The sequence below is a fragment of the Sciurus vulgaris genome (genome assembly GCF_902686455.1).
Source record: "Sciurus vulgaris genome assembly, chromosome: 2".
NCBI classification, from domain to species: Eukaryota; Metazoa; Chordata; class Mammalia; order Rodentia; family Sciuridae; genus Sciurus; species Sciurus vulgaris.
In genome coordinates this window covers 2,788,096-2,853,706 of record NC_136462.1, presented here as the reverse complement: position 1 = coordinate 2,853,706, position 65,611 = coordinate 2,788,096, and the positions used below count along the sequence as shown (strand labels likewise).

The 65,611-nt window shown below is 63.2% G+C and overlaps 1 protein-coding gene across 8 annotated transcripts; it reads left to right on the top strand.

Moving 5' to 3' along the window:
- Positions 1–4,897: 4,897 nt before the first annotated feature.
- KIF26A (kinesin family member 26A) lies at positions 4,898–42,497 on the top strand. 8 transcript variants are annotated; one of them, XM_079130022.1, is made up of 16 exons: positions 4,904–5,085; positions 7,605–7,850; positions 18,379–18,822; positions 24,270–24,463; positions 29,923–30,112; positions 34,197–34,409; positions 34,913–35,006; positions 35,295–35,557; positions 35,660–35,843; positions 35,916–36,075; positions 36,237–36,399; positions 36,930–39,852; positions 40,473–40,675; positions 40,763–40,783; positions 41,060–41,210; positions 41,368–42,497. In XM_079130022.1, the coding sequence occupies exons 1-16, from the start codon at positions 4,948–4,950 to the stop codon at positions 41,547–41,549; spliced, it is 5,769 nt and encodes a 1,922-aa protein (XP_078986148.1). In that variant the 5' UTR covers positions 4,904–4,947; the 3' UTR covers positions 41,550–42,497. The 8 variants fall into 8 exon arrangements, with proteins under 8 accessions (XP_078986147.1, XP_078986146.1, XP_078986150.1 ...); XM_079130025.1 differs by lacking the exon at positions 4,904–5,085 and adding an exon at positions 7,061–7,253; XM_079130021.1 differs by having other exon boundaries at positions 4,898–5,085; positions 7,605–7,823; positions 40,473–40,783.
- Positions 42,498–65,611: the final 23,114 nt, after the last annotated feature.

Sequence of the window (65,611 nt, the reverse complement as noted above, 5' to 3'; positions counted from 1 at the left end):
CAGGACCGGTCGCCATGGAGATGGTGTTTCCTGGGGAGAGCACTGTGGTCAGCAGTGCCATGAACCCATCTTCCTGCATTAGCCCCTCAGCGCGTGCGGTCACCATGCTCTGGGAGGAACACCCTTGCAAGTTACCCCTCTCGCTCACTCACACACCCACCCCCTCAGAACCCGCATTCACAAGGCCGCCTTCATGCCCAGTGCTGGTCCCTTGGGGTCCAGAGCTCAGCTGGACTCCTCCTGCCCTGGAGAACCTCCCAGAGAGGTGCAAGAGGCTGGGGGTGTCTTGTGCGTGAGGTTCACCCAGGGAGTGAGCAGGGCTGTTGCTGGCATAGTGTGTACGTGCTCAGGGCTACCCAGGTGATGTATCTGTGCTGGCGGCTTTGCCAGCCTGCACCCAGGCAAGCTGCTTTGGAAAGGTAGGACTCCTGCCCCCATATTTCTGTCCCCTGGACACTGCCTGTTTCAAGATGGAGGTTGAGTCCAGTCTTGGAGAGGCAGAGAGAGAGGGAGCAGGAACAGGAAGTCAGGGGTTGGGGAGCAGGGCCTCTTAGGTGGGGTGGAGGGTTGGGGGACACACAGCAACAGGTCTGGCAGGGCCGTAGGGGCTGGAGGAGGGAGCCCTGAGATCCACACCTCGGGTTAGGCCCTCTTAGGAATCTGTCAAGCCTTTGCCCCTCCCAGTTTCCCTATCTGTGTAGGAGGGAAACTGGCCCAAGTGGTTGTTTCCGTTCCTCTGGCCACAGGAACTGTGGCCAGGGTGCGCCATCTGCTGGCCTCAGATGCAGTGTCCTGTTGCTGGATGTAGCTGAGCAGGACTGAGAGCAGGACAGCTGCCAGGGTTCGGGTGTTGGAGGTACGCAGAGAGGTCTTTGCACGCGGGCGTGCTGAGCCCATGGCAGGTCCAGGCGGCACCCTGGAAAGGCTCTGAACTTCGACCAGGGCAGGGAGCCCTGGCAGATGGGCTGGAGGCACTGGTTAGGTCAGGGGACCACTGGGTCCCATGAGCACCCCCAGGAGCTGAGAAGCTGAGGGTGATCAGGAAGGTTTCTACTGGCCAGGGAAGCATCTCAGGCTGGGTGGCTGGGAGCCACACACGACATAGGCCACATGGGTGGACTTTTTCTTGGGGTAGGCTGCATGGTCCTGGGCCAGTCATCCTGCAGAGGGTCTGGCAGTGCAGCGGTGCTCTGGGTATGTGGAGCAGGAGCTCCTCTGCAGTGGGGCCCATGTAGGAACTGGCAGGCAGAGCTGCCCAGGCTTTGGCCATTCCTTCATTTCCTCGATGAATATGAGTGGGTTTCTACTCCGCCAGGTCTTGGGAAACAGAATGCGACCCTCTTGGAGCTGACTTTACAGTGGGCTGCGGGCAGCGCACTAGACAAATGAGAATTTCAGTAAGCCAGCACTGTGCCAAGGAGGAAGAGGGAAGCAGCAGGCTGGTGGCTTGGAGCTTTAGGAGGCAGGCTAGGGAGAAAAGACCTGGGAGGAGGCGGGGCAGGTCCTGTTGCTGTGGCAACAACAGAGCAAGGGCTGCTATGGGGGCAGTAAGGAGGTCCCTGGGGCTGGAGCCCAGCTTGGGGCGGGGTGGGGGAGGGCGGCCGGGCCTTATAGGGCACCTTGCCTCAGTGGGCAAGATGGAAGCTGAAGTCCTGCTTTCTCAAAGCTCTCCCTTGCTGCTGTGTTGAGGCGCAGAGTTTGGGTAGAGCCTGCTGGTGGCTGAGGCCCTAAAGGCTGAGAGGCCTCAACTCTGGACCCAAAGGTACAGTAGGGCCAAGGCAACAGGGACTGTGGGTCCTGATGGATGGGATGTTGGGCCGTGGGAAGGAAGGAGGCATCAGCATGACTTGGGCGTGGCTCACCCAGTGCACGGTGAGCAATTGAGAGACGGAAGGAGGCTTCCTTCCTCTCCCTGATCATCCACCCACCTGACAGCTGGAGCACTGGGACCTGTGGGGAACTGGGCCCTCTCTGGCGCTGGCCAAGGTGCTGAAGTCTCTGTGCCAGCAGTCCCAGCACTCCTGCCAGGGAGCAGGGTGTAAGGGAGGGACCAGTAAGGGTCCCCATGCTACAGGCGATGGCCAGACTGTACTGGACTCTCTCTGCTTAAGACCTTTGGCCCAGTGTCCTCCCCAGGATCCCGGCCAGGCACCAGAAGCCCTCGGTGGAGCTGACCACCCTTTGCTCCTGCTTCTGTCCCTGGACCAGGAACTCCAGCCCCTGGTCCACCCCATCAGCTGCTCCCCTGAGGCCAGCAAGGCTGAGGGCTGAGGAGCCCAGACTCCATCAGACTCAGGGGTAAATTCTGGCCAGTGACATCATCGCTTGGCCTGTGTCCTCCATGAGTAACCCATGACATCCCCTTCTAGCACTGTGGTGAGGACTGAAGGAGGGAGCTGTCCCGTGGGTGAAGCAGCCTGTACTGCAGTCAACCTGGGGTCTGCTAACCCAACAGGTCACCCTCCCCAGCACTCAGAAGCACCCTGAAGCGCTGGTGCCCACGACCTCCATCATGGGGACCCAAGGCTACCCTGGTGCTGCGGAGGAGGAGGTCCTGTCTTGCGCCAAGGCCCGCTTGCCTTGTGGACAGGGCTGGCTGCTTTCCTGAGGCACCCCACCTTCTCCCACTTCCTGGGGATGGTGAGTCGCCAGGCTTGGGGAAGCACAGGGAGGGTCCAAGGTTCCCTGGAGAAGAGCGTGGAGGGCTCTTTCCATCCCCATTCCAGGAGGGGTGAGAGTGTGCTTCATGCCCAGTGTGGGGGTCCACTTTAATCTCTAGCAGCATGAGCCCTGCAAACCTTCCTGCCCTCTGTTAAATACTACCATGTGATTACAACAGCCACGGAAGTCAGCCACCGCAAGGGGTATGAAACGGAAGCAGGGCCCTCCCTGCTCTCAGCCCAGAGGCAATGACTGCATGTCTCAGGCTCTTCCCAGGAAAGGTCCAACCTGTATGAACACAAATTGTCCCTGGAATACAAACATGGCCACACTGCATAGCTCTGTGCCCGCCCCTGTACTGTGTCTGGGCCACCACTCCAAGACCCCCGTTCCCACCTGTTGTCCACTCACTGTCACCAAGGAGGAAGTTTGAGAGTTGGCCGTTTGTCATGCCATTGCATGGGATCCAGTCTCCCTAGCCACCAGTGGCATGCTCTGAGGACCATGCTTCTTCCTGAAGACTGGACAGAGGTAGGCTGAGACCACCTCAGAGGGACTTCCTGTGTAGTGCTGAGGTGCCTCCCTGGGGCTGGGGGGCTGGGGCTCCACATGCCCAGTGCAGAAACCTGACCACTCCAACCTCCCTGAAATATCACCACGTGTGTCGGACTGGACGCTGAGCTCCAGCAATTAATCCTAGGGAGGCTCCCGCTCAATTGCAGGAGGTTATTTTTTCTGTTTTGCTCCCTTGGCCTAGATTTCCCTGGGGACAGCTCTGATCGGCGCTGCGGGCCTGGTAAATTAAATGTTAAAAAAATCCCTACAATGACTTTAATCAATCCAGAGATGGCAGATGACCCCCTCTCAGAAGGCACAGTACACTGCAGGGATACCCTCCGCTCAAGATTCAGTATCTCAGAGACAGGGTGGGGCAATAGGAGGGCAGGAAGCTTTTCCCCAGGTCCCTGTGCGAGGAGGCGGGGAGCCCCAGGACCACACTAGAGTTGAACCCCCAAATCTAGACCAGTGGGGCCGACAGGAGGGTCTGGGAAGGGCCTCTGGTGCCCTTTGTGACCTTGCCAGCGATCTCTTCCCCAGGCCAGGGGTGTAAGCAGAAGCCTGGGTGGGGGCTGGGCTGGTGTAAATTGCCAATAAAGTGTTCTTGAGGGGCCTGCTGGGAGACAGATGGAAGCGCTGGGCTCTGGTCTGAGTCAGGTTGAGACAACGTCCTTCAGTTACCACTGGGGGGAGTGAGGGGAGAGACGTCTCTGGCTCCGGTGGGGCAGGGGGCAGGAGATCCCCCGATTCTTCCCAGTGGCAGGACCCAGCCAGGTCTTTCTGCGCTGGCGCTTCTGAAAGGGTTCTTTGTCCGCTTCCCTCTCAGGTCCACTTCAACGCTCATCTCTCCCGGTCGTGTCCCATCATCCCCAAAACTCCCAGAGATTTTCCCCGTGGGTCTTGGAAATTTAAGTGACCTTCTCCAGCTGCTTTGCCATCTTCTCCTTGGCTTCCTGCCCATTGCACACCAGGCCGGGAGCAGCACACCGTAGGCTCAAGGGGTTCCCGGCTTGAGTTTGGGTCCACAGACTACGGGTTCCTGACTCTGGAAGTAAATTTGGTTGCATTTTCTACCCTGAGAGAAGCCAGAGCAGTCCGCTGGGGAAGGCAGAATTGGGGACCCAGAGTGAAGGCACGGGGCCCACGGGCCCTGCCACGAGCGCTTTGGGGCCTATGGACCAAGATTGGGCGCTGGATGGGGATTCCGAAGAGTGGCTCAGGCAGGCGTGCCCTGGAGCTTTCGGGGTGAGGAGCACAAGGTCACTTGGTTCCCTTAGGGTTTTCAGGGACTGGGACCCCAAGGCGCGAAGTCTGCTGGACAGATTGGAGTGGAGATGGCTGGGATTATGCCCCCTATCGGCAGAGGTTTCCCAAACCAAGCTCGGCGGCGCAGCCCCTGCCATGCTCCCCGGCTCCCCAACCTCCGCTCCGCAGCGGGCGGGGCCGCTCCCCCTCGGGTCCGCGCGTCTGGCTCGCCGCCTGGGCAAAGGGGGCGCTGTAGGCGCGGGCGGGCGGGGCTGGAGCGCGGGGGCGCGCTGCGCGGAGCGAGCGCAGGGCCCGGGGGCGCGGGCCGCAGAGGACTGGGGGCCTGGCGGGCGGCCTGCGCCGTGTGGGGCGCGGCGGCGGCGGCGGCGGCGGCGGGCGCGCGGCCAGTGAGCGCGCGGGCGGGGAGGCGGCGGCGGTGGCGGCGGGAGGCGCTCGGGGCCGCTCCCCGCGCTCCGCTCCTCCATGGCGCTGCCCGGGCCGCCCGAGCCGCCCCGCGGCGCGCCCCGCAAAGCTCCCAGCCTGCTGGAAATGGGGGCGCTCTGCCTGGACTCAGAGATCATCCTGGGCTTCACTAGCCACCTCCTGCGGCGGCGAGGCAAGGTGAGGGCAGGCGGGGCCGGGCTGGCGGCGGAGGCGCTGTCCCGCGACTTTGCGGCGCGGCTATAGTACTCAGGGTGCGGCGCGTGGAAGAGGCGGCCGGTCCCGGGCGGAGTCCCGCAGCCCAGGCGGGGACTCACTGCCGCACTTTCCTCGGTTGGTGCCCTCCGCATCTCTCTCCTGACGGGACCGAGCCTGAGGCAATGAGCCAGGGCGGAGAGCGCAGAGCAGGGACCCTGGTCTCACCTTGCGCCTTGCTGGGGTGGGGAAGGCGGCGGTTCCGAGGGTCCCTGGTTGATTCTGGGTCCCTGAGGTGACTCCTGGCTCTTGCATGCACCCCCGGGTTCTTCAGGGCTGCTTAGGCTCCCCGGCACGACCTGGTGTAAGGTGAGCGCGCGTGCTTCCCGAAGAGCCGCGGCGGTGCGGTGAACTGAAGTTTCGGGTGTGGCTGGTCTTGGGCACGCACCAGGGCTCCTGGCGTTGTTTCTGCGGGGTCCGTGCTGGGAGTGCTCTTGTGTGCATATGATAGAGGGTGTGCGAGCCACGCTTCCTGGGCCCGGGTGTGTGTCCCAGGGCAGTAGAGGGGCTGTGCTGTCTGCAGGCCTTGGGGGTGTGGTGGGGAATGGTGTCCCGGGGTACCCAGATCCCTGTGTGGACTGACGTTCTTCCTTAGTGAGGCTGCGATTAGCCAGGGGAGGAAAGGAGTTTTCCGCCCCCCCGAGCTGTGTGGAAAGGCGCTTTGGGGTCGCAGAGGCAGAGCGAGGAGCCCTAGCCCACCTTATTCCTCACTCCCCCCTGCATTGGCAAACCCTTCAGCCGACTGACGTCCTGGAAAACCAGGAAAGGATCATCTACCCCACTTTCTTGAGTGAGTGTGTAGAAGTGGAGGGTTGTTCAAGTGAAGGGGGGTGGGCTGAACAGAAAGGAAGGGTCGCTTTGACAGGCTCCAGTTCCGCGACTGTGTGCGCAGGAGGCGGCGGGTGGGCTCTCGGCTGGATCACGCTGGCTCTGCCTTCCTGGGCCTCGGAGGTGCGCCTCCCCGCCCGATCGTTCCTGGAGTGGTGTTTCCGCGCCTCGAAGTCGCATGCGCACGGCGGCCGGCAGGAGGCGCTTGCGTCACGGGGAGACCAGCCACTGCGCCCGCTTAGCCAGACATGGGGTTTAAGATTGACCCAGAGACCGGACCAGAATTGCCTGCGACCTCGGATGGCGGCGACACTTGCTGTTGGGCTTGGGCGGGAGCAACTAGTCGCCAGAGAAGGGGGGCGACCTCCCAGCCGGAGACAAACAGGCAATTAATTCCGGAGCTAAGTTCCCATCTGCCAGGCCTGCTGACAACAGGTCTCGCGCACACCCCCAGGGCCATCCGTTACACTTCCTCTAGTTTCCCTGGCGGCAGGGCTCGCACACCCACTTTCAGGCACAAGCACGGCTGCAGACACGCGTGCAGCTGGCAGACACGCCAAGACACAGATACCGGCCGGGGCACTGCACTTCCCGAGGCGTAGATCGCGTCGACACTCACCCGTGCGAGGCAGTTAAAACCAAAGGGTGGCCAGCCATACACAGAGTGCGCTGGCAGCCTGGGGGCCAGGGCCCAGTCCCTTCCTTGTCCCTTCCTTCCACTTGACTGTGTGGCCTCGAGCAAGACCTTCCCCTCTGCGGGCCTGTTTCCTGCCAGCAACGTGAGGAGTGGATGGGTGCCTGGCAAAAGGCTCGCAGACCCGGGCGTCCCAGAAGCGTAGAGGGAGGCGCATGCGCGCGCGTAACTTGAGGCTCTCCGCGACCCCCAGCGCCCCTCCCCTAGCAGGCACTCACCTAACAGGTTGGGCCCTTGGAGTGGGAGGGGCCTCGCGCGGAGGCAGGCTCCGCACCCGCGCTCCGCGCAGCACTAGGTAGGGGGCGGCGCTCCGGCTCCCCGCCCCGAGCAGCCTGTCCGGCGCCCCGCCCCCGGCCCGCCCCGGCCCAGCCCGCCCGCGAACACTACAGCCGCCGCCACCGAGCGCTTACCGCCACTTGCCAGCGCCGCCAACTTCGGAGCGTCGGGCAGGGCCATGGGGGTGCCCCCGGGTCGGATCACGTAGCCGTGGCGCCCTGAGAGCCAGCTCTGCCCCTCCAGCGTCCCAGCCATGGGCGGCCGCGGCGCCCCCCAGTATGCGGCGCCGCCCGCGGTACGCGCGGCCGGGTCCGGAGCGGGCAACCGGCGGTGGGCGGCGGGGCAGGCGGGCACCCGCCACGGAATCCAGGACGCAGAGGACACGGGCCGGGTGGCGCGCCCCCTGTGGGTCGGGCCTGGAGCGGGGCGCGGCGGGAAGCCGGCCTCCTGCTGGGGCTGCCGCATTCGGGACCTCGGCGGTGCGTGGAGAGGGTGGGCTGCAGATTCGGCCCCGCGCTCTAACTTTGGCGAGAGGATCGCTGTAGGGCCTGGCAGGCCAGGGACTGAAAATCGCCTGTGCCGGGTCCCAGGATGTCTCCGCCGGGCAGTCGAGCTAACTATCCCCTTCCTTTCTCATCTACTCTAGGTGGTCGAGAGCGGCCCGGCTCGGGAGTCGCTGCCGCTGCTGGAAGTGTCCCCACGCAAGAGGCTGCCCTCCGGGCCCGACCAGGACCCATGCGGCAACCGCCCTGCCCCCGAGGGCGCCGGGGCCGGCGCAGAGCAAAGCCACTCGGCCAGCGGGGGCGGCTGGTGTCGCCACTGCCACACGAAGCTTGTGGAGCTCAAACGACAGGCGTGGAAGCTGGTCAGTGGACCCGGGACGCCCCTCCGAGTAAGCGATCCCTCCCCAAGCCGGCCCCTCTGTGGAGCTTGGGAGACCTTGAGGCTTGGAGGGAGGCTGGGTTTCTCACCCGGCTTGTTTTCTGTTTCCCCTCCTGGGCCTCAGTTTCCCTGGCTGTAACCCCATGTGTGAGCTGGGGCAGCTCATTTGAAGGGGATCCTGCCGTGGGTGAGAGGGAGCTGGGCAGGCGGTCTCTTTCCCAGCCACAAATGTCCCACAGCTAGTCTGTTTGGGAGGGGGAGGGGAGAGAGCCCTCTGGCAGGGACTCCACCCAGGGCAGGACAGCTCCTGCCCTGCCAGCTGCTAGAGGTTATTTGGTGCAGTGTGGGCCTGGGGGCACCTGGGCCCACAGCCATGTGAGTCAGGTGTTGGGAGGGCATGGAGGGTGAGATGGACTGTCACCCCCTGCAGCTGGGTCCTTGCCTGGCCTTCACTGGGTGTCATGGATATGACCTGTGTCCCACCCATCCTGGGACTCTTAGGCCAGGGCCACCCATGTGGGAAGTGAGCTGCTCGTTCTGGCTTTCCCAGGCTGCACTGGTGCTTGTATGGAGAGGGTTCCATTGAGCTTTCCGGCCATGGGCTTGCCCCTAGCCTGGAAGGAGCAGGCACCATTGTTCCAGGGAACAATGCACTCTGGAAGTCTGCAGACCAGGGAGGTGGGGGTCTCCAGAGGAAGCCGAGTGCCTGACCTTCAGTCTTCTCCAAGGAGTTTCTGGGAAGTCCACTAAATATAGTTCTCCACAGAGACCTGTGTGGTCTGGGGGTGGCAGGGAGACGGGACACTGTGTTCCCTTTTGGGCAAAGGCAGAGTGAGGCAGGAGACAGTCTGGTTTCTGTCCTGGGTGCCCTCTCTAGTCCTCCGGGGTCAACCAGGGGTGGGGATGCGCCTGCCTCTTTCTGTGGCCCTGGGGAGGGGACCTGTTGGCCTGTCCTGGGTGTGACTGGACACTGCAGCATCCACTGCCCTGAGCAGGCTGCAGCCTTTGCCAGGCTCTGTATCCCAAATGACCTGGATCCAACTTCCAAACAGAGGGACATTTGAGGACCCCAGAGAGGGCCACTTGGGCTGGGATCCTGAGGGCCTTCAGGACGCCAAGGCCAGAGAGAGGCGGGGCTTTGGTAACTGAGTTGATCTCCCCTCTTGCAGTGGGCTTTGCCTGTGCCACTGCCCAGGCCCCAAACCGTGGTCCTTGGCCTTGTCCAGTCAAGGACCTGATCTGGCTGGCCACAGGTGGGCCGGGGTCCTGGTTCTGGTCCAGTCTTTGTTAGATTTGAGATCTCTCATCTAAGGGGAGTCTCCCCGGTCTGTTTCTGCAGACAGTTGGTCAGGAAAGCCCGGGACCAACCATCGCCATATTCCCTGAGCTTGGCCTTTGACACTGGCTGCTCCTCGTCACTGTCCCTAGCCTGACTGTTAGGAGCCCTTGCTTTTGGTGTCCTTGCCTGATCTCAGGGAGAGGGAGGTAGGTGGTGGAGGGGCAGACTGATCCAGCCCCAGGGCCCTGCCAGGGCTCCTCCCTGCTGGCTCCCTGTCCACCCTCATGCCAGCAGACTGCTCCCACAGGCAGGTTCCTTGAGAGCTCTTGGCTTTGATCCCTTATCCGTAATATGGGGCTGCCTTTGTGTCTGTGCAGTGGCAGGGCAGGGTGAGCCTCGCGCCCGAGCTACTGACGAAACAGGGACTTGGGAGTCATGCTGTGCCTGGGTCTTTGGTGCCATGGGTGTTGGCTGTGGTGGCTGGGGCCTGTCTGGCTGTCAGGGGTCCTGGGTGAGGCCTGCCTCCCTTGGTTACCGTGTGGTCTCATTTCCCTGCAGCTCATCTGAGTCCTTGTCTGGGCCTCCAGGGACCTCAGTTTATGGCGTGGACAGAACTGTGCTCTGGGCCCAAGTGGAGGGCATGCTCTCTTCCTGCCCAGGTTGGAGCGGATCTGAGAAGGACCTTGGGTCCTGAGCATGGAGAGGCAGCCTCTAGGCTGGCCCGCACTGTGCTCACTCTCCCAGGTCTCACGTCCCAGGTGACTGTTTCAGGGTCCTGTCTGGCCTGGGGTCCACCTTCGGACTGGCCTCCTATAACCTCGGTGGGCCTTTCCTGGAGCTTTGAGCCTCATTCCCCTTTCCTCCCCTGTTGTGGATGCCTCCCTGCCTCTAGGCCCCCAGCCTCCCTGGGCAGAAGGCCCTGCTGTCACTCTGCTGTGGTGTTCTGTGCCCCTTTCCCAGGAGCCCCCACCTCTGAGATGTCCCTGTGGGTCTTGCAGTACAGTGACCCCCGCTTGCAGGCTAAAGCCAGGCCGTTCCTTTGCCATGCCTGAGCTGTGCTGTTCTGGTGAACTGGTCTCCAGGTTCGTCACGCCCTGTTCTTTGCTTCTACCCTAGTCTAGGGTACTATCCCCAGGCAGCAGCTCTGCCAGGGCAGGTGTGGGGTCCAGGTCACTTGGAAATTGAATGACTGAGTGACCAGCACAGTGGGGGGACAGCCGCTGTACCTCATGTGGTCACCTTGAGGCTAGATTCTGATTCTGTGTCCCCCAAGGTGACAACTCGTATCGATGGTGGTAATCCCTCTGCCCTAGGAAGGATCACACCCTGCTGCAAGGGGGTCCTCCCAGCTGATGCCCAGATGTGTCATTTACAGGTGTCAACTCCTTCAGAGGCCCTGTCACATTTAAAGTGTCCATACCAGTGCCGAGTTGCTGATCGCCTGGTGGGAACACCGTCTGTTCCCACACGGCTGCCCACACCCCTGGCTCATCCAGGCAGGGTTCCCTGACTCTGCCTCCCTGCAGGCACTGGACTTGCTCACCGTGTGGGTGACCCTACCTACCTGTGTGGTACTGTGTGTTTGAAGTCCACGTTTTCTCCAAGCAGGACAGTGAGCAAGGCCACTGGGGGCTCCTGTTCCTGAGCAGCTGGGTGCTGTTCCCTGGCTCTGGGCCTCCTACACTCAGGGAGCCAGCCCTCAGGGCCAGCAGGTTCTGGAGCCTTCTTGCTCCCGTAGCCAGGCCTCTGTGGCTGATCTGGGTCTGTTTTGCCTTCACTTTGGACTTGGGTGCGAGGTGGTGGGGTCCCTCCAGCTCTCCATTCCTCTGTCCCTTCATCCAGGATGCCCTCAGGCCTCTGGATGGATGGGGCGTGTCTGTTTACACAAGCCCCGTCTCTAGCTATGCTGGAATTTGGGAGTCCTGGGTCTGTGGCCCCCAAATGCGCTGTGGTCCTGTGGAGGGCTGGCCTTGATTCATATGATTTGGAAGTCTGCCCCTGGGGTCAGGGTCTGTGCCACCTCCCCCAGCTGTGGGCTGCTCCCCCCCATGCTGTCTGGAGCATGGCCTGAGCTCCACCTGCCTCGGGGCCACCGCTGTGCCAGGCGACCTGTGCCAGGTGACGGTGTGTGCCTTGGGCTAGGCAGGGCGGGGTCCTGGCGCCAGAAGTGGTTCTCAACCCAGCCAGGTGTTAGCCGATTCAGTGGCAGCCAGGGGAGGTGTGACAGGGCCAGGCTCCCTGGGCTTGGCAGGCACGGGACAGGGTACATCAGCCTGAAAGAGACCTGCTCCTGGACTTGCAGAGTCAGAGGCCAGGGCTGGGCGGAGGCCAGGCAGCCCCAGACTCTCTGCGGAGCCCCTCCTGCCCTGGGCTGGCTTCCTGCTCCCTGTTCTAGGTTTCCTTTGGTGTAGTATGGCCAGGACAAGGGCCATCCTTGTGTCTGTCTTACCTATTCTGCTGGCCTGGGGTTTTGGAGATGGGGTGGCCTTTGGGGAAGTGCTTGAGTTTAAGGGGCATGAGTGTTTGCCCTTGGGACATCACCTGGGAGCAGAGGTGGAGCCTGGGCAAGGGGCTCTGGAGCACATGCCTGGAGGGAGGGACTTGCTCAAGGGCGTCTGGCTGTGTCCAGATGTGGCCCAGGCCTCACTGTCTGTGGAGGATGGAGGGTAGGGGAGGCAGGTGTATCTCACCTAGTACTAGTCAAGCTGGAGGGGTTTGCATGGTTTGGAGCAGGCAAGGGAAGGGGTCTGAGGCCTCCCAAGCCTCCCTCGTGTGTCCTGGCAGGGTCTCATGCTTGGCGTCAGAAGAGCTGGCTTGTGTCTTCAGGGGCACAGAGGCCTGCCAGGAGGCTCACAGCGAATCTCTGGAACTCTGGAAACCCCATGAGGCTTTCTTATACCCCTTATGGGAACTGATCACTCCTGTGTGTTTCAGTTGTGACCATCTCTGTCTCCAGGTCTTGTTTTTAATTTATATTGCATAATTCTTGGAAGCCACAGCACAGTCTTTGTGCAAGATGGTGCGGGCTGTGATAAATAGAATACTGAAGAGAGTGTGCTTTCAGCGTGTCTGGCCCATGGCAGTGGGGCCTGTGAGGGGCGTGGCCCTCGAGCCTGGGCCGCACCCTGCAGGTTCCTGCTGGCGGCTGGGCTGGGAGGTCTGGCCACGCCTGCCACTGAGCTCTGGTTGAATTTCCTCTGGGATGAGTGCTGTGCCCAAGGACTCTCCTGGGCAGGTGCAGTCTGGGGCCGGGGCCAGAGGTTCTCCCATCTCTGGGCAGGGTGCTTGTGGAGTTGTCCCCCTTGCCCCCTCGGCTGGGGGCACGTTCCCCCAGCTGTCTTTCTTGTGCTTCTGTGGAAGGGTACCTGAGCCACATCCGCCTTTCCAGTACAGCACCTACCAGCAGCAGCCCATGCGGCAGGGCCTGAGGCTGGCTGCAGGTGCCCCCGAGCTCCATGCAGAGCTCCCAGCTGTGTCTGGCCCTCAGCTCCAGCTTGCACCCCAGGCTTCCACTGGGGGTGACACCAGTCACTGGACGCCTGGGGCTGATGAGTTTACAGTCCTGGGCAGCCCAGCACCAGGCCTTGTGCCTGCTGTGTCTGGTCTTGGATGCACGTGCTTACGCGGCCATGTGCATTAGTCCCTGACCCTGGTGACAGAGGCCAGCTTGAGCTGCTGCCTGTTTCTGGTGGAGCCTGTCAGGGGCTGACCTGAGCTTGGACTGTGGACCCCCTCCCACAGTCCAGCCCTGTGGTCCAGCCATGTGCTCTCCCCGACCGTGTAGCCTTTCCCACAGCCACAGCCCAGCTCCACCTCCCAGCTGCCCAGAACGCCTCCCAGCCCTGCAGCCAACCTGAGCAGAACCCTAGGGAGTCCACGCCATTCTAGCCTGGCCTGCTGGGCAGCCACAGGTCCCTCCTGCTTTGATCTTTGGGTCCTCTCAGCCCCCACACCTGCCCCTGAGCTGGAAGAGGCCTTGGGAGACCTGGCTCCCTACCTTTTCCTCCAGACTTGGAACTGATCTGGGCTTGAGGGGTGCTGGGACTGCCCAGTCAGCTTGGGGTCCCCAAGATGGGTCAGTGAGGAGGAAGTGCAGGTTGAAGCTTGGGAGCAGGGGCCGTGGGCTTGGTTTGTACTCCAGCTTTGCTGCCCAGGCTGTGTCTGCAAGTGTCTTAGCCTCACTGTGGCTCAGTCTGTGAAGGAGGCATACTCATGGTAGCCAGAAAGCAAAATGGCCATCTGTGGAAGTGGGAGGCTGGGATTGTTGAGTGGTGGGGTACCTGGCAGTGGCTTATGGGTGTTGGACCTCAGAATGATGCTGGGGCCCATCTCTCTGCTGGGTGATTGGTGAGGATGGGGGCCTGATACCTGGGCTGGGTCCTGTGGATGTGCTCCCTTCTGGGCCATGGGGCCCATCTGGTGGGTGAGCTGGGCAGGTGGGGAAGACCAGTGCTTCCACCAGCCATAGACCACTGGTGCTGTGTGGGGCAGGGTGGCAGGGAGCCAGGCCCTGGGAGTGGGGTGCCCCTCTCCGCACTTACTTAGCACAGCCTCCTCATGGAGCAGGGAGGAAGAGACACCCAGTGTGCCTGCTGGAGGTCACGAGCTGCACCCACATGTGATGGAGCCTCCACCTGACCTCTCCTCCAAAGTCTGTACCTTAAGCAAAGAGCTGTCGGCCCTGGCAGAGTGGCTTTGAGGAGGTGCAGCTGGTGGCCTTGGGAGGTTAGGGTTAGACGGTGGAGAGGTGAGGCGAGGGTCTCCAGGGAGTGGGAGCAGCAAGAACTCTGGGGACTCTTAGGGGCAGTGGGTTGGGGGCTGGGGAGTCAGGCGTGTGGCAGTTCTGGATGTAGCTTGGCAGTGGCAGGGCTTGGAGCATCCCAGGAAGCCCTTTGCTGAAGAGTGCAGTCTGACACCCGCCTGCTGACCCAGCTTTGGGTTTTCTGGGTGGTCCTGTTGGAAGGGGCTGATGGTTAGGTCAGATCTGTGGTCACTCACATACCGTGGTCTCCTGGTGTCTGTCCCGGGGTCCTGGGACCTGCTGGGAGGGAGGGGCTTCATTCAGATTCTGCACATGCCCCTTTCCTGCTGCCTTCTGGGGCTTGGAGCTGAGCCAGGGGCACTGCCACGCGTGGCTTTGGGGTTGGAGTGCCCATCCAGGCTGTGAGAATCTGCTTCCCTGCTGCCCAGGAGTGAACGGCCCCCAGGGGCCTGTGCTTGGCCAGTGGCTACAGGCTGCACCTGGGTAGGATCGAGTGTGAGGCAGCTCAGTCCCTGCAGTGCAGGGGAGCACTCAGTACCTCCTTGGGGTGGTGGGTGTCCTGATGAGCTGCTGCCACCCCACCCAGGCGAGGCCATCCTTGTCTGTCTGGCCTTGGGCCCCTCAGGGCTCCCCGCACCCTGCTGGAGCATTGGTGGAGAACAGCGGAGGCCATTGAGGGGGGAGGGGAGCTGGCCTGTGCCTGAGAGGTCCAGCTGGGCTGGTGCCTGGCACAGGGCCTTGGGGGTGGCGTGCTGGTCTGTGCTGGGTGGGCTGGGCGCATCCTTGGCTTGGCAGAGGAGGACGGCCTACGCTGGCCGGGAGCCCTTCCAACGAGCTGCAGGTGGTCCGACTGGATGGTCCGAGCCTTTGACCAGGTGCTTGGCGAGTGTTGGAGTGCAGGCCACGGCAGCCTGGCTGCCAGCTTCCAGGCTGGAAACTCCTGGCCGCCCCCCACTAGGCTGCAGGAGATTCAGGAATGTCCTCAACAGCAGGACCTTTGAGAGCAGCCATGGGCCCCTGGCCGGGTCCCTTCCTGGACCTGTTGTCAACTCCGGAAACAGTGGCGGCCCGGGGCCATGGCCCAGAGGCTTTGTTTGGGAAGGGAAGGGAGGACATATAGAGGGGACTGGGCTGTGGGGGCCTCGTGCTCAGCTGCCACTCGCTCACACCTGACTGACGGAGCAGGAGAGGGACCCTGGATCTTAGGGCCTTTTGCAGTCAGGGGCTCCAGTCAACTGCCTTCAACTGGCCCTGCCAGTGTGTGCTGGGTGCCCCTTGTAAAGACAGGGTGATGGGCTCAGAGAGGGCCTCCTGCGGTGGACACCTGACCTCAGCACCCTGCCACCCCTCCCAGTGGCCTCGGCCAGGGGAGGTCTGGTCTGCACTTGTTCTGTCCCCTCTCTCCTGGCGCTGATGATGGGGCAGCCTCCCACACCGGAGAAAATGGAAGGATTACTTAAAGCAACCCAGAGACCCCAGAAGTGAAATGAAAGATGGGAAGCATGGTTTCTAAGCCAGGGAGGCTCCCCAGTGCCCAGCTGGGTGTGATGGCTGGGTCGTACCCAGTGCTAAATTGAATCAAATGAAGAAAAACATTTTCCAAATGCAAGTAAAATATCTGTTTAATTAGACTATAAAGAGAAAATTAAAAGCAATATTTTGCAGTGGAGTAATTACTGTCTTTCTGAAGGCCTTGGGTTTCAGGGGGAGGGCAACAGGCCCTGTAACAGGGTTTTCTGGGAGGTTAAAATCCTGCACTTGGGTAGTGAACCCTGGAGGCTGGGGCCTGTGGACACCTGAGCTGCCTGACTGGGCAGGGAGACCTGGCCTGGTGAGGGCCTGGCTGCCCCTCCTGGTCTCTCCCCTCCTTTCCCAGCCCGAGGGGTCTAGCTGAGCCCACAAAGCAGGCTGAGGAGAGCAGAATGCTGGCTGGGGGCCCGCAGGGCTGTGCAGGCCTGTCTGGTCCGAGGCAGCCTCTAGGGCGCGGGAAGGGAACAGCTGGTGCCTGAGGACCCCTGCCTGTCTCCCGCCTCCCCACATCTCTGCATGGTGGAGCTGGGCCCCTCTCAGCCCAGGACTGGTCCTGCGAGTGGGGAGGTCAGTCCCTCTGGAGCAAGCTGTGTGATTCTGAGTGACTTGGGTGCTCTGCTTAGCGGTTGTTTCTTCCCTGAGCAGCAAGAACTGCAGGGCCTGTGCTGTGCCCTGCTGCTCCCTGGCCTGTCAGAGGGCCGGCCTCCCGCTGCTCAATACCCTGCCGCCTTCTCCTCTCTGGCCTAGCCTCAGTCTCAAGCCAGGACGTGGGGGAGTGGGGTGGTGAGCGTCCCTGAGAGGTGGGCTTGCTGCTCTTTCAAGAGAGGGCCCCAGCCTCCTGGGTACTTGTGAAGCAGGGCAGCTGTGGGGGAAGGCCCTGGGCTGAGCTGCCTAGTGGGGGCTGCTTCTGCTGAGCAGGTGACTGGCAGCCTCTGCTGTCTTCCCAGTGGAACTTGAGCTTGGTGGGCTGGCCCTGCACCCTTGGTTCCGCCCAGGGCCGAGGCCTGGATAGGGCTCTGAGTTCCTGAGGCCCCCGTGAGATGGGGTCCTGGCAGTGGGGGCTGGGCTGGGGATGCTCAGGTGGTCACCTTGCTTCCCACCCTCTTCTGGCCAGGCCATGGAGGGCTGATGCATTTGCAGGCCACTTTCCTTCCTCCCTCCTGATACACAGGCTATGAAGGGGATAAAGGGCTTCTCCAGAAGCCTGAGGCCTGAAGACAGGAGGAGGTCCTCAGCCTGTCCCCAAGTCCCAGAACAAAGGGCAGTGGGCCTGGGGCCTAGGGCTGGAGCTGGGACTGGGCTGGCCACCTTTCTAGGTCAGTTAACGGCTCCAGCAGCAGGCACTTCCTTCCCCTTCACAGCCTCCTGCGGAGTGGAAAGATGGGGCGGGCAGAGCTGCCCTGGGAAATGGCCCCACTGCCCTCAGCTGGGGCTGAGGCACTCAGTCATCTGGGAGGGGAGCCTGGCTTCCTGGTGTGGACCTGTGTGCTCCTGACTGCGGAGCCAGCTGCCCCAGGGCCCTTTCTGCTGGGGCCTCCTCCCTCTGCAGGACTCCCCGAGTGAGCTCATTGAATTCCCGCAGGGGTGCGGGAGGGAGTGGGGGTGCCAGCTAATCAGGACCAGACCTGCCAGGCACTTCAGAGCCTGGAGAAAATCCAGGCCTTCCGGAGGGGCAGTAGACCAGGCAGCTGGCTCATGCTGGGCCTGGCCAGGTCAGCCTTTCATCTGGCCTGGAGTGCCTGGGGCTCTGGGGTGGGGCTTACCCTGCATGTGGAGTGGTACTGGGGACAAGGAGAAGAGAGACCTCTGCTCACACTGGGCCCAGGGTCCCTCATTGCTCAGCCACCTGAGCCTCAGCTCTCACCACTGTGAGCCTCCTACATGTGGTGGACAAGGACCCACCAGGCTGCCACAGGGCAGGCTCAGGGTACGTGAATGGGACAAATGAGACACCCTTGTGCCTCAGCTTCCTCAAATGAGAAACAGGTGTCTGGGGAGACCATTGTCTCTTTTATGGCCAACTTGGGGACCAGAGAGGAGCCAGGTGTTGGAAATCCCTGGGGTTTTGTATGGGAGGGAGGCTCAGGTTGGGGGCAGGTGGTGGGACTGGTAAAGTCTACCTACTGGGAAGGGACCCTGTGCTCTATCAGGGTGAACCCTGGGAAAAGCTGGGGTGGCCAGTGCCACAACTGGCTAGGCTGGTGTTTGTCTAAGGGGCTGCCCAGGCCGGATGCCCTGTGTTGGGGCAGGCCTTTGGGGAAGGGGTGCTGGCTAGCTCCTCATGGCAGAGGCGGAGCAGGGTGGGGCCGCTGGGGAGCTTCACCCTGAGGCTTGGCCCTTCCTTGCCTCCTTGGAAAGGTGGCCCCCTAGGAGGTCCCCGTGGCTGCCCTGGCTCCTGTTCTTGCCACTTCGGGATCCACTCTTAGGGCCGGGACCCATGTGCCTTGGCTCTGTGGAGGCGGGTGTCTTGCCTCCCTCTGCTGCCCCTCTGCTGGCTCCTGAACTGGAGACGACCCCACTCCCCCAGGGATCTTGGCAAGCATTCTAGGTGCCTGACTTCGTTTTCCTCCAGGGCTGGCTGGAGACCTTAGAAAGGCAGGGAGAGGGTCTCCAGCCCCCTGCTCTGCCGCTTCCCACCGCCCTCCTGCTCCCACCTGGGCCAGGCCTTTGCCCTGGGGTGGTTGTCCGGGAGCCAGCAGCACGCCTTGTCAGCCGCCAGCCGTTGCGGTTAATGACAGCTGAGAGCCGTGTGGCTACCAAGGGCAGTGTGAGCCTCACCGTTAAGTTCTGATAATTATTTTCCTGCGGGGCTCCTGTGGATGGAACTGTTCGAGGCTTATTAATCAGGTATAGATGGCCCTGCAGCCCCATCAGCCCTCCGCTGCAGAGGTGAGGTGCGGGTGTGGGCTCTGCGCCACCCTCCTGTCCCCAGGCACTGACTGAGCCTTTGTCCCTTGCTGTCCTCAGGATCCCTGCCTCTCTGCTCTGCTTCTGGACAAACTCCCTGCCACGGGGGTCCTGCCGGCGTGCCACCCAGAGGCCGAGCGCCGCTGTGACGTCTGCACCATGCACCTGCATCAGCTCACGCGGGAGGCCCTGCGCCTGCTCCAGGCCCCTGCTGGCCGTGGGAACCCTGAGACCCCCCATGGAGGCCCTGCGTCCCCCAGCACTGGAACCGTGACCGGCCCCAGGGACGCGCTTGGGCCAGTGGGCCCTATGGGGAGGCAGCCCCCAGCAGGGCCCGACAGGAGGAAGGGACTGGCCTGGCCACCTGGGCCCAGTGTCCAGGTGTCTGTGGCCCCAGCGGGCCTTGGCGGGGCGCTGAGCACAGTCACCATCCAGGCCCAGCAGTGCTTGGAGGGCATGTGGAGCGTCTCAAGGGTCAACAGCATCTTGCCGCCCACCTGCCTGGTGAGTACCCTGGGTGGGTGGCTGCTGAGTCAGAAATGGGTTCCCTTCCAGGGCCCCCACCTCCAGATGCCTTGTGGGGGGGCCCCTGCAGGAGGATTGTGGATGTGGTGGTCTCCACCTTCCTACCGCTGGGGTGGTGCTGGCTGCAGTGCCCCTTGCCTCCTCCAGCGCGGTCGTTGGGACCTCAGCCTTGCTCCTGAGATCACGTGTGATGCCGTGGGCCAATGGAGGGCCCAGTCAGGAACTGCCACACCAGGCTGCCTAGGGTAGCACAGCCCAGGTGACACAGACCTGCTCCATGGGCAAGTGTCAGTGAGGGGTGAGGCCTGCATTGGTGGCAGGCTCTAAGCCACTCCCACTCTGGCCTGTTGTGCTCCAAGGAGAAGAGAGGGTATTGATGGGAGGATGTACCCAGCCTCTCTCTCCACGGCCCCTCCAGGGGGTCCTGGGGTGGAGCCAGCTGCCCTGAAGCTGGCTCTGCTGTCCCTGACCAGGGCCGGCTGCCTTTGTGGAGGGACCGGTATTCAGCTGCATGGCCTGAGTGGAGGTCATCTCTGCAGCTCTCTTCCTTTGACCTTGGGGCTTTGTTGTGCGGAGTCTCTCTCCCAAGGGGTCTCAGGGTGGGGGTCCAGAGAGGGGCCTCTGTGGTGTTGGAGGTCTCCCAGGAGCCTGGAGGGTGTGGTTTGGGTTTAGGGAGGTGTGGGGTCCTCTGGAGAGGGCCTGTTCCCAGAAGGTCACTCTGCACAAGTGCTGCCTGACTTGGGGTCACCTCTAGGGGCACCATGCCCTCACCTATAGTCATCTGCTTGTTGAAGACTGAGACTGAGGGCCCCCCAGTGCCTGCACAATGTTGATCTGGGTTCCCTGGGTGGACAGAGAAGGAAGACCCTCCAGGAGGAGTAAACGGTCTGAGTGGAGTGAGTGATGTGGGGCCCCCGTGGAGAGGCCCCTGCATGACTGCCCCAGGCCAGGGGCAGCAGGTGCTGTGCTACTGTGCACAGTACACTTTCAGGTTGTACTAGTCTGGCTGCACAGGCTCTCCTGTTTGCAGTCTCTGAAGTGAGTGGGCCCTTGGCCTCTGATCCCCCTGGTGGTTCATGGGCACGGAAGAGGTGCAGAGGGGTCCCACAGCTGCTGGGCAGTGTCCATACAGGCAGGCCCTGCCCCATCTCTGCTAGCTGACCCCACTGAGTCTGGTGAGATGTTACTGGCTGGATGTTGCTACCTGGATGTGGCCTGGTCTGAGACTCCTGCTTGAGCCGGGATGGTCCCTGTGACTGGCTGCTCCTTTGGGGCCACTTGTTGTGATCTTGGGCTCAGGTGCACAGGAGGCTCAGGACTGACTGGCCTCCAGGAGTGGCTTTGCTACCCGGACCTGGGCAGAGGCTCCTCCACTCACCATTCCGGGAAGATGGGGGCGGGCCGCTCCTGAAGCCTCTGGGTCTCCTGGCCTGACAGCTGGAAGAGAATGTGGGCAGCCTGGGAGGGGGAGGTCACAGATGCCTGTTCACTGAGCCGGGAGGTTTCTTGGAGGAGGCCGTGCTGGGCTGGGCTCCGAGGACTGGAGGCCTAAGGTGGCAGCCAGACTGCCCCTCTCCTCCCACCCCATGGCCAGCTTGGCTGCATCCCCCGTGTCTGCTGGAAATGGAGTGAGGCTGGCTTTTCGGTCTTTGTGCCTTGGTGTGGTGGTGGGGGCTCAGGGATAGTGTGGGGCACTGGCCCCAGGCTGTGCAGCCCTGCTGGTGGCCAGCAGGCCATAAAACGCGGGCGCGTAAAGCACGTGCTCCTGTTTTACGTGCACGTCGATTGTGTTCGGGGCAGGCAGGAATGGATTTATAATTACAGCACAGTCCTGGCAGTCAATAGGGGGATTATTAGAACTGTAAGTAGGACTTGAGGACTCAGGTGAGGCACGGCCCCCAGCCAGGGCATCGATCCTTAGAGGTGGCCTCACACTGGAATGCTGCTGGTGTGTGCTGAGCTGAATACTCCTGCAGAGGCACCGTGACTCCACTTCAGACCTGCATGGCCCCAGGGCCCAGTGGAGCTGATCTCGGCAGCTGTCAGGCGGCCTGTGGGCAGGGCTTGGTCCAGAGGGTACTGCCATCTTGGCGGATGCCAGCAGGAGGTGCTGGGAGAGAATAGCTGGGCCTGGCCAGAAGGGCTGGTCCTTGGCAGGGGAGGCAGGGGACCCATGGCTCCAAGGGGTGTAGAGTGTTCTGGAAGCCATGATGGAAGCCTGCCCTGGTGGCCCTGTTCTGGGTTTTTCTGTGGCCATGGCCGTCTGGAGAGCCCTGGGTCCTGGTAGAGCAGGCCTTGGCTGGCACAGTGTAATCAAAGTCTCAGCCCACATTCAGTGTACGCGATCTTAGAGCGTGACCCTTTTTGGGCCATTCCATCTCCTGAGTGTCCAGACTGTTGTTCTGGAGCTGCCTCGCAGAACCTCCTGGTAGTCCATTCCAGACTGTCAAGTAGGGGCAGTTCTGCAGAGGAGGGTGCTGGTTGCCCCCTCGGAAACTGGGCTCCGGGCCTGTTCCCAGCCTGCTAGCTCTGAGAGTGCTGGACAGCCACAGGGCTGCCTCAAACCCTCTGCCCTGGCCTGCTCCACTAGGCCTGGGATACCGTCTCCTGATGTCCTAGTGCCCATGGCGACTTTCACAGAGGCAAGGAAACCTATGCTCATTCTATACCCAGAGGCCACAGGGTGGAGGCCCTGGCCTCCTAACCCCACTATAGGTTAGATGTGGCACGGTGGATAACCCCAGAGGGCAGCCTGGGAGCAGAAGCCCCTGGAGCCAGGGAGTCTGTGTCCCTGGCGATTGTGAGGTACTGACCTGGGATTCCTGCCGCCTGCTCTGGGCCTACCTGCTTCCTGCTGTGAGCCCTGCAGGGTCCTGGTGGTGCCCCTGCCCTTGACCCCTGTCCCTGACTGCACACTGGAGGACGCTTAGGTTGGCTCAGCCCTGGCTCTTCCGTGATGTTTCTTGACCCACTGCTGGTGCCCTGTGCAAGTCCCCAGGTCCTGGAGTGGGGGTCACAGGGTGGTCCTCTTACACTGGAGGCTGTGTTGACGCTCTGGGATGTGGGAGTGGACAAGGGCCCTGTGGGGTAGGCCTTCCCAGCTTGGGCTCTCCAGGTCCCCAAGGCCTCTGGGTGACAAGGTGGGGCTTCTGCGGGTGGAGTCTGCTCACGGAGGCTCCAGTGCACCCTCCTGCCTGTGCAGGGTGAGATAGAGTCTGTGGGTTCAGCCCTGACTGCCTGGCCATGCCTCAGCACCCCTCTCTAGTGCCTGGGGAGGTATTTGTGGGGAGCAGGCTGGTGGACACTGTCCTTCAGGGGCCAGAGTCTGCAGCTATGGAGGCCTGGCCCAGAGTGCTCCTAGGAAATGGGTGGTTTAGTGTTTCCTAAACTGAGTTCCACGGAAACCTGCTGTTCCGGAGCCAACTGACCTGGAGGCCCTGCTCAGGCAGGTCCCTGGGCATATGTGGGCCGCTGCGAGCGGAGCGTGGGCTCTCCACTGCTGTGCCGGGCCGGCCTCACGCTCTGCTCTCTCGTGCTTTTCCTTCTGTTGCTGCTCTGGCATCCGCCTTGCTTTCCGTTTGGCGCCCTCCCTGTGTCCCAGCCCCCGTGTCGTGGTCTCCCCTCGCCGGCCCTCCCTCCCCACTCGGCTCTCGCTTTGGGACGGCTTCTTTTGGCATGCCTGGGCTCTGCTTCTGGCAGGAATTGACAGTGGCCGTCCACCCGATGGACGGAGCCGTGTCACGGCAGCTCGTGGGACGGCGGAGCTGAGGCACGTGCAGGACTCCTGAGACAGGTCAGTGCGGGGAGGCCCAGCTGCTGCCCGCATGCACCGCAAGGCAGGACCGGCAGTCCTGCTTGGGGCGGAGGTGCCAGCAAGCTGGGGTCGGCAGGGTGGGGTGGGCTGGGCACAGCTGTCTGCACTATGGCCTTTGTCCCTCTCGTCTGGCAGGCAGGCGGGGTGTGGTGGTGTGGCTGGGCCTGGCTGCGGGATGCTGCCTGGGCTCCCTCCGCAGTGCCATCACGGGCTGTGAGAGCCACCTATGGGCACCAGTGGGCTGTGGGCGGCGCACCCCCTGCCAACCTCCTGGGGCCCCTGGCCTTGGGATGCTGGCCTGATGTCAGCAGGTGCTCAGCCAAACCCAGCTCTGCTCCAAGGAGTCCTGGTGGCCAACAGCATAACTCTAAGATGAATTCTTTTCTGTGCCACTCTGCTCAGCAGAGGAATTTAGATGAATGTAGAGGAATTTAGATGAAATCATGGGGAAACATGGAGTGGTACGAAACTACCTCGAGGTGAGAGAGCGGCTTGGAGGAGGGTGCCGGCTGGGCTGGGTTCTGAGGGCTGTGCAGCAGCTCTGCCTTGCAGGCGGTGGGCATGGTGTGCTGGCCCAGGGCCTGGAGAGCTGTCCCAGGCCGCCCCTCTCCAGGCCCCCGGTTTCCCTTTCTGCCACTGACATTTCCTTCTTGCCAGTTTGAGGTCAACTGCTGCTCGGGGGCCAGGGGAGCCAGTGTTGGCACCCGTGTTAGGCTGGGCAGGCAGAGACCCTCCTCTATGGGGAGGAGGGATCCTTCTGCAATGTTCCTTCCCGGGGCCAAGAGTGGCCATACCTGCCTGTAGCCTGTGCCCCTGGGGAGACCCTGAGGACAGTGGACTCCTCAACCCCAATTTCACCAAACCGGGCCTATGTCCTCTCAGCCTGAGGACCTCAGCCTTTGGTCAGCCTGGCAGGACGCCGTGGGCAGGTTTGCTCCACTTGGTGGAGTGGGGAGCCTGGGAGGGTCTGGGCAGCTGTCTCCTGGGGAGTGTCCTGCCTCCTGCCCACCCAGAGCCAGTGCTGCCTGGAGTCTAGGGCTCCAGAATTGACATGAATCGCGTGCAGTAGCTGGTCCCAGGTTCGCTGGGTGCATCCTGGGGAGCATTTAATTACATTTGTGCTTCATTATGGGACTGTCTCCTTTCTGGAATTTATTTTAGCTAATTAGTTGGAAATGCCAGAGTAGTATTTCAGACACTGGGAGCAAAATACATGCTCATATGCGGGGCAATTAGAGCTTGTGCCAGATATTTATTGTGGCTTTTGTCTGATCATGTCTCTGGGTGCTCCTGTTTGGCCCAGAGTGAGAGGGGTACACAGTCCTGTCCAGCTGCCCCGACTTCAGTGGTCCCTGCATTTCTGGCTCCGATGGGTCCACCTCTGCCTGCAGGGCCCCTGCCAGGGCAGACCCAGCACACTCCCGGGCTGCACACGGCGTCCTCCTGTGTCGCCTTTGGACCCCCGGCCTTCTCCCTGGCCTCAGTCTCCCAGCCTCGTGGGCAGGAGCAGGGTTGTGCTGGGGATCTGGGGTGCCGTGTCCCGACTGGGGCCTGGGTCCTGGGTGCGCGTGCTGCCCCTCTGTTCCTCATGTGGACTCTCTCTTCCCTGCAGGCTGAGGCAGCGGTGGCTGCTGTGGCGGTGGCAGACACGGTCCGAGACTCTCCCCCCATGGTGGGCCCTGATGGTGTGTCCAAGGTGTGGGGCCGCGGTGGGGCCTGCACGTCGGCCCTGGTCACTCCAGCCCCAGGTACCTCTGCAGGAGGCTCCACAGGCCCATCATCAGCTGCAGCCTCCTTCTTTATAAGGTAGGTCCTCCTGGGGCCCTGTGGGCAGCAGTGTGGACCAGAGGCATATGTAGGGGCACGAGGGTCCCTGGGCTTCGGCCCCCATGGCCTGTGGGCTGTTCTAAGAACAGCCCTTGCCAGCTGCCCACACCAGGGGCTGGAGGCTGTGGGAATGCAGGTGTGGCTGGCTTCTCAGCATGGGTCCCCCGGGTTCCCGTCCCAGGCTAGAGCTGGGGGTCTGTGAGTGACTGGACTGTGGTTTGCAGGCTTGCGCCCCTGGAATGCCCAGCTGGAGCCTGGGATGTGGCCAGGATCTGGTTCCTGCAGAGGGAATGGTGTGCTCAGGGTGGGGGGTGGGAGCAGAGTCTTCTCCCCTGGCTTCAGCCCCAGGCGGACCCAGGCCCAGCCTCCTGCTCTCATCCTGGTGGCTGGGGATGTGGATTATAGGACGTAATCGCGGTAATGAGCGGTAATGGCAAGCCCAGCTGTGGGTCACTGTCCCATTAGCAGCCCGCACCGGTGCTGATAAGCCTGTCCATGAATCACACCGGCGGCTGGGGAGGGGAGCGCCTTATCAGTGCTGTTCCGGGGGACTGCGGGGCCTGATTGGGGAGTGACGGGGCATATGATTAGGGCATTGTCGTGCGGCTGATGAGCAGGCGGGCGGCTGTGTGGGTCTGCCTCCCATGATGGATGTGGCCTCAGACACTACCCCACTTAGGTGCAGAGGGCCCTGCTGGGACTCTTGGGCAGGGGCGGGGGTCCTGCCCAGCCTGCTCAGGCGTCCTGTGTGCCAGCAGTGGTCAGGGCAATGGCCCTGGTGGCGCTGCAGCTGGTCATGTCCCACCCTGCGTAGTCCTGATTTCAGGGGCCTCTGTCCTGGGGTTCTTGGGGGATGTGCCTGGCAGCAGGGGATTTGAAAAGGAGACTTTCTGCAAAGAAAAAACACCTCGGCAAGGTCCCCTGTCCCTGGGGCCACCCTGCCGCCTGCCACCGAGGCCCCTGGTGTTTGAGGAGTGCAGGGCGGGTGTCCGCCCCACGCCCCATGGCCCCACGCTGGCTCATTAGCGACCCCGAGCCCCAGCAGAGCAGGCTGCTGCCTTTTGTCTCCACCAAGGCTGGCGCTGCTCCCTGCCTGCTCAGCAGCTGACCTTGGGCAGTTACCATAGAAACAAAGAAACAAGCGTATTGGGCTGGGGACCGGGAAGCAGGTTTCCCGAGGGGGGAGCCCTGCCGCCTGCCATTACTTCCAGCCTGTTAGCTCCCCTGAATTGCAGTGGCTTCCTGAAGGCCCGTGGCAGGTGGTGGGTCCTGGGTCAGGTTGGGGGTGGGTGGCCTGGTAGGTGATGTTCCCAGCGGGCTAGGGTCACCCTGACCAAGGGTGTTGAGACTAGGGGTGCTCTGAGCATGTGTGCCTGCTCACTGGCTTTGTGGGTTGGAGTGGGGACAGGGCTTGTTGGAGTCCATTGAGAGACCGTGGCACTTGGGCCCCTGCCCCGAGGAGCCTCGGGCACATGCTAGCATGTCCTGGGCTCCCACCTTCATCCTGAGCAGGACAGAGGGTGGCTGACCTCAGTTGCCCTGCCCCTGGAAGCTTTCCAGGCGGGGGGTTGGTGGTCTTTCTGCAAGAAGTGGCTGGTGCATCTTGGGCACTGGGAGTGGGTTGGAGGGTTGAGTGGGAGCCTGGCAGGGGCCTTGCCCAGCGGGCAGAATGGTGTGGGGGTTGGGAGTTTGGTTCTCCAGTCCTGCAGCCCTGGAGCAAGGGCTCTGCCCTCCCTCTGAGTGTTTCTGGGCAACACCAAGTCACCTCTGTGTGCTTCCTCTCTGTCGGGAGACCTGAGGGTGCCTGGAGCCAGGGTCTCTTCAGGGCCTGCAGGGGTGAGGGCTGGGCAGGGCTGAGGCCTGGGTGGGAAGGCGCTGGCGCACGTTGGAGCTGTCCCATCCCTTCTGTGACCCTGTGTCCTCCTCACCGTCCAGGAGTGTCCCGCCCAGCAGCCTGCATCTCTGCTCTCTGCTCTCTGAAATGTCCCAGAGTGCTGCCTGCCTGCCGGCTCTCCTCCCTTTCTGTGGGGGTGGGGTGGCGCCTCTGGGGCTGGAATCTAAATGTCCTGGAAGGAACCACTGGGGCCATCCCCTGGGCAGGCTTGGGTAGGCAGAGGGGGCCTTCCTTGCAGCACAGGGACATTCTACTGCTCTCACAGGATCCGAGGGCCTGGGAGTCCCCTGGTGTCTGCCTGGATGTCCAGGCCGGCCTGGCAGAGGGCCGGGTGGGCTGGGCAGAGGAGAAGCTCACAGGAGCTCTAGCCAGGAAGCCAGGGCAGCAGGGCTCTGTGGGCAGGTGTCCCTCCAGGTGAGGCTCCCGGGTGGCGAGGAGTGTGCTGGCCACAGCGGGCTCTGGAGGCGTGGCTGCTCTCACCAGCCAGGATCAGGGCCCCCTGCCTGGTAGCTCCAGCACAGCACAGCCAGGAAGCTCCGGTTGACAGTCCTGGCCCCCCTCCGTACAAGCATGAGCTTCTCCGGGTGATCGCCGGGCCCCCCGGTAAGCCCACCTGCCTGTGAAATGACTGTTTGGAAGGGTAAGTTTTCTTTGTAAAAAAGGTAGCTTGCTTTTCCTTACCACGAATGGTGTCCGGGGCCAGCAAGCCCAGGAAATCTCTGGGCCTGTGGTGAGAGGTGCCCAGTGGCTCCAGGGTCCTTCCCGGAGCCTGTTTACCACAGCATTCAGGCCTCACAGGCGTGTCCTGTGCACCGGGAGCTGGGCCTGGGCCTGGCAGCATCTGCTGGTCTGGGGCAGGCAGCACGAGGACTGGGCCCCTTTCTGCATCGGGTGAGCTTCCTCGAGGAGGTTGCTCAAGGATGGGGTGGTTCTGGTTCCACTGCCTTTCCAGTGTCCCTTCGAGCCAACCGCTGAGACTGAGGCAGTGGTGGTGTGGAGCGTCTTCAGTTTGCCCTGGTGCTGTGTCTACCCTGAGGCTCAGGACCAGGTTTGCGCCCCCAGAAGGCTGGGGCCACGAGGGCTGGCAGGCCTGTGAGAGCCAAGGTGTGATAGCCACGTGGCGTGTCCAACAGCTGACGGGGCCTGCCTGTTCACGGGGCCTGAATCCATCAGAGGAGAAAGTGCCCGTCCTGGGGCCTCCTTCCGCGGCCTGGGCTGTGAGTCATGCCCAGTGAGCTGAGCCTGTATGAGCGGACACCTGAGGGCCGGGTGAGCTGGGGCGTGGCCCGCTGGCTCCCAATCCCTTGCGGCTGACATGGGCCGAGGGAGGAGGGAGCCCCTTGAGTTAGGTCAGACCGTGGGCGGGGACACTAGCCATAACCATCCATGTTCTGATGGCCTGGGGCCTGGTTGTGCCCGCTGGTGGGCCTCTTGGGGTCATAGGGCAGAGCTGTCTGTGGCTGCCATGTGGCTGGCTTAGCAAAGCCAGCCTCGCTCCACCTGGCTCCAGCTCCCCAGGACTTTGCCAGCAGTCAGGTCTCCCTATCCCCTCTAGGCACGTGCTTGGGCACCTGGGCTGGAGCTGGGAGGGGCGTGCGTGGGATCCGGCAAGGGTGTGGAGATTGCTCCTGGTGGAGTGGCTTGGCCACTGTTGTTTGCTGGCCAGTGCTGTCCCCTTGAGGGGCAAGCCCACACCCTGCCTTGGAATCCTGGGGATAGGCACCAGGTGCAGATATGGAGGTGACTCCAGGAGAGTGACTCCTCACTCTGCCCAGGTCTCTGTCCCCTAGGCCTCTCTGGCACCCACAGAGCTTCTTCCCATGGAGGCCCCTGGGGAAGCCGTGGGGTATCCCCTGGGGTGGGGTGGGGTCCAGGGCAGGAAGCCAGGGCTGGGACGATGGGAGGCAGGAAGAGCCCTGGAACAGACTGGGGAAATTCACGCCTGCTCACCCTGCTGACTGGACAGACGCCACAACCCACCTGCGCTGTTCGCCCCTGCGTGTGGGTATGGCTCTGCTTCTTAAGGTCCCCTGCCTGGGCTTCCCACTCCACGGCAGGCGCACAGTGTGCCAGGCAACAGGCCTGAGCTCCTTCTACTCCAGGTTCCTATGAGCTTCCTGGTAGGCGCGGGCACCCGATGCCTGCTTGCAGGGCAGTTAGAAGTCAAGGGCCTTGGCTTGGGCCCTTGTGGGGCGCTCCAGGTTCTGCGTGAGCCCCGAGGTCTGTAGACACAGGCCTGGTTCCCCAGAGTGCAGATGCCTCCGCTGCCATCAACTCCGGCCAAGAGCCCAAGTCGGCGAGGCCGAGAACTCCTGGGCCCCTCGCTCCCACCCTGGCCTCGCCTGGGCGCGCCTGTCGCCTGCTGTGGCTCTGTTGAGGACTCTGCCGTGCGCTGTAGATTACTTTTATCTTCTGTGATGACACCTCGCTGGGAGGAAGCCATCCCCGGGGCCTCTTAAAAGACAATTCCTATTAAGGATGAGAGGAGTTTCGTGCACGCTGGCAACAGAGCTCTCCGTGGTGGGAGGCGCGGTGAGGGCCCGGCCGCCACCCCAGTTGTGGGCCCTTCTGCGTTGGGTCCTGGGAGAACGGGATAGACCCAGGGAGGTAGTCAAGGAGGGGGGCACTGTGGGAGGTGGAAGAGAAGTGGCACCGGGCAGGGCTGGGAGGGCATTTGCAGGTACAGCCTGCCCCTCCCCAGGGGCTCCACCCTTGGAAGGTCGGGGCAGGTGCAGGGAGAGGGGCTCAGCCAGGCCCACTCGTGCACACATTCATGTGGGTGGTCACCTGCATCCCCTGTGTGGTGGGTAGTGGGGTGGGTTGTGCAGCCCTGGTGGTCTGGGCCCAGGATGTGGGCACCGGGTGTGTGTGCCCAGGGAACTGACTTGGTGCAGCATGAAGCTTGTGTTGGAGGGCTGGGGGCTGCCAGGAAGCAGGGTGTTCATAGCAATGGACGCCAGACCCACAGGTGTGGGTGCCTGTCAGAGGACCTGGGGTCTGGTTCCGCCAGCTGGTGTACACAAGGACCAAGGCTGTCTCCTCTGTGGGGTTCCCGGTGTGGTAATGATGATGGCAGCACAGAGTGCAGGCACCTTGAATGTGTTAGCTCATCTGGGCCACACGAGGCCTCCAGGGGTCACGTCATCCCATCTTATAGGTGGTGACACTGAGGCACCAAGGGTCAGCATGCCAGGGTCCTGCTGCCTGCAGGTGGTGACCTGCAGCCTGTCCCCCACAGTAGCTGCAGGACTGGGGGTGAAGACAATGCTTTTTTGGGACCCTGCACAGAGAAGGGAGTTGTCCTGGGTCTGCCTGGACCCTCTGTCACCTGCCTGGCTTTGGTGCTGGGCACAGGTGCCAGGGAGGGGACCTTGCCATGGCTCCAGCAATCCCACCTGGAGAGGCAACGCTCTGGCCCATGTTTCCTTGGAGTCCTCTTGTGTGGTGGAGGGGTCCCAGGGTGAGATGGCCTGGTGTGTGTGTGTGTGTGTGTGGACACAGTGATGTGGTGACAGGGACGGCTGTGCGTGCCTCTCCTCCCCAGGGCTGCCCAGAAGCTCAGCCTGGCCTCCAAGCGCAAGAAGCACCACCCACCACCTGCCCCTGCTGCCCGCAGTGCCTCTACCTACCCCACGGACTTCAGCGGTGTCCTACAGCTGTGGCCACCCCCAGCGCCCCCCTGCCTGCTCAGGGCTGCCTCCAAGACCAAGGACAACCCCGGCAGCTTCGGAAAGGTAGACCGGCCACGAGGTCAGGTGGCCCTGGAGTGGGAGGTCAGGGGTGACTGGGAAGGTGCAGAGGCAGAGGGGCTCCACTTCACTCCCCAGTTGGACAGGATGGTCAGCAGGGTGTGGATGGGGAGGCCGAGGCTCAGGAGAGCAGTGCCCCCGGGGGTGACAGGGAGGCTTGGAGACTGCCCGCTGCAGTGTCGGGGTGTTCTGGGTCCTGGGCACGTGCTGGACCAGCCAGGTGGTAGACTGTGGGACTCCTGCTCAGGGGTCCGCTTTGCTGGGGAGTTGGGCTGCCCAGCTCTCCTGAGTCACTGTGTCCAGGCAGATCCCCACGTTGACTTAGGGCCCCTTGTTTTAGGTGGGGATGCTGCGGCCTGGAGAGGGCATGGGCTCTGGCTGGAGCAGTGGGCTGCTCCTGGCCCCTTCTCCAGAGCTCTGACCCTGGGTCCTGTCAGTTGGGCTCCTGAGAGGCCTAGAGGAGCACCTTGTGCCAGCCCCAGGGGCCTCTGAGACTGGGACTTGTGTGCTGGCCTGGGCAGGGTGGATGCTTGGTGCTGGCGAGGGTGGAGAGGCAGGCCCAGGGCATGGGGCTGCAGGCGGACCCCAGGCTGGTGTGTGCCTTGTGGGCTTTTCCCTGACCTGTTGCCTCCTCTGCAGCCCAGAGGTCCCTCCCAGATGCCCTGGCAGCTGTGGGGGTGGGACTTCCTGCTCCTGCTCAGCACTGCCCAGCAGAGGGACAGGCCCTGCAGGCTGGCACCCTGCTCAGGCGGTCAGCTCAGGCCAGTGGTCTTCGTACTCTCAGGGGCTCCAACTTCCTGAGGACAGGGTCTGGAGAGGAAGTTGAATTGTGTGCATGGGCCCTGCCCCCAGCCTCAAGAGACCCAGGCTGGCCCACCTGCTCTCAGCTGCCCGCATCCAAGCGGCCCATCTGGAGGGCACCTCTCTTCCTCTGGTTGTGGCCTTGTCTGCTGGACCTTCACAGCATTGTGGGCCAGGTGTGCTCTAGTTCAGGAGGGCTTCCCTTACTGCATCCCCCCACACGGGGCCTCCTGAGCGTCCATACCTGGGGACAGCTGTGGAGCCTCATGACCCAGGACTCCTGCATAGAGTTCAGGATTGATGCCCCGCCCCTGCCAGGCAAGTCCACGGCAGTGCCTCTGCGTTGGAGTCACAGGGCTTTCACTGTAGAGCGCTTACTTGGTGGCTGGAAGCTGGGTCAGCCAACTCTGTGCCCAAGGTCAGGTGCGGGCAGTTGGCACATGAGCCTCAGGCACAGCCCATGGACTGTAGCATTGTGGCCAGTACCAGGAGCATCAAGTTGCCTGGCAAACTTGCCACCTGAGGCTGATTCAGCTGCGTGGATCTGAACAAATTGCATTGACCCCAGGTCACCACATCTGTGGTGCATGTGCTGGCTGGGTGGCCTGGCTCTCCAGGTCCTGAAGTGGACATTCCGTGTCCTAGAGCTGCTGATTCTGTCTGAGCTGCCCCCAGGGTCAGGTGCAAGGTGGCAGCCGACTGCTTGTCAAGGTGGCTTGCCTGCCTCTGGACTGGTCCTGGGGTGCAGATGGTTGTACCTGCCTCTTGCATGGCACAGGGTAGAAGATGGGAGGAGGGTGTTCCCGCCCCCAGTGACTGTGCCCCGGGCCTTTGGTCTCCTGCCCTCCATGTGTGCTGAATCATCATGTCCTTAGGAGGTTTTAGCCACATCGGGTGACCAGGAGGGAGGATGGGCCCAGATTGGCTAACTTGGGCACCCCAGTGTCCTCTCCACCTGGGGGACAGTCCCCCGGGCAGGGCAGGCGGTCTGGATGGCCAGTTTGCCATTGCCCTGGTCGTGTGGGGTGCAGGGCTGTGCTGAGACCTGAGGACAGCTGAGGGCCGCGAGGGGAGTGGCGCCAGGCTCCCCGCCCAGCTCTGGCTCTCGGTGCTGACCCCTGGCATGGTCACTTAGCCTGTCTACCCTCTGAGCTTCTGCTGGGCAAGGGGAGTGTGGTGGGCGTGGGAGACGCTGCCTCAGGCAGGCTGGGAGAAGTGAGGCTGCCTTCTGAGCTGGGCAGCCAGAGCTCTCCTGCCGCTTCAAGCCCACAGACTCCCTCCACCCCTCAGGGCCAGGCCCAGGGGGCTTCAGGAGCGTCCTTGTAGCCCTGGACCACTGAGCACCTCCCCCAGACCAGGAGCCTTGGCCAGCAGCCTTACTCCCTGCGCCCCGCTCCTCCCCTCCTGGGCCTGGTGTTATTAGTGCTAATGTCACCGCGTCAGAAATGCCTCCTGAAAAGCATTTAATACTGTCACAGGAAAGAAGTTAGATTACATTCAGTTTCTGACATTAATGTGCTACTTAAGATAATTCATCATGTTGTGGTATTAAAAAAGACATCCCCTCTGGAGGGTGCAGCGCCCCCTCCCTGCCCAGCCACCTCGTGAGCTGCACAGCCTCCTTTTTTATGCAAAATGTGGTTTTCCCCTCCTGGCGGCGGCAGCCATTCAGGGCTTTGTGACATCTGCGCATTTGGGGGAGCGGCTAGTGTGCTTGTCTCCTGGAGGACCCTGATGTTTCCCGTGGTAATGATAGGGTCTCTCAGGCAGACAATGGCCTGGCACTGGAATGGGGGCTGGGGGCGGGTGGGTGGTGGGCAGGCTGGACGGCCAGTGGCCCCTGCCCCGTCCCCTCCAGCCTGGCTCGGCTGGGCCTGGATAAGTGTCTGCTCCGAGGCAGGAGGTGTGGGGTGTGGAGCTTCCCCACCTCTCCTCCCTGCTAGGAATTTTCTCGACTCTCCAGACCCATTTGGCTCTTGAAGCCGTGAGGGGCTCACGCTGGAAAAAAATTGCCAAAAATTATTGGGAAGTGTGCATTTTCGTCTGCTTTGCAGCGGCGTCTGGAAATGAAGTAGTTTTGTTCATGTCGCTGGGGAATAAAAGAATCGATTCTCGCCTGACGGAGCCCAGGTTCCGATGAGCACAATAGCCAAGTGTTCCCTCGCAGCTCCCGAGCGGCACACCCCACTCCACTGCGGGAGGTTCTGCATATCAATGTGCTGCGTGCCCAAGGGGGTGGATGGCGCCCGTGTGCACTTCCCGCGGTAAACCAATTTTACTGGCGTTATGTATCTGCCACTTACAATTAAATCCGTGAAAAATATTGGCTCTGAAATGAGTCTCGGGTAATTTGATTTACACTGATGTGGGGAAATCGGAGATTTCATCGGAGAGTGGACGGTGGTGTCCTTCAGAAAATGGAGCAGTGCCTGGCTCAAGGAGCCCTGACCCAGGGTGGCTCTGGGGGAACAGTGCCTGCCTGCCAGATTACACTGCCCGGGACCCCGGGGCACCCACGCACAGGACGGAGCGCCCCTGTCTGGGGTATCCGTTCTCCACGTGGGCTTCAGGCCATCTGCAGCGCAGCTTGCTCTGGGCCCTGGCATCTTGGTGCCCGCCAGTCCTGTTTCATCTGAGGGCAGGGGTGGCCACAGGGCACACTTGGAGATCTCTCTTATGCTTTGGAGGGACGCCAGTGATGGTGCCGTAAGCCCAGGCTGAGTGGTCACCTGCGGGCTCCCCAGTCCCATCCCTCCCTGCCGCGCCTCAGTTCCCCAGCGCACCTGGGTTGGGTTCTCCCGAGGCTCTCCTCCGCCTTTCTGCTGACCCCAGTTCTGCGGGACACAGGTCCTCGGCGGGGTCAGAAGCGGCAAGCCCAGCCCGAGGCTTGCGTGCTCGCTCAGAACACCAGTGCTCTTACCTCTCCCGGGCGTCGAGGGCCTGCTGCCGGGAGGCTTGTGGTGGCAGCTGAGTGTCCCTGCACCTCTGCCCGCAGCGCCTCTGCCCTGGGGTCTGGGGCCCGCCGACCCCCACCCTCTGGCTTCCTTGCCCCTGTTCTGCGCCCCTGCCAGCCTCTCCTGCCCAGGGCTTCATTCCTTCCCTGCCCGCTGACCTCATACGGGATCGGCTCTGGCCGCATTCCTGCGGTGTCGGTGCCCGTGCTGAGGCCTCGTCCGCTGTCCCGACTCGCCATGGCTCCTCGTGCCCTGTAATTAGCAGCCAGCTGGGTGGTGGGTGGGGCTCAGATGCCTGTTCTACCTGCCCCCAGGTGAAGGTCATGCTGCGCATCTGGCCAGCACAGGGGGCCCAGCGCTGTGCCGAGTCCACGTCCTTCCTGAAGGTGGACCCCCGGAAGAAGCAGGTGACCCTCTACGATCCAGCTGCCGGGCTCCCGGGCAGTGCTGGCCCCCGGCGTGCTGCCACCACAGCTGTCCCCAAGATTTTTGCCTTTGATGCCATCTTCCCCCAGGACTCGGAGCAGGTACAGTGGGCGTGGCTCCCGGGCCAGGGGACCATGGGTGGAGTCTGCCGTGACTGTGGAGAGTGAGCCCGTGGCTCCTTCGCCCCAGCCTGCCTGCCTCTGCAGGCGAGTCTTCCAGGCGGCGCTGGGTATTTTGGAGCCACTGTCCTCCAAAGCTGGCTCTGTTTTACCCTGGATGCGGGGCACTGATGCCCCCATGGTCCTGCGTGCAGCGTGGCCATGCATCTGCGTGCATCATCTGGCATCCTAGGTGTGTGTCCGGGCCGGCAGCAGTGCCGACTGGCCATGCCAGCACGTCTGGCATGTGTTGTGTCCTCTTGCTGTTGGTGCATGTCCGTTCTTCCTGTGCATGTGAGCGCTGTGTGCTTGGCGGTGTCTGCCAGCTCAGCTGCCCGTGAGCTGACCCCCTGCATGTGTCCAGGAAAGGCCTGGGTTTCCAGGTGTGGCAGAAGGTGGGTGGCACAGCCCCATGGCCCACACCTGCCGGGTCCCTCCACCCCTAGGCTGAAGTGTGCTCCGGGACAGTGGCCGATGTGCTCCAGTCTGTGGTCGGCGGGGCCGACGGCTGCATCTTTTCCTTTGGCCACACGAGTCTTGGTAAATGTTCCCTGTACCCTACCCCATCTTTGTTGCTGCCATCACTGAGCCTAGGTCCTGATTGTGAGGAATGTGGCTTTCCCTGTGGGCATGTAGGTGGGGTCTCACGGGAGGAAGCGCGAGCTTCCCAAGCTAGGAGGCAGAGGGATGGCCGTGATGAGGAGGCCCCGGTCTCAGTGTCCCTGGTGATCCCTGAGGACCCCATGCTAGGCCTAGGGCACTTCCCATGACGGTGGGGCTCCCGGTCACGTGGCCGTGCTGGGCCCTCATGCACCCTGTGGCTCCCAGGCAAGTCGTACACCATGATCGGGAAGGACAGCTCGCCCCAGAGCCTGGGCGTGGTGCCCTGCGCCATCTCCTGGCTCTTCAGGCTGGTGGAGGAGCGCAAGGAGAAGACAGGCACGCACTTCTCCGTCCGCGTCTCTGCCATGGAGGTGTGCGGCCGGGACCAGAACCTGCGCGACCTGCTGGCTGAGGTGGCTTCTGGTAGCCTCCAGGACCCCCAGTCTCCAGGCGTGTACCTGCGGGAGGACCCCACGTGTGGGTCACAGGTGTGCCATGCCACTGTCCCTCCTGTGGGCAGAGGGTGGGCAGGGCTTGGGGGCTGCTTGACCCTGAGCCCCTGAGGGCGTGGCGGCCTCTTCCTTCTCCAGCTCCAGAATCAGAGTGAGCTGCGGGCCCCCACGGCAGAGCAGGCCGCCTTCTACCTGGACGCGGCGCTGGCTGCCCGCAGCACCAGCCGGGCAGGCTGTGGCGAGGATGCCCGGCACAGCTCCCACCTGCTCTTCACCCTGCACGTCTACCAGTACCGCGTGGGCGAGTGTGGCCAGGCAGGAAGTAGGTGCCCCGGTTGGGGAGCTGAGGCGCTTTCCGCGGGCTTCTCCTGAGGCTCTCGCCCTGCGCTTACAGAGTCCGGAGGCCGCAGCCGTCTGCACCTCATCGACCTGGGCAGCTGCGAGGCACCCGGCAGGGGTGGAGAGGCCACTGGGGGACCCCTGTGTCTGTCCCTGGCAGCCCTGGGCAGCGTCATTTTGGCTCTGGTCAACGGGGCCAAGCATGTGCCCTACAGGTGAGTTTGGCACTCGCCGGGGTGGCCCTGGGGAGTTGGCCACAGTCATGTCCAGGGTCAGGGGCAGACAGCCCTGCTCCAGCCCTGTAGCCCACACCCCGCCCAGCGTCCCACCCTGAGGCCCTCTCAGGTCTGGGCCTCTGAGCCTCTTGGGCCCTCAGGGACCACAGCCTCACCATGCTGCTGCGGGAGTCCCTGGCCACCACTGGCTGTCGGACCACGATGATCGCCCACATCTCAGATGCACCTGCCCACCACGCCGAGACGCTCAGCACTGTGCAGCTGGCTGCCCGCATCCACCGCCTACGCAGGAAGAAGGCCAAGGTGGGCTCCGTCCCCCACTGCCTTCCGCCCGAGGGCTCCAGCTGCAGTGCCCTCTGCAGGGCGTCTGGGGGTGCTACAGCAGGAGTCCTGTCCTGGGCGCTCTGTGCATCCCGCGGCCCGGCCTGGCTGAGCCCGAAGTCCCTGGTGCAGTGGGCAGAGTGGAGCTGCTCCCAGTGGGTTTGTGGTTGTCCCACCTGGTAGATACCCACGTGCATGTTGACTTGGGCGCAGCCCAGCAGGGGCCTTCCTGGGCGCATGTCACCTGGGGGGGGGGGACTGTGGGGTGTCGTGGGGTGGGGCAGCACTGAGTCTGATTCCTGGGCCTGTTCTGTGGCGTTTCCTGTCTGAGCTCCTTTTCCTCCCGTGGAGCCGGTTTGTGCTGGGAAGACTGCCGAATCCGCCTAAGTCTAGCGCAGGTCCCGGCAGGGGCAGCTGCTGGACCACAGCGTGTGCTGTGGGGAGGCCAAGGGCTGTGGGGGAGGCCAGGTGTGGGTGGAGGGGCATGCTCACGGGCTCTGCCTTGCCCCCAGTATGCGTCCAGCTCCTCGGGCGGGGAGAGCTCCTGTGAGGAGGGCCGGGCCCGCCGCCCCCCACACCTTCGGCCCTTCCACCCGCGCACGATGGCTCTGGATCCTGACCGCCCCGTGCCTGGCCTTCCTGGCGACCCTGACTACTCATCCAGCAGTGAGCAGTCCTGTGACACCGTCATCTACGTGGGTCCCAGCGGGGCTGCGCTGTCCGACCGGGATCTTACCGACAACGAGGGTCCGCCTGACTTCGTGCCCATTATCCCCGCACTGAGCCGCCGGTGGCCCTCGGAGGGCCCTCGGGACGCCGACCACTTCCGCTGCAGCACCTTTGCGGAGTTGCAGGAGCGGCTGGAGTGCATCGATGGCAGCGAGGGCCCCTGGGGACCCCCAGGCGGCACCAGCGGAGCTCAGGCCAGCACCGCCCGAGGCAGCAGGAAGCTCTCGCCCCCCGAGGCTGCATCCCCCAGGAAGGCCGTGGGCCCCCCGATGGCTGCCAGCACCCCTCGAGGCAGCCCTGGCCCAGACACACACCGGAGTGCCCCTGAGCCCTCCAAGGCTGGTGTCCAGGGTGACCAGAGAAGGGACAACAGCACCTGGCCTGAGCCACCTGCCCCAGACACGGCCACAGGGGGCGGAGGCAGGAGGCCACTGCCCAGCCCGGCCCCTCCGCCACCTCAGCAGCCAGAAGCTTGCGAGGCCCCTGCAGAGCCTGGGGGAGGGGGCGCCGGCAGTGTGGTGCGGACACCCCCCGTGGGCATGAGCGGGCAGGCGGGCCAGCCCCCTCCCTCCCCGGACGTGGCCTGCCCCTGCCCGTCTGCTCGCAGCCTCCGCCTGGAACGGGGCTTGCTGACCACCACGGTGACCTTGCAGCAGCCGGTGGAGTTGAATGGCGAGGATGAGCTGGTGTTCACGGTGGTGGAGGAGCTGCCCCTGGGGGCGCTGGCAGGGGCCCCGCGGCCCTCCAGCCTGGCCAGCTTTGGCAGCAACTGCTCCCTGCAGGCCCTGGCCTCTGGCTCGCGGCCAGTCAGCATCATCAGCAGCATCAACGATGAGTTTGATGCCTACACTTCTCAGGCACCCGAGGGTCCCAGCAGCTCTGTGGGGGCTCTGGAGGGCGCAGCCTGGGCCAGTGGCAGCTCTGGCCCATCCATCGGCTCCTGGCTCAGCGAGGTCAGCGTGAGCACTGCTGAGAGCCCCAGCCCCACACCAGGGCCTCCCTTTAGCCCCGACTGGCCAGCAGGGCCTGGTCCCCCAGGAACTCCTCCCCTGAGTGGTGTCCTGGAGGACAGCAGTTGCAGGCCAGTGGAGCATGGTGGGCCTGGCAGTTCTGGTCCAGCTCGCAGTCCTCACCCCCGGGAGGCCACCGCAGCGGCCCTGCCTCGACCTGTCAGGGAGCCCTGGGCCGGGTCTCCACGGGGGGCAGCTGCAGTCCAGACCATCCACTCCAGCCTCCCCCGGAAGCCCAGGACTACCTCCTCAGCCGGCTGTGCGGGCTGCACTCGCCCAGGCCGGAGCCCACCCAGCCCTGGGGGCCCATATGAGGACCCCTGGCTGCTCCGTGCTGATGACTGTGCCGTGCTGCCGCTGGCCTCTGCTGCTGGGGCCTCCAGTCCACCCGTTGGTGCCCCCTGGCTGCCGGAGGCGCAGGTCATGCTGGCTGGGGCCCAGAGGGCAGTGGATGTGTGTGAGGTGGCAGCCAGGGCAGGCCGCAGACCTGAGGCTGTGGCTCGGATCCCACCGTTGCGGAGGGGTGCCACCACTCTGGGTGTGACTACACCTGCCATGTCCTGTGGGGACACCCTGGCCGAGGCCATCTGCTCTGGCAGCCTGAAGTCTTCCCCCAACAGCAAGAAGAGCTTGGCTCTCAAGGGGGGCTTCTTCCCGAGGCCCAGTGGGGCGGTTCCCCCAGCTCCGCCCGTGCGGAAGTCCAGCCTGGAGCAGAATTGTGTGGGGTCAGCCCCTCCCCAGGCCCTGGGCCTGCACCGGGCAGGGGCCGCTGCTGCCTTCCGCGGGGAGGAGGAAGCCAGGCCCAGCAGCCGGGCTGACCACTCCATTCCCAGGGCCACGGCCAGCCTGAAGGCTCGTGCTGGCAAGATGGAGGTGACGCACCGTCCCGCTGGTCACTCGTCCCTGGAGCGGTGTGAGGGCCTGGTGCACAGCAGCAGCAAGGTCAGGGAGGCCCCTGGGCGGCCCCCCCGGGCTGTGCCCAGGCTGGGCATCCCACCCACCAGCCCCACGCCCGGGCCTTCCCCTGCCTGTCGGGGCAGCCCTGCTAAAAGCATGGGCGCCCCCAAGCCCCCAGCGGGTGGGGCCAAGGGCCGCAGCCTTGTGACCAGTGGGTCTCGGGCCGTGGGAGCACCTGTGAAGCCACTGGGCCCTGCAGCGAGCAGGACCCCTGGTGGCCCCATGATGGGCCCCCGGGCAGCTCCCCGGGCTGCACCTGGCCTCGGGGCCAAGGCAGGCCGTGGCACCATCATGGGCACCAAGCAGGCGCTCCGGGCTGCCCACAGTCGTGTCCACGAGTTGGCGGCCAGCGGAGCTCCTGGCAGAGGCCCTTCTTGGGGCTCAGCTGACTCGGACAGTGGTAATGACAGCGGTGTGAATGTGGCGGAGGAGCGACCGCCTGCAGGCCCAGCCCTGCCCTCCCCCTACAGCAAGGTGACCGCGCCCCGCAGGCCCCAGCGCTACAGCAGCGGCCACGGCAGTGACAACAGCAGCGTGCTCAGCGGGGAGCTCCCGCCCGCCATGGGCCGCACTGCGCTCTTCTACCACAGTGGGGGCAGCAGCGGCTACGAGAGCATGATGCGCGACAGCGAGGCCACCGGCAGCGCCTCCTCGGCCCCTGACTCTACCAGCGAGAGCGGGGCCGCCTCCCCAGGCGCCCGCTGCCGCAGCCTCAGGTCCCCCAAGAAGAGGGCCATAGGTGGGTGGTGCCGGGCACCTGCCTTCCCAGGGGCCCTGTGCCCGGAGCCCCTCTGCAGCTGGCTTGGGGAAGGGGCCCCTGGCACGGCCTCACGGGCGCCGGCCTACGCAGCCCCTGACAGTCAAGCGCGCCTGGGGCGCCCAGGGAACAACATGGGGCCCTCCACAGTTCACCGGCCAGCAGGGGCTGGATAGGTGGAAGCTGTCCTCAGATCCAGGTCCCTCCTCAGTTTAAGCGTTGGATGTTCCGGCACAGGGTGTGTGTGGCCCCCAGGTGGTCCACGCGTCATGTGTGTCCTCTGACCCCCGTGCTGCCTGAGGTGGGCTCATCCCTGTCCAAGCACAGTCACCCAGCTGGGGCCCCAGGGAGCCAGTCGAGGGCCTGGGTGTGAGTGAGTCCTGGCCTTCAGGCTTCTCCCTGGTGCATGTCCCAGCTGCCTGCAAGTCCCTGCCAGGGCTGTGGCAGTTGGGACAGTGTATGGCTCCTCTGTCTCAGGGCAGGGGGACCCGGGAGGCTGACCATGCAACTCACTGTAGGGGTGCGGTGGCCATCTGGGTGGTAGAGGGCTGGGACTGGGCCCTGGCCTCTGCTCACCAGTGTTCGTCTCTGGCTCTGTCCAGGACTGCAGCGGCGGCGGCTGATCCCAACCCCGCTGCCTGACGCTGCTGCCCTGGGCCGCAAGCCCAGCCTCCCTGCACAGTGGGTGGACCTGCCGCCGCTAGCTGGTGCTCTGAAGGAGCCCTTCGAGATCAAGGTGTACGAGATCGATGATGTCCAGCGCCTGCAGCGGCACCGCCAGCCCCCGCGGGAAGAGCCCGCCCAGGTCAGGACTGGCAGGGCCTGGGAGCTTGGGTGGCAGTGTGTGCTCTGGGGCATGGGCGACCCCTGGATCTCCTGCTCTTGCCCACAGCTCCCCCAGGATGTGGAGAAGGTAGGAGCCAGCCCTGCCCGCCCCGAGCCTGTGGTGGCCCTTGGCACCTGCCTTGGGCAGAGGTGGCTGGAGGGCACTTGAGCTGCCACTGCTGCTGCCCCAGGAGCCCCGGGCGTGGCCCCTACAGGGCCTACCTTGTCTGTGGGGCCCCGCGTGTGCCTGGTGAACGGAGGGAGGCCAAGGCCGGGTGCTGGGGGCCCCGGGGAGAGCCACAGCCTGCCTGTGGCTGCCTGTCCTCCAGGCTTGAGCCCACTTGCGCCTGTCCCTTGCTGCCAGGGCCCGGTGTGTGTCAGCTCCAAGCAGCGGCTGGCGGAGCGCAGGCAGCAGCGGCTGCGGGAGGTGCAGGCCAAGCGTGAGCACCTGTGCGAGGAGCTGGCCGAGACGCAGGGCCGACTGATGGTGGCGCCCGGCCGCTGGCTGGAGCAGTGTGAGTGGCCGCTCCCCTGAGCAGGACGGCTCCTGCGCAGGCGCCCGCCCGCCCGCACGCATTGGGAGGTCTGCTGGGCCCGGGCACCCGTCCTAGGACTCCAGGGAGCCTGGCTGCCGCCCTGGCCCCTGGCCTGACCCTGGCCCACCCCTTCCAGTCGAGGTGGACCCGGAACTGGAGCCTGAGTCTGCCGAGTACCTGGCAGCCCTGGAGCGGGCCACGGCCGCCCTGGAGCAGTGTGTGAACCTGTGCAAAGCCCACGTCATGATGGTCACCTGCTTCGACATCAGCGTTGCTGCGGCCGCTGCTGTGGCGGGGCCACAGGAGGTGGACGTCTGAAGCTGGATGGGACACCTGGCCCAGGAGGGGTGGTCAGGGTGTGTGAGGACAGGACGTGGATGGAGTGAGGATGTGCTGGAGGTTGGAAGGAGGATGTGGGGGTCTGTGCGGGACTTGGGGGTTCAGAGAGGAGATGGAGCGTGGGGAGGGGAGGGCCGGCCGGCCACAGACGGCGAGTGAGCACAGAGACGGACTGTCGCCCTGAACAGCCATGCAAGTGCCTTTGACCTTGAGTTGGACTTTGCTTCTTTTCACATTTGGTGCTATGGACTCTAGACACCAGCAGACGGGCGGTGCTGGGCCGTCGCTGGGCGGCTCCCCTGCCCGGGCCGCGGACCTGGCCTTCCTTGCCGAGGACGTGCCTGTGCTCACCAGCTCTTGGAGTGCTGGAGTTCTTTTCCTTCACAGCCGCTGCTCTTGGCAGAGTGCACGGCACCAGTGGGGTCTCCCGAGTTGGGAGGGCCACCTCGGGTCCCCTCCCATCCCCGAGGCCTCTGCTGGTCCCGAGCGAGGACTCGGTGAGGGTGGAACCCCGGCTACACGTTGCCTTCTTCCACGGCAGGAATTCTTACCAAAACCACAGCAAAAAACAAAAACCACTACCAACAGACGGGGTTGGGTTTTGTAAGGTTCTGTTAGGTCCCTATTTTTGTATCGTTTTGCCTATGAACGTGGGATTTGCAGTGGGGGTTTGAAGACAAATGATCTATCTTTTTATGGTTTTCTATGGAAGGCATTCCTGGCCGGGCTCCTGGCAGCTGCCAGAGAGGGCTCTAGCTGGGGGGCGCCCCGGGTGGCGCGGTGCCTGCCCAGCCGAGTGAGGTCCCCTGCCGGCACCTTCACGTTTCGGCCATTGTGCTTTCTGTAGGGCGCTCAGACCTTTGTACAGATGTGTAGATAACATCTCGCCACAGTTTTTATTTGTGAATTAAAGATGCACCAGTTGTTCCCACGGCTCTGGTTCACTGCCCCTCACCCCAGGGTGCCACCTCCAGGAGTCACTGGGCGAGCAGGCCGCAGAGGGTGGGAGGGACGTGCCTGTGCACAGAGGCTCTGGTGAGCCATGCTGGGGACTCTGCCTGCCTGGGCCCTGTGGCCACACCGTGCAGGACTGCTAGCACACTGTCAGGTGACCAGGCAGGCTGGGATTCGAACCCGTGCTTCTTCTCTGACCCCCACGTCACTCTGTTCTTGGCCCCGAGTAGATCTTGGGGTCCTGAGGCTGGGCAGGGAGCCAGCCTGCTCCTGGTGACTGACGGCTGAAATGGGTGACGCTGACCCCTCAGAAGGGGATTCTTTGTTCCCCGCCTGCCTTCCCAGGAGACAGGTGCACACCTGTGGGCACCCAGAGCTGGCAGGAGCCCCATCCCGCAGGGCCAGTGCCTGAGTAGGGGAGGGGAGGCTCTGACCTGGCTGCTTGGTCTCCGTCTGCTGGGCTCTCGGGAGCTAGCTGACCAGAGCCCTGCGCCCTGAAGTTGGAGCGCTTGCTACCCCAGCCTGGGGGCTTTCTTGTCCACCTGGCTGAAGCGCCTCCTGTGCCCTCTCACCTTACGCCCCTGCAAGCCCATGCCAGTGTCCCCACCGGCAGGTCTATGGAGGCTACCTCTGGGCGTCCACCCTCTCTCTGCTCCCCCAGGCCTCTGGCTGCTCCACCTGGGGCTGAGCCTTGGTCCTGGCCCTGGGCAACTATGTGCTGCCCCCAGGCTCCCTGCCCCTGCCAGCAGCTGTGTCTGCAACCCCTATACCTGGGAAGCCCTTGCCCCAGGGCGAGCTCTGCTGGGTGCACCTCTCCTGGCTCTAGGTGGTAAGCGATGGCCTCTCCTTGGTGGCCCTACCCGGGCCCCTCCCTGTGGTATGTCACACTGTGTGTGGTCTCTGCCTATCTCCCAGCCTAGGTGGGGCCCTCGGGTGGGGTGGGGTCTGAGTCATTTCTGCACCCCCAAGCAGCCCGAGGCTGGGCCCCAGTGGGGCTGGGTGCTGGCTCAAGGAAGAATGAACAAGCAGCCGAGCGACTGAATCTCCTTGGGAGGCTCCGGCTGGGCAGAAGCAGGCCAAGGAGAATGCCCTGAGGGTTTACAGAACACTACCTGGACCCTCTGTTGTCCCCAAACAGGTCCAGATCTCGTGGCCACTGTGCTCAGGCCCCTCCTGAGTTTCTGCTTGCTCCCTGCTGCAGCAGGCATGGGGCCTGCCCAACCCATTGGCCCCGACTCCCAGGCCCTGGTCTTCTACTCTGAAGGCAGAACACAGACTTCTGGGAAGGGCGAGGTCATTTGTAACCAGTCAAATGCCATTCAAACTGCTCTGTCTCTGAATCTGGAGGACTCAGTTGGGATGGGAGGGGAGAGGAGTGTGTGGCGTGCAGGGTGGGACATTGCTCAGGAGGGAGGCTGAAGACCACCGTCCTGTGATTGGTGCCTGTGCTGATCACTGACCTTCTGCATAGAAGCACAGTGCTCAGGGACAGTGCTAGCTGAACACAGGGCCTGCCAGGGCCCTTGGTCTGTATTTGGGTCTGGGTACTCACTCCCAGCATGCACCTGTGCTGCAGCGTTAGGAGGCGAGGAGCCTGGACAAGTCCTTTCCTTCTGCAGAGACTGCTTGGCCTCCTCCCTGTCCCTCTGCTCTCCAGGGAGCCACTTTGGGTCTGCACTACTTGTGCTGGCCTGGGGCTTATTCGGTCAGGCCCAACTGGGGCAGGCTGGCCCACAGTCCAGGCCAGGCCCAGGAGGGCGGTGTCTGTGTTCTGGACAAGGACTCCTCTGTCCTCGGCTGGCCTGGGAGGCTTTGTGGGCTTTCATCTGGGACATCAAAGCCCTCAGCCCTGTCATTACTTGCTGGGAACCCCGTGGGGAGCAGCGGGAACCCACTACACCCATTTTATGGATGGGAAAGCTGCAGCTGCCCAGGACCCAGCCTTTGACTGACGCCAAAGCCAGCATGGACCTCTAGTGCCACCCCAGGGTGCAAGGGGACTGTGCACCCTGCTCACTGAACATCGGGAGACTGATGTTCAGGGAGTGCTTCAGCCCTGTGTTCTTCCTCCATGGAGCGAGGACAGGTCGGACCTCGGGGGGGTGGGGTGCCAGCGCCAGGTGAGCCTGGGCAGGAGTAGGGGTTGTGGGGAGCCAGCTACTGATGGCCTGTGGCCGGGAGGAGGTAAGGGCCTGGATGGGTTAGGGCCAAGGGGAGCTGCGTGCCTGCCTGGGCTGTGTGGGGCTTGGGCGGGAGGCAGCTCAGGTGGTGGCTCTCACGACCACAGGTCTGGCCTGGCACTGGGCCATCTGCTCCCCTGGGGCAAGGTGCCCGCCTGACTCACCCAGCGAGTCAGGGCCTGTTCTGCTTGCCCTACCCACCCCAGCCCTGGCACTGGGGGACACAAGGGGTAGGGGGAAAGGAGCAGGGGGCTGGGAAGAGACCGGAGCTGGGGTGGGAGCAGGCCTATGAGGCAGGAGCCACCTGATGGGGGCCCTGGGGGCTGCCCGCCCCTCCCGCTCCCAGCTCCCTGGTTTCCCAGACCTGCTGCCCGCAGGAGGCTGCTGTCCCCAGAGGCTGCTCTCCAGGTGGGGGTATGGGACTTCCTTTCTCCAAGGACAGGTCAGCAGGGGGGAGGAGGACCCAGAGCCCCTGCCTCCCTGGGACGGAGGGCCGGGGGCCCAGTGGGTGCCCTGGTGCCAGGGGACAGTGTGCGGCTTCCAGGGCGAATGCTGGTTCTCAGGTTCCCGAGATCCCCTTTTCAGGGTCACCGTCACAGAAGTGGCAGACACGACTCAAAGCCACCGCCATGGGGAGATGGCAGGGGGCAGCGGAGATGCACTGGGCGCTGGACCCTGAGGACAGGGAGTGTGGTCACTGTGGCGGCCGAGCCCTGTGCCTGGCAGACAGCAGCTGCATTCTGTAGCCCAGGAGGCAGCTTGGCCCTCTTCCCTCTCTTGGCTTGTCTGTCTCCGACTCTGGCCCAGGGGAGGCCAGGAGGACTGTTTTGCTCTTGACCTCTCCATCCGGGAAAGGCAGCTGGGCATGTCCGTGGGGTCCTCTCTGGGTCTTGACCCACTGCGGCTGAGTGGGAGCAGCCTGAGAAACCCAGGTGACGGACTTCAGTAAGCAGCAAGGCCATTTCGCAGATGCCCTCCTGGAGTCTGGGCGGGAGGGGAATCGGCAAGCCTGGCCCTTCTCTGAGCCTTGGTTTCCTCTCAGCCCATGTTAGAGTTTACGTGTGTCCACGCTGAAGGCCTGTCCCCACCTGTCTTTTTCCCAGTGCCAGCACTGGCTGCCTTAGGGTGCATGGTGCTCTGTGCTCTGTGGTCATGGTCCCAGCCTTGGACAGGGGACAAAGGGCCCTGCGCCAGGGGAATCTGTGGAGACCCCTGCTTGTGATCACACCCTCCCAGGAGGCCCCGCCCACAGCTGGGAGGGCACCTCTTGGGATGAAGAGCCTGATGGCTGTTCCTCTATTGGGACAGGAGCTCTGGGTCTGGGCCCTGGGATCTGCCCTCAGCAAACAGGAAATCCAAAGGAGATTTCTCCCTCCTGATATTGTGTTTAGCAAGGCGGGATCCAGGCCCATTTCCACACAGGAAGCCCTGGAGGCTGGGAGGGGGCCGGGAAGAAATTCCCCAGGCCAGCCAAGACCCAGGCCTTCCTGTGGGTCAGCAGAGGAATGGGGGCAAGTGCAGTGGGGATCCTAGGCAGGCGGCTGAGAACAAGGAGAGGCTCCTGAGGCTGCAGGCCTGTGTGGTGGGCCCACTCAGAGCCCCAGGCCGGGTGGCCTTGCAATCCCTGTCCCCAACCGGGCTATGACTGGGAACACTGAGGCCCAGGCCCAGGTCTGTCTCGCCCTTGGACAAGTACAGGGCAGGGAAACAGAGTCTCCCCTGCATGAAGTCCAGGCAGGGGACTGAGCAAGCGACAGTAGTGGCCTCTGGGAAGGGCCTGCCTGGGGTCCAGCCCTCCTGCCCCTGCCCAGGGCTCTTGCCCACCGAAGTGTACCAAGCACCTTTGCCACGCTGCCTTTGTTGCAGTCCTCTTGAAAAAGCAGCTTCACTTGATGCTGACGGAGGAGGCCTGAGGGCAGCGCAGCCCTCTCGCCCCGCTGCACGCGTCCCACGGCACGTCCGTGTGGTGCGCTTGCTCCAGCTGGCGCAGGAAGGGACATGGCCAATACGGCCTCAGTTTCCCTCCCAGGCCCTGCAGTTTGTGAGGGTGGGACACAGACACGAATGGCTTGGAATTCTGCGCCGGAGACTCGCCTCCTCTCCCGTGTGTTAATGGGTGCAGTTCCTTACTTCACCTTGGTGGGATTTATGGGGATTTCTAGTCTATTCTGAGTCCGTCCCACACGACTTAGGTTTGTACTTCAGAGGTGTGCAGCTCTGACCACCGGGAGTCCTTTCATTGGCTGCCATCTTTTCTCGGGCCCAGCCTGTCACAGGCCCCAGGACTCTGTAGGCCTCTGAGGCTCTGAGTCCTGCAGGCCACACTCGGTCCACATTGTCCCACGTGGTCCTCAGCAGGCCCCCCTGGGTGGCCTGAGCCCACAGGCCTGGTGGCCTGTGCTGGGGGTCCCCAATGTCTCTGGAATGACAGATGAGAGTCATGTGGGCTGAGACCTCCAGGGAGCTTAGGTTTCAGAAACCCCGGGTGCAGGGAGCCCATGGTGTGGGCCTTCCTGTCCCCGTGCTCTGGGCTCCCTGGGCGGCAGGGAGCTCCTGGGGTGGGGACTGTTCTACCCTGACTAGCCCCCCATGAGCAGAGACCCCCTCCCTCAGTCTCTGAAGTCCAGAAGGCTGTGCTCTGGGCATCTGAGTAGGGAGGAGCTCGGGGGCTGGCTCCCAAGGCTGGTGGGGCCAGGCCTGGCCTCACGGCAACCTCGGTGCCCAGGGTTGGGGGCAGGGCAGGGTGCAAGGTGGCTGCTGGCCACTGTGCCAGGGTCATGCAGTCTAATTGCCAGTGTGGCCTGGCAGTCTAGCTCCGCCCTGGGGCTGGAGGAGGGAGAGTGACGTCCCTGAGAGTCCGAGGAGGGGCTCCAGGGGAAACCACCCCATAGCCAGCTTCAGGCCGTCATCCCGTCACCCCGGCTGTGGGGTCAGACAGGCTGTGCTGCCTCCTGCAGCCCACCCACAGCCAGTCCATATCCTGGTGCGCCCTGTGGCCCTGGCGGCAGGCGAGGAGGGGTTGGCCAAGCTGCTCCCCTCCCCTCGTATGCTCACGTCCTGAGGCTCCTGCCGCGGGTTCCTGGTTTTTCCCGCCAGCTGGGAAAGCACTTTGTCCAGGGTAGTGGAGTGGCCTTCCTGTCCGAGAAAACTGCCACCCACAGAGACCCCTGCGTGGGGGACTGGTGGCCTGGTCCTTCAGGAACATGGCACCACAGGATGGGCAGAGACCAGGTGCGGGGGAAGCTGGCTGTGGGTCCCTGCAGGCGGTCCCAGCCCTGCCTCGATTCCCTTCCTGCAGAACGAGCAGCTGCCTCTCTGCCTCTTGCCCCGCCGTCGGACCTGGGCTCTGTGCTTTGGAATAAATCTCCCTTTTCTCCAGCATTGGAGAAGACGGGCTGTATTTCTCGCAGCCTCGGTGGCCGTCCAGGGGAGCTGATCTGCCTGGCAGAGGGTGATGCTCTAAATCCCACACCCGGCGATGATTTGTGGGCCTGGCTGTGCTGGCGCAGGCCTGTGGCATCTTTACGAGGCAGAGGGGCCTCAGCTGAGATGGGGACGGCTAGTGTGATCTACGGCCCCGTCCACCCCGCCTCCCATCCACCATGCTGCTCGTGCCTCCCAGGCCAGGCCTGCTCCGCTTCAGCCTGGACCGGGTGGAGGACAGGAGGCACTGGCCTTGCCACTTCTCCAGGAGCCTTGGACTTTGGCTTCAGAAAGGGGTTTCCCAGCCACCCTGGGGGGACATCCCAGCCCCGATGGGCACTTCTGAAGCCTGGCAGAGCCTCAGCATTGCACCTGAGAGTGCCACACAGATTGGCTCCTGTCCTGGCTCTGCCACCTGTGAAGTGGGCAGCTGAGGCTGTGGTGAGGACTGCGGAGGTCACACGTGCAGACCCGAGGGACTGCCTGTGCAGGGGCCCAGCGGGTCCCGTCAGTGCTAGCAGGGCCCGCAGGGTGGTGTCTGTCACTCCTGTCCCGGGGCACACTGCTCCTTCCTTCCTGGCTCAAGTTCCTGGTGGCTTGTCCTCCCCGGACTTGGTTTCCCCAGAAGTGGTACAAATGCAATGAAGTGCTGCACTCTGAGGCCGGGGAGGGAAGGCCGGGAAGTGACCCCCAAGCCTGCTGGAGGCAGAGGGCCTGGTGGGTCTGGAGGCCGTAGAGCTGTGGTCTGAGAGAGGGCCACCTCGTACTAGGGCCCTGTGGATGGACAGTTGTCTCCTGCGGTGTGGGCCGGGCCGGCCCTGGGATGGGAGTTGGCCTCCGGGGGACACCTGTCCCCAGCACCAACTGGGTCTCAGGCGAGGTGCCACTGGGCCCACATGGGCACCTGCTTCTCTGGACACCATCTGTCTCGGCCAGGGCGTTTTTGGAGTGCCCAGCTGATCCCTGTTTGGGGTCCCACTGAGCCCCTCCCTGAACCACGAAAGCCTCATTGACTACTGTGGTGTCCAGCTGCCTGGACGAGCGTCGGGGAGACCGGTGGCCCTGGCCCACTCACCCCCAGGCCCGTTGGCCCCTCAAAACCTTCCAGGCTGCCTGCGCCTACATGAGCTCCTTGTACACACCACCATCTTGGTCCCTTCGTGGGTCAGGTCCCTGACCACCCTCCAGACCGTGGGGACTGAACCTAGGGGTGCTTAATCACTGAGTCACATCCCCAGTCCTTTTAATTTTTAATTTTGAAAGAGGCTGCTGGGGTGCCGCTGCCAAGTTGTTTAGGGCCTCGCTAAGTGGCTGAGGCTGGCTTTAAATTTGTGATCCTTCTGCCTCAGCCTCCCAAGTCACTGGGATTGCAGGTGTGGCCACTGTGCCTGCCTGGGTTTCTCTTTCTAGCTAAGAGTGTACCTTTCTTCAAGTGGGATTTTCTTCAAGTGGGATTTGGGCTCAACACACTCACCTGCTACACCTCTCGGCACTCTTGGTGCCCAAATCCCACACAGCTGGCACACAGCCTGGTTCCTTCATGATGCGTTGTGATGTTGAGGAATGAGCTGAGTCCTCCCCAGGAGAGAGCGCTGTGCAGCCTGGGTGCCTTGGGGGGCAGTGCCCTCGCTGAGCTGTGAGTTTGGGGAGAGATGGAGGGTGCTGGGATGCCTCTCCCAGCCCACCTACCGTGGCCTGGGCTGGCTTCATTGTCCCAGGACAGTTTCCAGGCTCTCTGGGGACCAGGCAGGACCCCCTCTCTCACAGCTTGGAAGTCGCTGACCTCAAACAGCCGACCACCCTGGCCCTCCACCCACTGGCCACTGAGGAGCATGAGGCCGAGCTGCAGGCTCTGCCAGGTACTTGGAGCCTGCTGGGGTGCCACTGTGAGGCTGAGGCTGTCCCAGGTCACCTCTCTTCAGTCTGCCTGGCCAGCTCCCGTGCTGGGTGGTGGAGGGGAGCCTCTCTGTCCTCATCCATCTCCCCGACCGGGCCCTGGTGGCTGGGTCCCCTCTCCCCAGCTGTGTTCCTGCCTAGGAGAGGAGCACCTGCTCCCCCACGCGGTTGGGTGGGGCGGTAGAGGGAGAGGGCCCAGGAAGGGCTGAGGGCGAGGCCACCACTGCTGCTGCCCGTCCTGGTCCACAGAGGCCCCTCTGCAGGGGAGGCCGGGGGCACGATTGTTCAGGGCTGGCAGCTGGGTGGGGAACCTGGAGGTATAGGGCCGCCCAGAGTGGCGGCCTCCTCCGTCACACCCTGCCAGGGCTGGGGCGTGCTGAGCCCTTGGCCGAGGGTGAGGTCAGGAGGTGGCAGGCCATGGCTGGTGGCTCGCCATGCCTGGTTCCTGCCCATGATGCTGTCCTGGCTGGTGATGGGGTCCCTGGCCGCTGGTGTTGGGCCTGCCATCAGTTAGTATGCTGCAGAGGAGAAAGGGCGCCCGGGACACACAGCCGCAGCTCGGGCATGCCAGGCCCTGGGAGCCCTGGTGAGGGCTCTCCCTCCCCACCCTCCCGGCCTTGGTCTGCCTCGGATCTGCATCAAGGGCGGATCTGCCTGCTGAGCCCAGGAGTGGGTTAGGGCCCTGCTACAAAGGGGTGCACCAGGGCCAGTGGTTCCCAGGCAGAGCAGGAGGGGACAGGCTGGCTGGTCTGGTCCAAGTGGCCTGTTTCCCAGTGGCAGGAGTGAGTGTGGCCCCTGAGTCCAGGGTGGGCAGGCTGCACATCCAGAGCATACCACTGGACACCTGGGGTTCCAATTCTGGACCACAGGGCCAGCTCCTGAGGTGGACGAGGCCTCAGCTGCTTCCTGGAGAGGGAGATAGGGCCCTGGGTCTCAGGGGGCATTGGGGCATCTGGGAGTTTAGCTCAGGACCCTGGGCTGCATCAGAGCCCCCCTGAAGGAACCTGGAGTAGAGTACAAGCATTTTCTTTCAGAAGCTTCTACAGGGACAGCTTTATCTGTGGCGAGGATCCCCATGGGGAAGGTGGCCAGGGACTTCCAGGATTGGGACTTGCAGGCTGAGCAGGCTGGCCTAGACCCTGAGGGCTTCCCAGGGTCCCACAGGCAGCCCCTGTGTGCTGTGGAGGACTCAGGGAGGGCGAGGGAGGGGCAGGGCCGACCTGGGTGGTCGTGGGTCCCACGTGGTATCACTGCCCAGCCACCGTCACCTTGGATTGCTTCAAGGTGCTTGGACATAGCCTGGCATTTCCAGTTTTGCACCGAGTCCCCATATGACGGTGCTGGTCCTCCAGCGGGAGGGCTGAGCACGGGTCCCCAGCATGGAGCGGGCAGGCGGCTCAGCACCAGGAAGGCACAGATCTGCTGTCTGGTGCTGCCGTCAGCCCCATTGCGGCCTGGAGCAGGGGTGAGGGCAGCCCTCCTGGATCTTACGGTCCACACAGGGCAGGAGCGGTGGGCCCTGGTCTGCCTGGACCTGCCTGTGTCGACAGGCCTTGGGCCAGGTGCTCGTCCAAGGTCACAGACAGACAGGTCAGGCAGTGAGGGGCCTCAGTACCTGAGCCAGCTGCTTGTCTGGGTTCGAGTTCCTACCAATAGTGTGACCCCATTGAACTTCTCTGTGCACTGTGTCCTCTGAAAATGGAGAGAAGCATTCACACCATTTCCCAGGGGTTCAGCTAAGGGTCTGACTCCAGCTGGGGCTCGGCAGTGCCTGGCACATAATGAATGGCATTGAACTTCACTCAGATGGGGCAGCACAGGCACACAGTGAGGGATGGCGCCACCTGCAGCAGGCTCTATTCCTACCTGCTGTGTGACCTGGGGTGGCCACTTACCCTCTCTGAGGTCCCTTCCCAATCTGGGAAATAGAGAAGTATGCTTAAAGTGCCCTGTGCATGGTGTGGGACAAGGGACACAGGAAGCCCTGCCTGGCACTTACTGCCATTGCCCTGGGCATTCATCAGATCCGGCTGGGTCCAGGCCCAGCTGAGTCCTCATGGTCCAGGGAAGCTGACTGGCCCCTCCCGCCCCTCCTGGTACGTGTGGGAGGGGTTCCCAGGTGGCTCCCCTAGGTGCAATCGGCTTCGGCCCGGGTGTCCATATGTGGGGTGTAAGCACCAGAGCTGGGAGTGGGGACACCAGTCAAAAGCCCCAGTGGGGCCTGGTGGGAGTCCCAGTCCTGCTCCAGCAGGCCACCAGGGCACCTCTGGGGACAAGGGGGCTGGGAGGGCCACCTACACAGGGCTGCCCGCCCCCCAAAGTCTGAGACTGAGCTCTCAGCTCCTCAAGCCAGGCTCCATGTTGCCCCTTTCTCTTAACGGCCGGCCCCCACTTCTCCTCCCCGCTCCCTGGCTGCTCCTCGGCACCGGGGCACTTCCTGGGCCTGCCTGTTTGGTGGCCCTCTGGGGCCCTCAGTCCTCCTTCCCTCTACAGCCCTGCCCCGTGGTTTTGTCTCTCCACCAGGCACCTCTTCCCCCAGACCTCCCTCCCCAAGCCCTAGACCTTCAATCCCATCAGCCCCTGGTCACCCCACCCTCTGCCCCTGGACCCCAGTCCTTCCAGCTCACTTCTTTCTGTGCGCCCACACAAGGGGGGCTGCCTCGTCCCCTTGACAGTGCCTGGGTGTGTCTCCTTCACTCCTGGCTGCTCCAACTAGACCCCGCTGCCAAGGGGAGGTCAGGACCTGGGCTCTCAGGGCAAGTCCAGGAAGGACCTGGTGCCCAGGGTGGGGGAGAAGCAGGGAACTGGTAGGGAGTGTCTTTCATTGAAAACCTCAGGCAACCCTCTGCGTATAACGTGTGTTTCCATTTAAAACACACGGAACATTTATTCACCAGGACGCTGGACCCTGCCCGCCCATCAGTCTGTTTGCTCCAAGTTGCTTTCTGAGGCAGATCGGCCCCACGGCCCCGGGGTCCTGGCTGCTCTGATTTATGTTTCTTGTGAATGAACAGAGGGTTTCTTTTCTTTTAAGGAAACAAATATTTGCACAGAATCCAGCTGAGCTCCTTGCAGCCTCTGGCTGAGACCTGGGCATTTATAATGGGAACGTGGTGAGGGGTCAAGTCAGGGGAGGCCAGGGTGGCAGGACCAGCAGAGGCAGAGGCGGCAGACCTGCGGCTCGGGAGCCAGGCTCTGCTCCACCTTGGCTGGGCATCTGTGGGTCCTGAGCCGCAGGGGTCTGGCTCCATGTTACCCCCCAGCCAGGCCCTGCAGCAGCCTGGGCTGGGTCTTTAGCCCCATCCTGGGTGGGCCGCCATGTCATCTTCTGTAGGTCGGGAGAGAGAACCTGCTTCCCCAAGGATATCCTGGACGCTTGCTCGAGGGAGGGTAAGGGAGGCCAGTGTCCCTGCTCCTAGGCCTGTACTCTGAGCAGGCTGTGCTGGGGGTGTGCTGGCGGCTGGGCAGGGGCTGGGAGCCCTCCAGCAGGAGCCCACAGTCTGGGAGATGGGCAGGGTGGGCGGGGCCATCCCGGGGGCCATCCCGGGGCCATCCCAGGCTGGGTGGAGGAGGCCACACGGAGAATGGTGCAGGTGTGGCAGCGCCTTCTGGGGACCCGCCTAGGCCAAGGGGCTTTAGATGGTTCTAGGCAGCATCCCGGGGCAGCCGAGGCACAGGATCTCTTCCTTCATTTGCTCATCCATGCAAGGCAGGCAGCCGAGCTGGGTGCCAGCTCCTTCTGCCTGGCAAGACACAGGTGATGTTTTCAAAGTGTTTGCAAGCCAGTCGCTAAACATATTTGTCATCAAAGAACGTGAATCAAGTCATGTCCCGATCCCTGCCACAGCTCAGAAGCTAACCAGAGTCTGGGGTGGGCAGCATGTGCTCGTTGAATAAATTAAATTTGTGTGCAGGCCCGAGATGGCCGAGCAGTGAGTCACACCTCACACTTAGTGACAGTGACTTCATTTGAAAGAAAGACACGAGTTCCTTCTTCAGCTCTTCTTCGTGGTGGTGATGGGGCTGGCTGTGGAGGCCTGGGCTTGCAGCACGTGAGGGGTCTCCATGGCACCACGCAGGGCGGCTGCACAGTGCCGAGCACGTATTCCTCCCTTCCTCGACTTCTTCTTTTTTTTTTTTTGGTGGCGTTGGGAGCCAAACCCAGTGATGCTCCACCACCAAGCCACACCACGACCCTTTTATATTTTTATTTTGAGACAGAGCCTTGCTAGTTTGCGGAGGCTGGCCGTGAGCTTACCATCCTCCTGCCTCAGCCTCCCTCCTGCTGGGAGTACAGGTGTGGCCACTGTGCTGCCCAGCTCGTTCATACTCTGTGGTCACGTGTGTGCAACTTTCCCCTCAGCGATGTCGATACTAGACTCGGGTGTGTGGTGCTGTGTCTCAGGGAGCTAGCCGTTGAGCACCCGCACCCCTGGGGGCGGAGGAAGGCGATGCCAGGGGCTGCAGGCGAGGCGGGAGACAGAGCTCACCAGGGGGAGCCTGGGGGAGGGGGCTGTGGGGGAGGGCGGCCAGGGGTCAGGGCCTGGGGCCCAGGTCACGATGGTGCCTACAGTCAAGGGCCGCTGGCCCATGGCTTTTGCTTCTGTTTTGAAACCAGTGGTGTCTCATCCCGGAAGCTGTTCTCTCCAGTCTCCTCCAGGCCACTTCCGTCTGTGTCCCTCATCCCTTGTTGTGACAGGCGGCAGTGGTGTGGCCCCCTTAATTGGCATCTGACCACCTTGGGCCCACCTTTGCCTGCTCCTGCTGAGGCCCCGTGTGGGTGGAGGACAGGCCAGTGCAGCAGCAGGAGAGAGGTCCCCTGAGGGGCAGGCAGGGGTGCAGCCTCCTGGCTGTGGCTGGGCTTCCCTGCGGCTGCTCATTGCCAGCTCACCTGAAGCCCACCAAAAGCTGGGGAGGGTGGCTGAGGCCGCCGCCTCTGGCTGCCCAGGGAGCTTGCACAGGTAGGGTCCTTGTCCTCTGGGGGCCAGTCCTCTCTCCCACGGGTCCCTCTGCCCATCTGCCCACGCACCCCTCCTTCTTATTCCGTCAATCGTTTGCCCGTCTATTTCCCATATTCCCACCTGTGCATCCATCGCCCATCCATCTCCCCTCCTGCTGTCTGTCTATCACCCATCCACCCACCTGTCCATCCACGGTCCAATGACAATCAAGACTTACTTCAGGGACTGGGCTGGGGCTCAGTGGTAGAGCACTTGCCTAGCATGTGTGAGGCACTGGATTTGATTTTCAGCACCGCATGTAAATAAATAAAATAAAGGTCCCCCCACAACAAAAAACTTACTTCATTCTGTACTCAGGGCTGGGGAGAGGGCCTGGCATTACCTAGTGTGCTCAGGCCCCAGGAGGCCTCTCTCCAGGAAGACTGATAGCTTGCCGCGCCTTTCCATATGGGGCAGATGGACCCTGGTCCCTAAGAGGGCCTGAAATGGCGACTGGCTCTTTGCCAGGTCTGCAGAGCTGTGGTTGCCCCACCCTGGAGCAGAGCCCTGCACGGAGCCCCCTCTGGGGGTGCTGCTGGGGAAGCCAGGTTGTCTGGGAAGGGTGGGATGGGCCTCCTGCAGACCTGGGGTTGGCTCCACCTCAGTTTTCTCGTGAAAGGGAATGGCCTGAAGTCTAAGGTCAAATTGCAGTGGTGCCCCGGAGGCAACCCCATGGTCATGGGGTGCAGAGGGCTGCCTGGGAGGCTCCGCATGGCTCTGCTGGGCTTAGCGAGCTGCTCTTGGGGGCCTCCGGGATCTTGGGCCCCAGGCAGCGCTCTCTCTGCAGGTGTGCGTGCACCTGCGTGGGGTGGGTGGGGTCTGGGTAGGATGGACCAACTGAGGAAGCTCCGGGGACCAGAGCAGCAGGACGGTCATTGAGGCCCGAAGCCGGGTGGCGGGGGAGCCACCTTGCTCTCTGGTGAGGGGATGAGGCTGCTGAGGAGAGGTGACCTACCCTGGGTCTCGTGCAGTGTTGGCCCTGGGGCTCCTCGCCTCTCAGACCTGCCTGCGTCCCCCAAGCTGTCTGTCCACCACTTCTTAGCTTGGGGGTCCCGGGTGGTCGGTGGGAGGGGGTCTGGGCAGGGGCTGTGCTGGGAGTTGGCCTGGCACTGGCGGCCGAGCCACGTGGCCCAGGGCACGGGTCCCCGGAGGAGCAGCAGCGGCCCTGCCCTGCGCCATCTGCCTGGGTGAATTGTGGGGAAGCCACAGTGGAGCTGCAAGGAGCTGTCCTGAATCATGCTGGGCGTGCGGCTCGGGCATCGCCAACAGGCTTGTTCCTAAATTATCTTTTACGATCACCAGCAAATCTGCGGGTAGCGGGCATCTGTACCCACACCCGCCATGGTGCACGGCGACAGACGTGGCATTAATTATTGAGGCGCTGGCCACCTCCTCACCACCTCCAGTTAAAATTCATAGTCCCGTCACTCCGCAAATATTGATTCTGCCCCAAGTTGATGTTTTCCCCTTAACATTGTTATAATGAGGGATAAAAATCAAATCGCCTTCACCAAAACCCAATCACCGCCGTGCCACTCCTCATCGATCTTCCTCTCCCCGGATTTTACCATAAATTATTCTATTCGATTAAGTAAACTCACACATAATGGCATTTTGCAAACTGAATAATTTATTGACTGTGTTTGGCGAGGGACTGGTTTGGGGCGGGCCAGGGAAGGAGATTTGTCCCTGGCCTTCCCGTGCTGGGCACTGGGAGCCGGGCAGGGTGGGGCTGCAGGGACTCGCCTCTGCCTCCCTCCACAGGCTCTTGGACTGCGGGGTGGGCAGGGCATGGGTGAAGCCCCCGGTGCAAATGTGCCCTGGGAGAGCGGGGACCCCAGAGAGGTTTCCAAGAGGAGGGAGGGAGTGGGGAGAGGAGCCCTCTGCACAGGCGGGCCTGGGCCTTCTCACTGGCCACAGGCCGGCAGTGGCCTCAGCCGCACTTCGGTACTGATGGCTCTGGTTGCTGCGGGCCGGGCGAGTGCCACCCCAGCCTGGCTGACACGTTAGCCCCGCCATAGTCCTGGAGGAGGATGCAGGAGGTCAGCGCCCACGGCCTGGCTCCTCAGGGCCTTCTCCTGGAGCAGAGACATCTTCTCCCCGGGTCATCACAGGGCTGTCTCTTGGGCAGGTCTGTCCTGAACTCCCCTCTTCTAAGGACACCATGTTGGTCACGGGCCTGAGAGACTGCAGTTTTCCTTGGTTGCCTCTTAAAGGCCCGTCTCTCAATGCTTCCACATCCTGAAGTCCTGGGTTCAGGGTTTCAGCATGTGCATTGGGGAGGGGGCTGCAATTCAGCCCAGGGCACCTGCCATGTGGTCAGTGTGGCTCTCTGCCTGGCCTTCGTGTCCAGGTCCAGCTGGCCTCTTCCAGATCCAGCCTCCTCAACTGTCTCTACACTGTGGGAATCATCCCTCGTTCCCCAGGCCTGACTGCTCCCCACCCAGCCTGTGCCTGGCATCCCCAGGGGCTCCTCAGGAAGCGAGTGGAGTAAGGGACCAGAACTGGCAGCAGGACTCGGGCCAGATTCCTGGTAGGGCCCTGCCTGGGACAAGACAGCCCCGAGCACCTTTGCTGTGGGCCCCCATCCTGCCCCCACTCCAGCTGAGCAAGCTTCTCAAAGTCCAAATTGAGGGACCAGCAGCTTCCACACCCATGCCTTGGACACACGACGGGTCTCAATCGCAAGCCTTCCTAATCAGAACTGGGTCCTGCCCCAGCCTCTGGCCAGCACTGCCAGGCCAGTGCCACCCTGCCTGGAGCCCCAATGAGGGGGTGGGCCGGGGCTGGACAGGGCGCAGGCCCCAGTGTCTCTGTCTCGCCTGTGTCCCAAGAGGGTGTGGAACGACCCTCGGGGTGTGGAGTGTGGGAGTGGGTGACCTGGGGCGGGGCTGCGTCCCCATGTGGGACGTGGGCAGTGGAGCTGTATACTGTGCCCCCCAGGGCAGCAGGAGCCACTAGCTAGCCCTTCAGGGAGACACTCGCCCTGCCCTCTGAATGGGCATGCTGTCCACCCAGAGTCCTTCCCAGAGCACAGGGACTGCTGCCCCAGGCCAAGATCAGGTCCGTGGAGCAGTCCTTGGGGCCCTGGCACCCCGAGGGTTCTCCTCCTGGCCTGGAGCCGGTAGCGGTGCAGGGTCAGCAACCGGGGATAGTCAGGGTCAGTAGCTCCTGGAGCTGGCCCTGCTTCCCCCAAAGCTGTTATTGCTGATCCCTTCATGATAAGTGTCCTGCAGGGCTCTGCTGGAACCAGGTGGGGCTGCCGCCTTCCCCTGGTCTCCCCATGGCCCTGAGGACTCAGAGGTTGCATGGGGGTGCTGAGGTCTCCACGCGGACCTGCTGGCCCCATGCACAACCACCCGAATGCATTGGGATGGCGGGGTCAGGTCTGAGAGGCCACACCTGGGACCCAGCCTCTGGCAGGTCGGGGAGGTTGAGGCCAAAGCCCAGACCCCCTCTGCTCCCTGCTTCCCTGCAGGGAGACGCTGTTCTCGGGGCGCACACTTGGGGAAGAGTGAAGGCAGAACTGGCCAGGGAGTCCTGGCATGGTGGAGGGGGCTTCTCTTCCCCGCTCCTCATTTGCCCAGAACTAGCCCCAGTTTGGGACACCAAGAGCCCTGAGTTCAGGACCAGAACCAGGAGGCGGGGACCCATGGACATGGGGCTGCTGGACAGGGGCTCCCCTTCCCTCCTGCAGAGCCAGTGGGAGTGGGGCCAGGCCAGCTGGGAGCCATCTCCACAGGCTCCACTGGGCTCTGCTTCGCCGGACTCTGCTGCTCCGGGAGGGCCAGGCTGCAGCTGGGAGAGCTCCGCTTGGTGGTGGGTGCTGGAAGCCAGCGTGGGAAGCTTTGCGAGTGCTAATCACGTAAACGCTGGGCGGCTGAGGCCTCCCTGCGCCTGCGCAGCAACTGCAGGGACACAGGGTGTGTGTGGAGCTCTGCGTCCCAGGACGGTCTCCTCTCAGCCAGGTGGGGTGGGGCTCCCAGGGCCACACGCTCAGTGGGGCCAGCAAACATGAGCAGCTCAGGAACGCTGGCTCTGTCCCCAGGCAGAGCCCACAGGGAGTCGTGTCCTCTTCTGTTGCCTCCTGCTCTGCCTGGGGCAGTAGCTGTCCAGGGTCACCACCCCTGACCACATCCAGGCTCAGCCTGGAGCTGGGCCAAGGGACAGGCTGGCGTCCTGACCTTCTGCCTGACCGGCCAGCAGCAGGCTGAGTTCCCAGGAAGGTGTGCAGGCACTGTTTTGGGGTGTTGGTGTGGCTCCTGCCCCGCCTGGGCCTGGCCTTTGTGGTGCAGGCATAAGGCCCCTCTGCCCTCTTGGCCCGCCAGCTTCTGACCTCGGGCTTCGGGCGGCTGGGGTGCAGTGATCCACATCAGCTGGGGCAGGGCTGGCCCGCGCTGCTTCCTGAGGCCACCGAAGGCTGGGTACAGCCAGGGGCCGGAGCCGGCTCTGTCCTGGGCTGCGAGGATCAGGTGTGGCCGAGCCTCTCACGCGGTTCTTCGGGATGCAGGTGCTTTGGCACTGCTCCTGGGCAAGGCTGAGGGCGTCCTAACCCACGAGAGGCAAGGAGCCGAGGCGAACCTCCCACAGGACTCTGGGGGGCATGAACGTTGGATCCGTTTCCAGTGCCCCGCGGCACCCCCCGATCCAGCCCACCATCCCGGTCAGGGGGCAGCGGGCCTGGAGGAGGGCACGTGGCTGGAAGGCAGCGAGGTGCCCTCTCACTGGGAGGAGCGAGGGGTCCCCGCCTCGGCCCCCAGCCCAGCACCCTCAAGGCCGAGGCCAGAATGGCCCACAGGGGTCGTCCACTCCTCTGCAAGCAGACCGCAGAGCAGGGAGTCACGGGGAGCCCTTGCTTGCAACCTACATGCCGACCTCCCTGGAACCGAGCTCCGGCTCCCGCCTGGAGAACCAGCCCCTGGAGGGGAGCTTGGCCAGGGCTGGAGGGAAGCACTGTCACCTTCCTCATCCACACCATGGTCCACGGCCAGCCACCATTGTGGGCAGCACGTGCCACCTGTCCTGATGGCTCTCACTGGCCCACATGCCCACTGGAGGGGTGGCGGCCTGGGGAGAGGCTGAGGCTGCAGAGGCAGGGCTGGCTCCCACTACGGGACATTCCAGACACCTGCCTGCCTCCCTCTCCGCACTGGCTGGGCAAGGGCTTGTTCTAGGCTGGAAGACTTCTGATGTCAAAGGAAGACTGGTGGCCCAGTGGGGTCACCTAGCCCTGCCTGGTCTGGCTGTGGGCAGCTGGAGCGTGTTCTGCTGAGTGGCCACTGGCCTGGAGTGCCTGGCCTTGGCCTGCAGGGCTGAGCCAATCATGGTGCCCACAGGGCACGGGGCTGTTGCAGTGGGGCTTGTGGATGGGTGGGGGGACCCTTCCCCTAACCCTCTCTCTGGCCTGCATTGCCAGAATGACCTCCCCAAAGTGCAGCTCTTCCAGTTGACCTCCCCAACTCACACATCTTCCATGGCTCCCTAGTGCCCAACCTGGTACTGGTTTGCTAGGGCTGCTATAACAAGGGGCCACAGCCCCGGGGGGTTTAAATAGCAGCTTATTCTCATGGTTTTGGAGGCTGGGAGTGTGAGGCAAAGGTATGAGCAGAACTGGTCTCTCCTGAGGCCTCTCTCCTTGTTCTATAGGTGGCTCTCTTCACCCTGTGTCCTCAAGGGTAGTCCCTCTGTCTCTGGGTCCCAATCTCTCTTTACAAGGGCACCAGCAACCCGGGGTTAGGGCCAGCTAGTGACCCCACGTTAACTCGCTGCTTCTGAAGGGCCATCTCCAAATGCAGGGGTTTGCTGCGGAGCCGGGGCTGGGCCTCAGCCTGAAGCTTTGTGGGTCCCGATTCAGCCGCAACACCACCAGCGTGTTGAGGTGGGCTGTCACCTCACAAGTGGACCAGTCCGCTGATAACGGGGGTGGAAACAGTAGGTGGGTGTGGCTGAAGAAGGTCCTGTGCCCTGGGGCTTCCTTGTCCCCGCCCCTTCCTCCCTTGCTCTCTCCGCAGTCACTCAGCCTTGCCTCAGGCCGAGCAGCCGAGTTGGCCAACCACAGAGCGAACCTCTGAAACCACGAGCCCATGCAGGTCTTTACTCCCCTAAGTTATGTCAGGTATTTTGGTCACAGCAACAAAAAGCCAATGAACTCACCTGCCCTTGGGGAGCTCCCAGGCCAGCGGGCCCTACCCGGGAAGACGCAGGATACCTGTTTGAGACCCCTGACTTTGGAAGGACTGGGCCTGTGGGACGCCGCCCCCTGGCTGTGCCCCCTGCCCTTCCTAGGCCCTGCGTGGCCTCTGCCCTCCCTGGCGTCCCTGGCAGGCAGGTCATGACTGGAGTGGCCTCTTTCCCTGCCTTGTGATGGCATCACGTAGCGTCTGCCCAGTCCATAGCCAAGATGCCACATGACTCTTCTGGGGCAGGGGGTACTCTGCTTTCCAGGGACTTTGCCTGGGAGGGGTGACAGTGGCACGTGCCAGGAGGGCGTGGAAGGGCTCTGGAGCAGGTGAGAGGTGGGGGCAGACCTGGGTTGGGGGCTTTGGAGCCGGGAGGGCTGAGCTCAGCCTGATTGACTCACGGCTCAGAGGGGAAATGGAGTCCAGCAGTGAGAGCTTGGTCACCTGGAGGTGGGCCTGGGCCGGTCTGGGTCTCATGCCTGAAGGCTCCCAGCACACCTTCCACCCCTGCTTAGGCTCCCAGTGACTATAGGCGTCTGGTTGAGGGACCCAGTGTGACCAGTGCTGTGAGGAGTTCCGCTGCAAGAGTGCCCATAGGGGTGGCATCCGAGCTGTCTGGGAGAGAATTGGACGTGTGCTGGGGACAGAGAGGGCATGGCAGGGCCGGAGGGAGACAGGTCTGGGCTGGGAGGCCTGGGGCGTGTGGGCGGGGTCGGTGGCTGCGGGTCTGGCCTGGGAGTGAGGACAGCCTGGCCAGATGGGTGAGCGGGTGGATGCAGTGGGTGAGATTGCTGTGGACCTGGGGCCCAACTGTAGGCACAGGACACAAGGCCTGGCTCCTGGACGCTGCCACAGAGACTCTGGGCTTCTGTGGGCCTTACCAGTGGCACTCAAGGACCAGGGGCCCTGGGGACCAAACTGCAGCTGTTGTGGGGTTGCCAGGGCCAGCCCCCATGTCTCAGGCTCTCCTGGGAGGGTGACCAGCCTGTGGGTCAGCACAGCAGGCCATGCGCCATCTGGCAGCTCCAGTGCGTCCAGCTGGGTCATTCCTTGGCCAGGGCTTGGAGGGCCAATCCCAGAGGCCCCAGGATGGACTTCCAGGGCAAAGGATTAAGTCATTGCTGGCAATCGAGCCCCCCGTGAAGCCGTTAAGTGAATTTTGCCGGAGGATCGATGGTGTAATTGGCGCAGACCTCTTTCTTCTCACCTCACTTCTGCTCTTATCAGGTCCCCGGCTCTGCCTGGCTTTTGTCCTGGGCGGAGGGGAGTGAGGGGAGGTTTCCTAGGGACACGTCCCAGGAGGCCATTCAGGAGAACCTCCTGGCCAGAAATATCATTAAAGAAAAATGGGCCTTGGATCATCTTCTGGTTTTCCCGTTAAATCCTCCATTTCATGAGACAGTCTCCTAATCCTGTTGGCGACGTGCCTGCAAGCCACAGATAGGGAGGGCGTGGCCTGGAGGGCCCCGGTCTCTGGAGAGTGTGGCGCTCCCTCATGCACCCGCGCTCCTGGGGTCCAGGTGTTCAAAGCCAGCACCAGGATTTCCCCTCCTGCCAACTGTTAGAGACAGATTAAATTAAGAGGTTTGATTTGTCGGGTGGACATGGGCATTAATGGGGGTAAATCATGCCTGCCAGGGAGCGTATGGCCTTGGTCTAGCTGTGTGGGGCTGTCCAGGTTGGCTGTGAACACAGGTAGGAGTTGCTGCCCAGGCCCTGTCTGGTGTCCCTCCGGCTGCCCCAGGATGATCAATTATTCCTGAGAGACCTGTTCAGCGTGTCACCAGGGCTGCTGCCCACAGACCACCATGTGAGCCTGGGGGACTCAGGGTGTTCAGCCGTTGGAGACCCTGTGGGGGATTGTGCAGGTCACACAGAGGGCCAGGTGGGGGCTCCTGAGCATGCAGCCAGGGCTCTGTCCCTCCAGTGTCCTGGCAGGCAGGGTGTCTGACTCCGCATGCGCCTGCATGGGGCAGTTGGGTGTGTGCTGAGCGGTTACCTCAGAAGATCTCTTTTTGCTCTGGTTGGGTGGACCCTCTGGGACTGCAACGTGGCCCCAGGGCCACCTCCGTGGCAGAGGCAGGCTGGAGACTGTTCTCTGGAACGTGGGGGCTTGTGCTGCTCCCCAGGACACTTCCCAGAGTACGGCCGGTGGTGGACCCACGCCAGGGAACTTAGCCAGGTGAGGGAGGAGGATGCTCTGGGACGGCCTTCTGGGGGCTGGGCCTCTAGGGACTGGGGCTGGGGCAGGTGGGCGCTGAGGCTGGCAGCGGGGTGCAGGTCAGGGAGGTGGGACTGGCCAGTCCTTAAAAAAGGACCACTAGGCACTGTGGGCCCTGCGCTTTTGACTGGGACCCTGCAGGGCTGTCCCTGTGGGGCTGGGGTGAGGGAGGCAGGCCAAGGACTGGGTCTCTCTGCTTGGGCATCCTCCAAGGCAGAGCCTGGAGTCTGGGGCAGGGTGTCATGCCTTCCCAGGTAGTGACCCTACAGGTGTAAGGGCAGATGTGCAGCAGGCCAAGAAGGGGGTGGAAGAAGGGAACCTGGCTGCCTCGGTCTCCCTGGGCTGCAGGGCTGGGTGCCCAGAGCACCTGTGGAGCTACAGACCCTCCTGCCTGCCCCCACCCCCAGGGAGGGGCGGGCCCAGCACGGGTCCCTGCTCCGGAGCCCTCTTGTAGGGACTGCATGGTGCTGATGGGATCCCACTCTGGAGCCATAGCAGAGCCTCAAGGATCTGAGGCACAGGTGTGTGGCAGGTCCCAGACCCGAGGCCCCCTCACTCCAGGGCAGGGGTGATGGCCCTGCCCTGCCTTAGCCCCCTCACTCTCTCCACCTGAGCTCCAGGCCTCTGTCCCCCATGAGATACCCCTGGGACCCACCCTGGGCCAGACCTGCCAATTAAGGGCCTCTTAGTGAGGCCCAGCCCAGCTGGGCACCTGGGCACTCCCGGGGATAGGGATGTGGATTAGGGGGTCACGTCCAGCCTGGTCTTTGTTGAAGGATCAGCAGTGGGTGCTTTGTACCCCTACAGCAGGGCCCGTTGGTTCCTGGGGCCTCCAATCACAGCGTGCCTTAAAGGGAGTCCTGGGGAGGGTCCCAGGCATTGTGCTTGGAAGACCCCCCAGCTCCCTGGCTGCCCCTTCAGTCAGTGGCTGAGCCCCTCCCCTGCAGCCTCAGTACCACCACAGTACAGGGGAGGTGTGGCCAGGGCTCAGGTGGCCCCAGGAGCCTGGTCCTGGTGGCTTGTGTCCTTGTGGTGTCAAAGACCTGGGCAGGTGCAGGCCGCCTCCCTGCCAAATGCCTCAGAGGAGCTGACCTGATGCTCAAAGACCTGATACCTCCAGTGGACTCGCTGGCTGGGCTCTTACCTGCCTGGGTGTGGGTGTGCTGCCCCTGGCCCGGTGCTGGGACCACATCTGTCATGCTTGGAGCAGGAGCTAGTCCTCTCTCCCGACAGGCCCCAGCAGCAGGTCCCTGCCCGCTCCGTCTCGAGGAGCTGGACCTCAGGGAACCTGGGCAAGGGTAGAGAGGAGCCCTCTCTGGCCACAGGGCCCTACCACTCCGTCTGTTGGTGATGCCACCTCTGACCCCTGCCGGTGCCTGTTCTCAGTCTGAGCCCTCCATGCCCAAGCTGGGACCCAGCTCCCCTCCGAGGGCTCCTCTGTGGCCTGGGCGTCACTGGCTCCAGATGGGTCTGTCCTCAGAGAGGTTGGAGGAAGGAGGCCTGAGCCCTGCCGAGAGCCCCCAGGAGGCCACAGAAGAGGCCTGCTTCCCGGTGTGGCCTCTGCCCAGCCCTGCAGCCCAGTCTGACCACCTCTGTGCTGGAGGTGCCTGAGTGGTCTTCTCCCCCAGAAAGGGTCACGCACCTGCGGTCGCCAGCCAGGGCAGGGTTGTTGGCTCCTCAGGACTCGGGGCCGTGAGGAGAGATGAGAGTGTGCAGCCGCCTGTCTTCAGATGAAAGCGCCCGGCAGGCCGAGTGCAGGGGAGGAGACGCAATTACGCCTGAGCGCTGCTCCCGGCACTGCGCCCGCCCAGCCGGGGATCAAACGCAGCCTCCCCCAGGCCCACAGCGCCAAGTCCAATTATGCGTCCAGCCTGGGTGGAGGTGGCCTAATGGAAACCCAGCAATTAGACCCTCCCTGCTGCCCTAGGGTGCCGCTCTGTGTGCCTGTGTGCCCATGTGCTTCTGCCTGTGTGCAGGTGTGGGTGCACACGCGCGTGGACCCACGGAGGAACACAGGAGCGCGTGTGCACACGAGTGTGTGGAGAGGGCTGCTGCCTTACCAGGAGCCACGGCCTGCCCAGCGACCCCGCCAGGCGAGGCCACAGGCACAGGCGGCCACACATGCCCTTGGCACGGCACCAGAGGAGGGCGCTGGGCTCGGCCCTGGCCCCTGCTGGGCTCTCCCGTG

Coding starts and splice junctions, on each gene's coding strand:
- KIF26A (XM_079130020.1), top strand. CDS start 4,948: ATGGCGCTGCCCGGGCCGCCCGAGCCGCCCCGCGGCGCGCCCCGCAAA. Junction 5,086..7,604: donor TCCTGCGGCGGCGAGGCAAG/GTGAGGGCAGGC, acceptor CATCTACTCTAG/GTGGTCGAGAGCGGCCCGGC. Junction 34,410..34,912: donor TCCCCCAGGACTCGGAGCAG/GTACAGTGGGCG, acceptor CTCCACCCCTAG/GCTGAAGTGTGCTCCGGGAC.